At 44.0% G+C, this 72,089-nt stretch overlaps 8 non-coding genes across 8 annotated transcripts; all 8 read left to right on the top strand.

The window, feature by feature from the left end:
• The first annotated feature begins 3,782 nt into the window (after positions 1 to 3,782).
• Positions 3,783 to 3,900, top strand: LOC126189611 (5S ribosomal RNA). Its single transcript, XR_007538111.1, has one exon. It is a non-coding gene; the product is annotated as a 5S ribosomal RNA (ribosomal RNA).
• Positions 3,901 to 7,463: 3,563 nt separating this feature from the next.
• On the top strand, positions 7,464 to 7,581 carry LOC126189618 (5S ribosomal RNA). Its single transcript, XR_007538118.1, has one exon. It is a non-coding gene; the product is annotated as a 5S ribosomal RNA (ribosomal RNA).
• A 7,053-nt stretch (positions 7,582 to 14,634) lies between these two features.
• LOC126189053 (5S ribosomal RNA) lies at positions 14,635 to 14,753 on the top strand. Its single transcript, XR_007537904.1, has one exon. It is a non-coding gene; the product is annotated as a 5S ribosomal RNA (ribosomal RNA).
• A 1,231-nt stretch (positions 14,754 to 15,984) lies between these two features.
• Positions 15,985 to 16,103, top strand: LOC126189514 (5S ribosomal RNA). The gene has a single exon (XR_007538018.1). It is a non-coding gene; the product is annotated as a 5S ribosomal RNA (ribosomal RNA).
• Positions 16,104 to 18,499: 2,396 nt separating this feature from the next.
• On the top strand, positions 18,500 to 18,618 carry LOC126189630 (5S ribosomal RNA). Its single transcript, XR_007538130.1, has one exon. It is a non-coding gene; the product is annotated as a 5S ribosomal RNA (ribosomal RNA).
• Positions 18,619 to 19,849: 1,231 nt separating this feature from the next.
• On the top strand, positions 19,850 to 19,968 carry LOC126189747 (5S ribosomal RNA). The gene has a single exon (XR_007538218.1). It is a non-coding gene; the product is annotated as a 5S ribosomal RNA (ribosomal RNA).
• Positions 19,969 to 21,199: 1,231 nt separating this feature from the next.
• On the top strand, positions 21,200 to 21,318 carry LOC126189908 (5S ribosomal RNA). The gene has a single exon (XR_007538252.1). It is a non-coding gene; the product is annotated as a 5S ribosomal RNA (ribosomal RNA).
• Positions 21,319 to 29,728: 8,410 nt separating this feature from the next.
• LOC126189112 (5S ribosomal RNA) lies at positions 29,729 to 29,847 on the top strand. The gene has a single exon (XR_007537910.1). It is a non-coding gene; the product is annotated as a 5S ribosomal RNA (ribosomal RNA).
• The last annotated feature ends 42,242 nt before the right edge of the window (positions 29,848 to 72,089 follow it).

The following is a 72,089-nucleotide window of genomic DNA, read 5'->3' on the forward strand; positions in this document are numbered from 1 at the left end:
CAAGCCCAGCGCCGGATAACAGGAACAAGGTGCGTCGCCAGCGAGTGTCGGAGGCCACACGCACTAAACGAATGACAGGCGGTGCACCGAGCAGCTGTGTTGTGCGTCTCACCCGCGTTCGGCAGTCGCCTATGAGACGCCGAGGCGAGCGCGCACTTCCGCGCCACCTTCGAGGTGGAAGGACGTGCTTTGCGTCAAATGTGCCACGGAAAGCGGCGATTTTTTCATTTTTACGTCGCTACACCTGCCAGCCCTCTTTTCATACTAACTTTCAGGTGTTGACAAGATGCTTCCACAAGCATTTTAAATTACTGTATCAAACGTCAGATACGAAATTACAGTAATGAACTCAGTTTTGAGCAAGAATGCGCGAAGGATGTGTCCTAGAAACTCCTTGAAAATAACGACACACTACGAATCGAAGGATGAGTTCTGAAATAAGTCAGGGCCTACTGTTTTGTAGCAGTGCTAAATTCCGCAAAGTAAATAAACAAAAAAAAAAAAAAAACAAAAAAAAAAAAAAAAAACAAAGAAATAAAATCTTCCGTTCTCGTCCGATCACCGAAGTGAAGCAACAACGTTAGTAGTACTCGGAAGGGTGAGCGCCTGGAACTCTGGCTGCCTTCATTTTCGCTTTTTAGGTCGCTACTCCTGCCAGCCCTCTTCCCATACCACCTTTCTGTTGTGACAAAGAGACTTCCTTAAGCATTTGAAACGGCCGTAAGGTACGAAACTGCAGTAATTAACTCAGTTTGAAGGGAGAATGTGCCAACCAAGTTTGCCAGGAAGTCTTTGAAAACGACAAAACAGTACGAATCGGGCGGTATGCTCCGAAATACGTTAGCGCCTGCCTATCGTTCTGCAGCGGCGTACAGCTCCAAATTCGATCTGTAATCATAAATTTATTCTTTTGTCGTCTCGCCTCCTCCCGCAGACGTTTTCTCGCGCTTGTGCTGTCATATGGACGGCGACCCGAGCGGCAGCGAGCGGCAGTCGAGCAAAGTCGGGACAAGTCGGGACGGAAGGGGGGACAGGCGCCAATGCAAATGCACCGCGCAAATTACGCAAAAATCTGGAAGCGCGGCGTGTGTCAGGCAGGTGAGAAAGCTTCCGTCGCTCCAGCAGGACACTGCCACACCCCGCGCAGTCCCGCCGCCACCCGGCCGCGCGCAAGCCCAGCGCCGGATAACAGGAACAAGGTGCGTCGCCAGCGAGTGTCGGAGGCCTACACGCACTAAACGAATGACAGGCGGTGCACCGAGCAGCTGTGTTGTGCGTCTCACCCGCGTTCGGCAGTCGCCTATGAGACGCCGAGGCGAGCGCGCACTCCGCGCCACCTTCGAGGTGGAAGGACGTGCTTTGCGTCAAATGTGCCACGGAAAGCGGCGATTTTTTCATTTTTACGTCGCTACACCTGCCAGCCCTCTTTTCATACTAACTTTCAGGTGTTGACAAAGATGCTTCCACAAGCATTTTAAATTACTGTATCAAACGTCAGATACGAAATTACAGTAATGAAACTCAGTTTGAGCAAGAATGCGCGAAGGATGTTGTCCTAGAACTCCTTGAAAATAACGACACACTACGAATCGAAGGATGAGTTCTGAAATAAGTCAGGGCCTACTGTTTTGTAGCAGTGCTAAATTCCGCAAAGTAAATAAACAAAAAAAAAAAAAAACAAAAAAAAAAAAAAAACAAAGAAATAAAATCTTCCGTTCTCGTCCGATCACCGAGTGAAGCAACAACGTTAGTAGTACTCGGAAGGGTGAGCGCCTGGGAACTCTGGCTGCCTTCATTTTTCGCTTTTAGTCGCTACTCCTGCCAGCCCTCTTCCCATACCACCTTTCTGTTGTGACAAAGAGACTTCCTTAAGCATTTGAAACGGCCGTAAGGTACGAAACTGCAGTAATTAACTCAGTTTGAAGGAGAATGTGCCAACCAAGTTTGCCAGGAAGTCTTTGAAAACGACAAAACAGTACGAATCGGGCGGTATGCTCCGAAATACGTTAGCGGCCTGCCTATCGTTCTGCAGCGGCGTACAGCTCCAAATTCGATCTGTAATCATAAATTTATTCTTTTGTCGTCTCGCCTCCTCCCGCAGACGTTTCTCGCGCTTGTGCTGTCATATGGACGGCGACCCGAGCGGCAGCGAGGCGGCAGTCGAGCAAAGTCGGGACAAGTCGGGACGGAAGGGGGGACAGGCGCCAATGCAAATGCACCGCGCAAATTACGCAAAAATCTGGAAGCGCGGCGTGTGTCAGGCAGGTGAGAAAGCTTCCGTCGCTCCAGCAGGACACTGCCACACCCCGCGCAGTCCCGCCGCCACCCGGCCGCGCGCAAGCCCAGCGCCGGATAACAGGAACAAGGTGCGTCGCCAGCGAGTGTCGGAGGCCACACGCACTAAACGAATGACAGGCGGTGCACCGAGCAGCTGTGTTGTGCGTCTCACCCGCGTTCGGCAGTCGCCTATGAGACGCCGAGGCGAGCGCGCACTCCGCGCCACCTTCGAGGTGGAAGGACGTGCTTTGCGTCAAATGTGCCACGGAAAGCGGCGATTTTTTCATTTTTTACGTCGCTACACCTGCCAGCCCTCTTTTCATACTAACTTTCAGGTGTTGACAAAGATGCTTCCACAAGCATTTTAAATTACTGTATCAACGTCAGATACGAAAATTACAGTAATGAACTCAGTTTGAGCAAGAATGCGCGAAGGATGTGTCCTAGAACTCCTTGAAAATAACGACACACTACGAATCGAAGGATGAGTTCTGAAATAAGTCAGGGCCTACTGTTTTGTAGCAGTGCTAAATTCCGCAAAGTAAATAAACAAAAAAAAAAAAAAACAAAAAAAAAAAAAAAAACAAAGAAATAAAATCTTCCGTTCTCGTCCGATCACCGAAGTGAAGCAACAACGTTAGTAGTACTCGGAAGGGTGAGCGCCTGGGAACTCTGGCTGCCTTCATTTTTCGCTTTTTAGTCGCTACTCCTGCCAGCCCTCTTCCCATACCACCTTTCTGTTGTGACAAAGAGACTTCCTTAAGCATTTGAAACGGCCGTAAGGTACGAAACTGCAGTAATTAACTCAGTTTGAAGGAGAATGTGCCAACCAAGTTTGCCAGGAAGGTCTTTGAAAACGACAAAACAGTACGAATCGGGCGGTATGCTCGAAATACGTTAGCGCCTGCCTATCGTTCTGCAGCGGCGTACAGCTCAAATTCGATCTGTAATCAATAATTTATTCTTTTGTCGTCTCGCCTCTCCCGCAGACGTTTCTCGCGCTTGTGCTGTCATATGGACGGCGACCCGAGCGGCAGCGAGCGGCAGTCGAGCAAAGTCGGGACAAGTCGGGACGGAAGGGGGGACAGGCGCCAATGCAAATGCACCGCGCAAATTACGCAAAAATCTGGAAGCGCGGCGTGTGTCAGGCAGGTGAGAAAGCTTCCGTCGCTCCAGCAGGACACTGCCACACCCCCGCGCAGTCCCGCCGCCACCCGGCCGCGCGCAAGCCCAGCGCCGGATAAACAGGAACAAGGTGCGTCGCCAGCGAGTGTCGGAGGCCACACGCACTAAACGAATGACAGGCGGTGCACCGAGCAGCTGTGTTGTGCGTCTCACCCGCGTTCGGCAGTCGCCTATGAGACGCCGAGGCGAGCGCGCACTCCGCGCCACCTTCGAGGTGGAAGGACGTGCTTTGCGTCAAATGTGCCACGGAAAGCGGCGATTGCGTGTGTTGGGAGAAGAGGCGAATGCTTCTTGTGTGGTGCGGCTACTGTATAAGGGACGCCAACGGCCATACCATGTTGAATACACCGGTTCTCGTCGATCACCGAAGTTAAGCAACATCGGGCCCGGTTAGTACTTGGATGGGTGACCGCCTGGGAACACCGGGTGCTGTTGGCTCTACCTCATTTTTTCATTTTACGTCGCTACACCTGCCAGCCCTCTTTTCATACTAACTTTCAGGTGTTGACAAAGATGCTTCCACAAGCATTTTAAATTACTGTATCAAACGTCAGATACGAAATTACAGTAATGAACTCAGTTTGAGCAAGAATGCGCGAAGGATGTGTCCTAGAACTCCTTGAAAATAACGACACACTACGAATCGAAGGATGAGTTCTGAAATAAGTCAGGGCCTACTGTTTTGTAGCAGTGCTAAATTCCGCAAAGTAAATAAACAAAAAAAAAAAAAACAAAAAAAAAAAAAAAACAAAGAAATAAAATCTTCCGTTCTCGTCGATCACCGAAGTGAAGCAACAAACGTTAGTAGTACTCGGAAGGGTGAGCGCCTGGAACTCTGGCTGCCTTCATTTTTCGCTTTTTAGTCGCTACTCCTGCCAGCCCTCTTCCCATACCACCTTTCTGTTGTGACAAAGAGACTTCCTTAAGCATTTGAAACGGCCGTAAGGTACGAAACTGCAGTAATTAACTCAGTTTGAAGGAGAATGTGCCAACCAAGTTTGCCAGGAAGTCTTTGAAAACGACAAAACAGTACGAATCGGGCGGTATGCTCCGAAATACGTTAGCGCCTGCCTATCGTTCTGCAGCGGCGTACAGCTCCAAATTCGATCTGTAATCATAAATTTATTCTTTTGTCGTCTCGCCTCCTCCCGCAGACGTTTCTCGCGCTTGTGCTGTCATATGGACGGCGACCCGAGCGGCAGCGAGCGGCAGTCGAGCAAAGTCGGGACAAGTCGGGACGGAAGGGGGGACAGGCGCCAATGCAAATGCACCGCGCAAATTACGCAAAATCTGGAAGCGCGGCGTGTGTCAGGCAGGTGAGAAAGCTTCCGTCGCTCCAGCAGGACACTGCCACACCCCGCGCAGTCCCGCCGCCACCCGGCCGCGCGCAAGCCCAGCGCCGGATAACAGGAACAAGGTGCGTCGCCAGCGAGTGTCGGAGGCCACACGCACTAAACGAATGACAGGCGGTGCACCGAGCAGCTGTGTTGTGCGTCTCACCCGCGTTCGGCAGTCGCCTATGAGACGCCGAGGCGAGCGCGCACCTCCGCGCCACCTTCGAGGTGGAAGGACGTGCTTTGCGTCAAATGTGCCACGGAAAGCGGGCGATTTTTTCATTTTTACGTCGCTACACCTGCCAGCCCTCTTTTCATACTAACTTTCAGGTGTTGACAAAGATGCTTCCACAAGCATTTTAAATTACTGTATCAAACGTCAGATACGAAATTACAGTAATGAACTCAGTTTGAGCAAGAATGCGCGAAGGATGTGTCCTAGAACTCCTTGAAAATAACGACACACTACGAATCGAAGGATGAGTTCTGAAATAAGTCAGGGCCTACTGTTTTGTAGCAGTGCTAAATTCCGCAAAGTAAATAAACAAAAAAAAAAAAAAAACAAAAAAAAAAAAAAAACAAAGAAATAAAATCTTCCGTTCTCGTCCGATCACCGAAGTGAAGCAACAACGTTAGTAGTACTCGGAAGGGTGAGCGCCTGGGAACTCTGGCTGCCTTCATTTTTTCGCTTTTTAGTCGCTACTCCTGCCAGCCCTCTTCCCATACCACCTTTCTGTTGTGACAAAGAGACTTCCTTAAGCATTTGAAACGGCCGTAAGGTACGAAACTGCAGTAATTAACTCAGTTTGAAGGAGAATGTGCCAACCAAGTTTGCCAGGAAGTCTTTGAAAACGACAAACAGTACGAATCGGGCGGTATGCTCCGAAATACGTTAGCGCCTGCCTATCGTTCTGCAGCGGCGTACAGCTCCAAATTCGATCTGTAATCATAAATTTATTCTTTTGGTCGTCTCGCCCTCCTCCCGCAGACGTTTCTCGCGCTTGTGCTGTCATATGGACGGCGACCCGAGCGGCAGCGAGCGGCAGTCGAGCAAAGTCGGGACAAGTCGGGACGGAAGGGGGGACAGGCGCCAATGCAAATGCACCGCCGCAAATTACGCAAAAATCTGGAAGCGCGGCGTGTGTCAGGAAGGTGAGAAAGCTTCCGTCGCTCCAGCAGGACACTGCCACACCCCGCGCAGTCCCGCCGCCACCCGGCCGCGCGCAAGCCCAGCGCCGGATAACAGGAACAAGGTGCGTCGCCAGCGAGTGTCGGAGGCCACACGCACTAAACGAATGACAGGCGGTGCACCGAGCAGCTGTGTTGTGCGTCTCACCCGCGTTCGGCAGTCGCCTATGAGACGCCGAGGCGAGCGCGCACTCCGCGCCACCTTCGAGGTGGAAGGACGTGCTTTTGCGTCAAATGTGCCACGGAAAGCGGCGATTTTTTCATTTTTACGTCGCTACACCTGCCAGCCCTCTTTTCATACTAACTTTCAGGTGTTGACAAAGATGCTTCCACAAGCATTTTAAATTACTGTATCAAACGTCAGATACGAAATTACAGTAATGAACTCAGTTTGAGCAAGAATGCGCGAAGGATGTGTCCTAGAACTCCTTGAAAATAACGACACACTACGAATCGAAGGATGAGTTCTGAAATAAGTCAGGGCCTACTGTTTTGTAGCAGTGCTAAATTCCGCAAAGTAAATAACAAAAAAAAAAAAAAACAAAAAAAAAAAAAAAAACAAAGAAATAAAATCTTCCGTTCTCGTCCGATCACCGAAGTGAAGCAACAACGTTAGTAGTACTCGGAAGGGTGAGCGCCTGGGAACTCTGGCTGCCTTCATTTTTCGCTTTTTAGTCGCTACTCCTGCCAGCCCTCTTCCCATACCACCTTTCTGTTGTGACAAAGAGACTTCCTTAAGCATTTGAAACGGCCGTAAGGTACGAAACTGCAGTAATTAACTCAGTTTGAAGGAGAATGTGCCAACCAAGTTTGCCAGGAAGTCTTTGAAACGACAAAACAGTACGAATCGGGCGGTATGCTCCGAAATACGTTAGCGCCTGCCTATCGTTCTGCAGCGGCGTACAGCTCCAAATTCGATCTGTAATCATAAATTTATTCTTTTGTCGTCTCGCCTCCTCCCGCAGACGTTTCTCGCGCTTGTGCTGTCATATGGACGGCGACCCGAGCGCAGCGAGCGGCAGTCGAGCAAAGTCGGGACAAGTCGGGACGGAAGGGGGGACAGGCGCCAATGCAAATGCACCGCGCAAATTACGCAAAAATCTGGAAGCGCGGCGTGTGTCAGGCAGGTGAGAAAGCTTCCGTCGCTCCAGCAGGACACTGCCACACCCCGCGCAGTCCCGCCGCCACCCGGCCGCGCGCAAGCCCAGCGCCGGATAACAGGAACAAGGTGCGTCGCCAGCGAGTGTCGGAGGCCACACGCACTAAACGAATGACAGGCGGTGCACCGAGCAGCTGTGTTGTGCGTCTCACCCGCGTTCGGCAGTCGCCTATGAGACGCCGAGGCGAGCGCGCACTCCGCGCCACCTTCGAGGTGGAAGGACGTGCTTTGCGTCAAATGTGCCACGGAAAAAGCGGCGATTGCGTGTGTTGGGAGAAGAGGCGAATGCTTCTTGTGTGGTGCGGCTACTGTATAAGGACGCCAACGGCCATACCATGTTGAATACACCGGTTCTCGTCCGATCACCGAAGTTAAGCAACATCGGGCCCGGTTAGTACTTGGATGGGTGACCGCCTGGAACACCGGGTGCTGTTGGCTCTACCTCATTTTTTCATTTTTACGTCGCTACACCTGCCAGCCCTCTTTTCATACTAACTTTCAGGTGTTGACAAAGATGCTTCCACAAGCATTTTAAATTACTGTATCAAACGTCAGATACGAAATTACAGTAATGAACTCAGTTTGAGCAAGAATGCGCGAAGGATGTGTCCTAGAACTCCTTGAAAATAACGACACACTACGAATCGAAGGATGAGTTCTGAAATAAGTCAGGGCCTACTGTTTTGTAGCAGTGCTAAATTCCGCAAAGTAAATAAACAAAAAAAAAAAAAAACAAAAAAAAAAAAAAAAACAAAGAATAAAATCTTCCGTTCTCGTCCGATCACCGAAGTGAAGCAACAACGTTAGTAGTACTCGGAAGGGTGAGCGCCTGGGAACTCTGGCTGCCTTCATTTTTCGCTTTTTAGTCGCTACTCCTGCCAGCCCCTCTTCCCATACCACCTTTCTGTTGTGACAAAGAGACTTCCTTAAGCATTTGAAACGGCCGTAAGGTACGAAACTGCAGTAATTAACTCAGTTTGAAGGAGAATGTGCCAACCAAGTTTGCCAGGAAGTCTTTGAAAACGACAAAACAGTACGAATCGGGCGGTATGCTCCGAAATACGTTAGCGCCTGCCTATCGTTCTGCAGCGGCGTACAGCTCCAAATTCGATCTGTAATCATAAATTTATTCTTTTGTCGTCTCGCCTCCTCCCGCAGACGTTTCTCGCGCTTGTGCTGTCATATGGACGGCGACCCGAGCGGCAGCGAGCGGCAGTCGAGCAAAGTCGGGACAAGTCGGGACGGAAGGGGGACAGGCGCCAATGCAAATGCACCGCGCAAATTACGCAAAAATCTGGAAGCGCGGCGTGTGTCAGGCAGGTGAGAAAGCTTCCGTCGCTCCAGCAGGACACTGCCACACCCCGCGCAGTCCCGCCGCCACCCGGCCGCGCGCAAGCCCAGCGCCGGATAACAGGAACAAGGTGCGTCGCCAGCGAGTGTCGGAGGCCACACGCACTAAACGAATGACAGGCGGTGCACCGAGCAGCTGTGTTGTGCGTCTCACCCGCGTTCGGCAGTCGCCCTATGAGACGCCGAGGCGAGCGCGCACTCCGCGCCACCTTCGAGGTGGAAGGACGTGCTTTGCGTCAAATGTGCCACGGAAAGCGGCGATTTTTTCATTTTTACGTCGCTACACCTGCCAGCCCTCTTTTCATACTAACTTTCAGGTGTTGACAAAGATGCTTCCACAAGCATTTTAAATTACTGTATCAAACGTCAGATACGAAATTACAGTAATGAACTCAGTTTGAGCAAGAATGCGCGAAGGATGTGTCCTAGAACTCCTTGAAAATAACGACACACTACGAATCGAAGGATGAGTTCTGAAATAAGTCAGGCCTACTGTTTTGTAGCAGTGCTAAATTCCGCAAAGTAAATAAACAAAAAAAAAAAAAACAAAAAAAAAAAAAAAAAACAAAGAAATAAAATCTTCCGTTCTCGTCCGATCACCGAAGTGAAGCAACAACGTTAGTAGTACTCGGAAGGGTGAGCGCCTGGGAACTCTGGCTGCCTTCATTTTTCGCTTTTTAGTCGCTACTCCTGCCAGCCCTCTTCCATACCACCTTTCTGTTGTGACAAAGAGACTTCCTTAAGCATTTGAAACGGCCGTAAGGTACGAAACTGCAGTAATTAACTCAGTTTGAAGGAGAATGTGCCAACCAAGTTTGCCAGGAAGTCTTTGAAAACGACAAAACAGTACGAATCGGGCGGTATGCTCCGAAATACGTTAGCGCCTGCCTATCGTTCTGCAGCGGCGTACAGCTCCAAAATTCGATCTGTAATCATAAATTTATTCTTTTGTCGTCTCGCCTCCTCCCGCAGACGTTTCTCGCGCTTGTGCTGTCCATATGGACGGCGACCCGAGCGGCAGCGAGCGGCAGTCGAGCAAAGTCGGGACAAGTCGGGACGGAAGGGGGGACAGGCGCCAATGCAAATGCACCGCGCAAATTACGCAAAAATCTGGAAGCGCGGCGTGTGTCAGGCAGGTGAGAAAGCTTCCGTCGCTCCAGCAGGACACTGCCACACCCCGCGCAGTCCCGCCGCCACCCGGCCGCGCGCAAGCCCAGCGCCGGATAACAGGAACAAGGTGCGTCGCCAGCGAGTGTCGGAGGCCACACGCACCTAAACGAATGACAGGCGGTGCACCGAGCAGCTGTGTTGTGCGTCTCACCCGCGTTCGGCAGTCGCCTATGAGACGCCGAGGCGAGCGCGCACTCCGCGCCACCTTCGAGGTGGAAGGACGTGCTTTGCGTCAAATGTGCCACGGAAAGCGGCGATTTTTTCATTTTTACGTCGCTACACTGCCAGCCCTCTTTTCATACTAACTTTCAGGTGTTGACAAAGATGCTTCCACAAGCATTTTAAATTACTGTATCAAACGTCAGATACGAAATTACAGTAATGAACTCAGTTTGAGCAAGAATGCGCGAAGGATGTGTCCTAGAACTCCTTGAAAATAACGACACACTACGAATCGAAGGATGAGTTCTGAAATAAGTCAGGGCCTACTGTTTTGTAGCAGTGCTAAATTCCGCAAAGTAAATAAACAAAAAAAAAAAAAAACAAAAAAAAAAAAAAAAACAAAGAAATAAAATCTTCCGTTCTCGTCCGATCACCGAAGTGAAGCAACAACGTTAGTAGTACTCGGAAGGGTGAGCGCCTGGGAACTCTGCTGCCTTCATTTTTCGCTTTTTAGTCGCTACTCCTGCAGCCCTCTTCCCATACCACCTTTCTGTTGTGACAAAGAGACTTCCTTAAGCATTTGAAACGGCCGTAAGGTACGAAACTGCAGTAAATTAACTCAGTTTGAAGGAGAATGTGCCAACCAAGTTTGCAGGAAGTCTTTGAAAACGACAAAACAGTACGAATCGGGCGGTATGCTCCGAAATACGTTAGCGCCTGCCTATCGTTCTGCAGCGGCGTACAGCTCCAAATTCGATCTGTAATCATAAATTTATTCTTTTGTCGTCTCGCCTCCTCCCGCAGACGTTTCTCGCGCTTGTGCTGTCATATGGACGGCGACCCGAGCGGCAGCGAGCGGCAGTCGAGCAAAGTCGGGACAAGTCGGGACGGAAGGGGGGACAGGCGCCAATGCAAATGCACCGCGCAAATTACGCAAAAATCTGGAAGCGCGGCGTGTGTCAGGCAGGTGAGAAAGCTTCCGTCGCTCCAGCAGGACACTGCCACACCCCGCGCAGTCCCGCCGCCACCCGGCCGCGCGCAAGCCCAGCGCCGGATAACAGGAACAAGGTGCGTCGCCAGCGAGTGTCGGAGGCCACACGCACTAAACGAATGACAGGCGGTGCACCGAGCAGCTGTGTTGTGCGTCTCACCCGCGTTCGCAGTCGCCTATGAGACGCCGAGGCGAGCGCGCACTCCGCGCCACCTTCGAGGTGGAAGGACGTGCTTTGCGTCAAATGTGCCACGGAAAGCGGCGATTTTTTCATTTTTACGTCGCTACACCTGCCAGCCCTCTTTTCATACTAACTTTCAGGTGTTGACAAAGATGCTTCACAAGCATTTTAATTACTGTATCAAACGTCAGATACGAAATTACAGTAATGAACTCAGTTTGAGCAAGAATGCGCGAAGGATGTGTCTAGAACTCCTTGAAAATAACGACACACTACGAATCGAAGGATGAGTTCTGAAATAAGTCAGGGCCTACTGTTTTGTAGCAGTGCTAAATTCCGCAAAGTAAATAAACAAAAAAAAAAAAAAACAAAAAAAAAAAAAAAAACAAAGAAATAAAATCTTCCGTTCTCGTCCGATCACCGAAGTGAAGCAACAACGTTAGTAGTACTCGGAAGGGTGAGCGCCTGGGAACTCTGGCTGCCTTCATTTTTCGCTTTTTAGTCGCTACTCCTGCCAGCCCTCTTCCCATACCACCTTTCTGTTGTGACAAAGAGACTTCCTTAAGCATTTGAAACGGCCGTAAGGTACGAAACTGCAGTAATTAACTCAGTTTGAAGGAGAATGTGCCAACCAAGTTTGCCAGGAAGTCTTTGAAAACGACAAAACAGTACGAATCGGGCGGTATGCTCCGAAATACGTTAGCGCCTGCCTATCGTTCTGCAGCGGCGTACAGCTCCAAATTCGATCTGTAATCATAAATTTATTCTTTTGTCGTCTCGCCTCCTCCCGCAGACGTTTCTCGCGCTTGTGCTGTCATATGGACGGCGACCCGAGCGGCAGCGAGCGGCAGTCGAGCAAAGTCGGGACAAGTCGGGACGGAAGGGGGGACAGGCGCCAATGCAAATGCACCGCGCAAATTACGCAAAAATCTGGAAGCGCGGCGTGTGTCAGGCAGGTGAGAAAGCTTCCGTCGCTCCAGCAGGACACTGCCACACCCCGCGCAGTCCCGCCGCCACCCGGCCGCGCGCAAGCCCAGCGCCGGATAACAGGAACAAGGTGCGTCGCCAGCGAGTGTCGGAGGCCACACGCACTAAACGAATGACAGGCGGTGCACCGAGCAGCTGTGTTGTGCGTCTCACCCGCGTTCGGCAGTCGCCTATGAGACGCCGAGGCGAGCGCGCACTCCGCGCCACCTTCGAGGTGGAAGGACGTGCTTTGCGTCAAATGTGCCACGGAAAGCGGCGATTTTTTCATTTTTACGTCGCTACACCTGCCAGCCCTCTTTTCATACTAACTTTCAGGTGTTGACAAAGATGCTTCCACAAGCATTTTAAATTACTGTATCAAACGTCAGATACGAAATTACAGTAATGAACTCAGTTTGAGCAAGAATGCGCGAAGGATGTGTCCTAGAACTCTTGAAAATAACGACACACTACGAATCGAAGGATGAGTTCTGAAATAAGTCAGGGCCTACTGTTTTGTAGCAGTGCTAAATTCCGCAAAGTAAATAAACAAAAAAAAAAAAAAAACAAAAAAAAAAAAAAAACAAAGAAATAAAATCTTCCGTTCTCGTCGATCACCGAAGTGAAGCAACAACGTTAGTAGTACTCGGAAGGGTGAGCGCCTGGGAACTCTGGCTGCCTTCATTTTTCGCTTTTTAGTCGCTACTCCTGCCAGCCCTCTTCCCATACCACCTTTCTGTTGTGACAAAGAGACTTCCTTAGCATTTGAAACGGCCGTAAGGTACGAAACTGCAGTAATTAACTCAGTTTGAAGGAGAATGTGCCAACCAAGTTTGCCAGGAAGTCTTTGAAAACGACAAAACAGTACGAATCGGGCGGTATGCTCCGAAATACGTTAGCGCCTGCCTATCGTTCTGCAGCGGCGTACAGCTCCAAATTCGATCTGTAATCATAAATTTATTCTTTTGTCGTCTCGCCTCCTCCCGCAGACGTTTCTCGCGCTTGTGCTGTCATATGGACGGCGACCCGAGCGGCAGCGAGCGGCAGTCGAGCAAAGTCGGGACAAGTCGGGACGGAAGGGGGGACAGGCGCCAATGCAAATGCACCGCGCAAATTACGCAAAAATCTGGAAGCGCGGCGTGTGTCAGGCAGGTGAGAAAGCTTCCGTCGCTCCAGCAGGACACTGCCACACCCCGCGCAGTCCCGCCGCCACCCGGCCGCGCGCAAGCCCAGCGCCGGATAACAGGAACAAGGTGCGTCGCCAGCGAGTGTCGGAGGCCACACGCACTAAACGAATGACAGGCGGTGCACCGAGCAGCTGTGTTGTGCGTCTCACCCGCGTTCGGCAGTCGCCTATGAGACGCCGAGGCGAGCGCGCACCTCCGCGCCACCTTCGAGGTGGAAGGACGTGCTTTGCGTCAAATGTGCCACGGAAAGCGGCGATTTTTTTCATTTTTACGTCGCTACACCTGCCAGCCCTCTTTTCATACTAACTTTCAGGTGTTGACAAAGATGCTTCCACAAGCATTTTAAATTACTGTATCAAACGTCAGATACGAAATTACAGTAATGAACTCAGTTTGAGCAAGAATGCGCGAAGGATGTGTCCTAGAACTCCTTGAAAATAACGACACACTACGAATCGAAGGATGAGTTCTGAAATAAGTCAGGGCCTACTGTTTTGTAGCAGTGCTAAATTCCGCAAAGTAAATAAACAAAAAAAAAAAAAAAACAAAAAAAAAAAAAAAAAACAAAGAAATAAAATCTTCCGTTCTCGTCCGATCACCGAAGTGAAGCAACAACGTTAGTAGTACTCGGAAGGGTGAGCGCCTGGGAACTCTGGCTGCCTTCATTTTCGCTTTTTAGTCGCTACTCCTGCCAGCCCTCTTCCCATACCACCTTTCTGTTGTGACAAAGAGACTTCCTTAAGCATTTGAAACGGCCGTAAGGTACGAAACTGCAGTAATTAACTCAGTTTGAAGGAGAATGTGCCAACCAAGTTTGCCAGGAAGTCTTTGAAAACGACAAAACAGTACGAATCGGGCGGTATGCTCCGAAATACGTTAGCGCCTGCCTATCGTTCTGCAGCGGCGTACAGCTCCAATTCGATCTGTAATCATAAATTTATTCTTTTGTCGTCTCGCCTCCTCCCGCAGACGTTTCTCGCGCTTGTGCTGTCATATGGACGGCGACCCGAGCGGCAGCGAGCGGCAGTCGAGCAAAGTCGGGACAAGTCGGGACGGAAGGGGGGACAGGCGCCAATGCAAATGCACCCGCGCAAATTACGCAAAAATCTGGAAGCGCGGCGTGTGTCAGGCAGGTGAGAAAGCTTCCGTCGCTCCAGCAGGACACTGCCACACCCCGCGCAGTCCCGCCGCCACCCGGCCGCGCGCAAGCCCAGCGCCGGATAACAGGAACAAGGTGCGTCGCCAGCGAGTGTCGGAGGCCACACGCACTAAACGAATGACAGGCGGTGCACCGAGCAGCTGTGTTGTGCGTCTCACCCGCGTTCGGCAGTCGCCTATGAGACGCCGAGGCGAGCGCGCACTCCGCGCCACCTTCGAGGTGGAAGGACGTGCTTTGCGTCAAATGTGCCACGGAAAGCGGCGATTGCGTGTGTTGGGAGAAGAGGCGAATGCTTCTTGTGTGGTGCGGCTACTGTATAAGGGACGCCAACGGCCATACCATGTTGAATACACCGGTTCTCGTCCGATCACCGAAGTTAAGCAACATCGGGCCCGGTTAGTACTTGGATGGGTGACCGCCTGGGAACACCGGGTGCTGTTGGCTCTACCTCATTTTTTCATTTTTACGTCGCTACACCTGCCAGCCCTCTTTTCATACTAACTTTCAGGTGTTGACAAAGATGCTTCCACAAGCATTTTAAATTACTGTATCAAACGTCAGATACGAAATTACAGTAATGAACTCAGTTTGAGCAAGAATGCGCGAAGGATGTGTCCTAGAACTCCTTGAAAATAACGACACACTACGAATCGAAGGATGAGTTCTGAAATAAGTCAGGGCCTACTGTTTTGTAGCAGTGCTAAATTCCGCAAAGTAAATAAACAAAAAAAAAAAAACAAAAAAAAAAAAAAAAACAAAGAAATAAAATCTTCCGTTCTCGTCCGATCACCGAAGTGAAGCAACAACGTTAGTAGTACTCGGAAGGGTGAGCGCCTGGGAACTCTGGCTGCCTTCATTTTTCGCTTTTTAGTCGCTACTCCTGCCAGCCCTCTTCCCATACCACCTTTCTGTTGTGACAAAGAGACTTCCTTAAGCATTTGAAACGGCCGTAAGGTACGAAACTGCAGTAATTAACTCAGTTTGAAGGAGAATGTGCCAACCAAGTTTGCCAGGAAGTCTTTGAAAACGACAAAACAGTACGAATCGGGCGGTATGCTCCGAAATACGTTAGCGCCTGCCTATCGTTCTGCAGCGGCGTACAGCTCCAAATTCGATCTGTAATCATAAATTTATTCTTTTGTCGTCTCGCCTCCTCCCGCAGACGTTTCTCGCGCTTGTGCTGTCATATGGACGGCGACCCGAGCGGCAGCGAGCGGCAGTCGAGCAAAGTCGGGACAAGTCGGGACGGAAGGGGGGACAGGCGCCAATGCAAATGCACCGCGCAAATTACGCAAAAATCTGGAAGCGCGGCGTGTGTCAGGCAGGTGAGAAAGCTTCCGTCGCTCCAGCAGGACACTGCCACACCCCGCGCAGTCCCGCCGCCACCCGGCCGCGCGCAAGCCCAGCGCCGGATAACAGGAACAAGGTGCGTCGCCAGCGAGTGTCGGAGGCCACACGCACTAAACGAATGACAGGCGGTGCACCGAGCAGCTGTGTTGTGCGTCTCACCCGCGTTCGGCAGTCGCCTATGAGACGCCGAGGCGAGCGCGCACTCCGCGCCACCTTCGAGGTGGAAGGACGTGCTTTGCGTCAAATGTGCCACGGAAAGCGGCGATTGCGTGTGTTGGGAGAAGAGGCGAATGCTTCTTGTGTGGTGCGGCTACTGTATAAGGACGCCAACGGCCATACCATGTTGAATACACCGGTTCTCGTCCGATCACCGAAGTTAAGCAACATCGGGCCCGGTTAGTACTTGGATGGGTGACCGCCTGGGAACACCGGGTGCTGTTGGCTCTACCTCATTTTTTCATTTTTACGTCGCTACACCTGCCAGCCCTCTTTTCATACTAACTTTCAGGTGTTGACAAAGATGCTTCCACAAGCATTTTAAATTACTGTATCAAACGTCAGATACGAAATTACAGTAATGAACTCAGTTTGAGCAAGAATGCGCGAAGGATGTGTCCTAGAACTCCTTGAAAATAACGACACACTACGAATCGAAGGATGAGTTCTGAAATAAGTCAGGGCCTACTGTTTTGTAGCAGTGCTAAATTCCGCAAAGTAAATAAACAAAAAAAAAAAAACAAAAAAAAAAAAAAAAACAAAGAAATAAAATCTTCCGTTCTCGTCCGATCACCGAAGTGAAGCAACAACGTTAGTAGTACTCGGAAGGGTGAGCGCCTGGGAACTCTGGCTGCCTTCATTTTTCGCTTTTTAGTCGCTACTCCTGCCAGCCCTCTTCCCATACCACCTTTCTGTTGTGACAAAGAGACTTCCTTAAGCATTTGAAACGGCCGTAAGGTACGAAACTGCAGTAATTAACTCAGTTTGAAGGAGAATGTGCCAACCAAGTTTGCCAGGAAGTCTTTGAAAACGACAAAACAGTACGAATCGGGCGGTATGCTCCGAAATACGTTAGCGCCTGCCTATCGTTCTGCAGCGGCGTACAGCTCCAAATTCGATCTGTAATCATAAATTTATTCTTTTGTCGTCTCGCCTCCTCCCGCAGACGTTTCTCGCGCTTGTGCTGTCATATGGACGGCGACCCGAGCGGCAGCGAGCGGCAGTCGAGCAAAGTCGGGACAAGTCGGGACGGAAGGGGGGACAGGCGCCAATGCAAATGCACCGCGCAAATTACGCAAAAATCTGGAAGCGCGGCGTGTGTCAGGCAGGTGAGAAAGCTTCCGTCGCTCCAGCAGGACACTGCCACACCCCGCGCAGTCCCGCCGCCACCCGGCCGCGCGCAAGCCCAGCGCCGGATAACAGGAACAAGGTGCGTCGCCAGCGAGTGTCGGAGGCCACACGCACTAAACGAATGACAGGCGGTGCACCGAGCAGCTGTGTTGTGCGTCTCACCCGCGTTCGGCAGTCGCCTATGAGACGCCGAGGCGAGCGCGCACTCCGCGCCACCTTCGAGGTGGAAGGACGTGCTTTGCGTCAAATGTGCCACGGAAAGCGGCGATTTTTTCATTTTTACGTCGCTACACCTGCCAGCCCTCTTTTCATACTAACTTTCAGGTGTTGACAAAGATGCTTCCACAAGCATTTTAAATTACTGTATCAAACGTCAGATACGAAATTACAGTAATGAACTCAGTTTGAGCAAGAATGCGCGAAGGATGTGTCCTAGAACTCCTTGAAAATAACGACACACTACGAATCGAAGGATGAGTTCTGAAATAAGTCAGGGCCTACTGTTTTGTAGCAGTGCTAAATTCCGCAAAGTAAATAAACAAAAAAAAAAAAAAACAAAAAAAAAAAAAAAAACAAAGAAATAAAATCTTCCGTTCTCGTCCGATCACCGAAGTGAAGCAACAACGTTAGTAGTACTCGGAAGGGTGAGCGCCTGGGAACTCTGGCTGCCTTCATTTTTCGCTTTTTAGTCGCTACTCCTGCCAGCCCTCTTCCCATACCACCTTTCTGTTGTGACAAAGAGACTTCCTTAAGCATTTGAAACGGCCGTAAGGTACGAAACTGCAGTAATTAACTCAGTTTGAAGGAGAATGTGCCAACCAAGTTTGCCAGGAAGTCTTTGAAAACGACAAAACAGTACGAATCGGGCGGTATGCTCCGAAATACGTTAGCGCCTGCCTATCGTTCTGCAGCGGCGTACAGCTCCAAATTCGATCTGTAATCATAAATTTATTCTTTTGTCGTCTCGCCTCCTCCCGCAGACGTTTCTCGCGCTTGTGCTGTCATATGGACGGCGACCCGAGCGGCAGCGAGCGGCAGTCGAGCAAAGTCGGGACAAGTCGGGACGGAAGGGGGGACAGGCGCCAATGCAAATGCACCGCGCAAATTACGCAAAAATCTGGAAGCGCGGCGTGTGTCAGGCAGGTGAGAAAGCTTCCGTCGCTCCAGCAGGACACTGCCACACCCCGCGCAGTCCCGCCGCCACCCGGCCGCGCGCAAGCCCAGCGCCGGATAACAGGAACAAGGTGCGTCGCCAGCGAGTGTCGGAGGCCACACGCACTAAACGAATGACAGGCGGTGCACCGAGCAGCTGTGTTGTGCGTCTCACCCGCGTTCGGCAGTCGCCTATGAGACGCCGAGGCGAGCGCGCACTCCGCGCCACCTTCGAGGTGGAAGGACGTGCTTTGCGTCAAATGTGCCACGGAAAGCGGCGATTGCGTGTGTTGGGAGAAGAGGCGAATGCTTCTTGTGTGGTGCGGCTACTGTATAAGGACGCCAACGGCCATACCATGTTGAATACACCGGTTCTCGTCCGATCACCGAAGTTAAGCAACATCGGGCCCGGTTAGTACTTGGATGGGTGACCGCCTGGGAACACCGGGTGCTGTTGGCTCTACCTCATTTTTTCATTTTTACGTCGCTACACCTGCCAGCCCTCTTTTCATACTAACTTTCAGGTGTTGACAAAGATGCTTCCACAAGCATTTTAAATTACTGTATCAAACGTCAGATACGAAATTACAGTAATGAACTCAGTTTGAGCAAGAATGCGCGAAGGATGTGTCCTAGAACTCCTTGAAAATAACGACACACTACGAATCGAAGGATGAGTTCTGAAATAAGTCAGGGCCTACTGTTTTGTAGCAGTGCTAAATTCCGCAAAGTAAATAAACAAAAAAAAAAAAACAAAAAAAAAAAAAAAAACAAAGAAATAAAATCTTCCGTTCTCGTCCGATCACCGAAGTGAAGCAACAACGTTAGTAGTACTCGGAAGGGTGAGCGCCTGGGAACTCTGGCTGCCTTCATTTTTCGCTTTTTAGTCGCTACTCCTGCCAGCCCTCTTCCCATACCACCTTTCTGTTGTGACAAAGAGACTTCCTTAAGCATTTGAAACGGCCGTAAGGTACGAAACTGCAGTAATTAACTCAGTTTGAAGGAGAATGTGCCAACCAAGTTTGCCAGGAAGTCTTTGAAAACGACAAAACAGTACGAATCGGGCGGTATGCTCCGAAATACGTTAGCGCCTGCCTATCGTTCTGCAGCGGCGTACAGCTCCAAATTCGATCTGTAATCATAAATTTATTCTTTTGTCGTCTCGCCTCCTCCCGCAGACGTTTCTCGCGCTTGTGCTGTCATATGGACGGCGACCCGAGCGGCAGCGAGCGGCAGTCGAGCAAAGTCGGGACAAGTCGGGACGGAAGGGGGGACAGGCGCCAATGCAAATGCACCGCGCAAATTACGCAAAAATCTGGAAGCGCGGCGTGTGTCAGGCAGGTGAGAAAGCTTCCGTCGCTCCAGCAGGACACTGCCACACCCCGCGCAGTCCCGCCGCCACCCGGCCGCGCGCAAGCCCAGCGCCGGATAACAGGAACAAGGTGCGTCGCCAGCGAGTGTCGGAGGCCACACGCACTAAACGAATGACAGGCGGTGCACCGAGCAGCTGTGTTGTGCGTCTCACCCGCGTTCGGCAGTCGCCTATGAGACGCCGAGGCGAGCGCGCACTCCGCGCCACCTTCGAGGTGGAAGGACGTGCTTTGCGTCAAATGTGCCACGGAAAGCGGCGATTGCGTGTGTTGGGAGAAGAGGCGAATGCTTCTTGTGTGGTGCGGCTACTGTATAAGGACGCCAACGGCCATACCATGTTGAATACACCGGTTCTCGTCCGATCACCGAAGTTAAGCAACATCGGGCCCGGTTAGTACTTGGATGGGTGACCGCCTGGGAACACCGGGTGCTGTTGGCTCTACCTCATTTTTTCATTTTTACGTCGCTACACCTGCCAGCCCTCTTTTCATACTAACTTTCAGGTGTTGACAAAGATGCTTCCACAAGCATTTTAAATTACTGTATCAAACGTCAGATACGAAATTACAGTAATGAACTCAGTTTGAGCAAGAATGCGCGAAGGATGTGTCCTAGAACTCCTTGAAAATAACGACACACTACGAATCGAAGGATGAGTTCTGAAATAAGTCAGGGCCTACTGTTTTGTAGCAGTGCTAAATTCCGCAAAGTAAATAAACAAAAAAAAAAAAACAAAAAAAAAAAAAAAAACAAAGAAATAAAATCTTCCGTTCTCGTCCGATCACCGAAGTGAAGCAACAACGTTAGTAGTACTCGGAAGGGTGAGCGCCTGGGAACTCTGGCTGCCTTCATTTTTCGCTTTTTAGTCGCTACTCCTGCCAGCCCTCTTCCCATACCACCTTTCTGTTGTGACAAAGAGACTTCCTTAAGCATTTGAAACGGCCGTAAGGTACGAAACTGCAGTAATTAACTCAGTTTGAAGGAGAATGTGCCAACCAAGTTTGCCAGGAAGTCTTTGAAAACGACAAAACAGTACGAATCGGGCGGTATGCTCCGAAATACGTTAGCGCCTGCCTATCGTTCTGCAGCGGCGTACAGCTCCAAATTCGATCTGTAATCATAAATTTATTCTTTTGTCGTCTCGCCTCCTCCCGCAGACGTTTCTCGCGCTTGTGCTGTCATATGGACGGCGACCCGAGCGGCAGCGAGCGGCAGTCGAGCAAAGTCGGGACAAGTCGGGACGGAAGGGGGGACAGGCGCCAATGCAAATGCACCGCGCAAATTACGCAAAAATCTGGAAGCGCGGCGTGTGTCAGGCAGGTGAGAAAGCTTCCGTCGCTCCAGCAGGACACTGCCACACCCCGCGCAGTCCCGCCGCCACCCGGCCGCGCGCAAGCCCAGCGCCGGATAACAGGAACAAGGTGCGTCGCCAGCGAGTGTCGGAGGCCACACGCACTAAACGAATGACAGGCGGTGCACCGAGCAGCTGTGTTGTGCGTCTCACCCGCGTTCGGCAGTCGCCTATGAGACGCCGAGGCGAGCGCGCACTCCGCGCCACCTTCGAGGTGGAAGGACGTGCTTTGCGTCAAATGTGCCACGGAAAGCGGCGATTGCGTGTGTTGGGAGAAGAGGCGAATGCTTCTTGTGTGGTGCGGCTACTGTATAAGGACGCCAACGGCCATACCATGTTGAATACACCGGTTCTCGTCCGATCACCGAAGTTAAGCAACATCGGGCCCGGTTAGTACTTGGATGGGTGACCGCCTGGGAACACCGGGTGCTGTTGGCTCTACCTCATTTTTTCATTTTTACGTCGCTACACCTGCCAGCCCTCTTTTCATACTAACTTTCAGGTGTTGACAAAGATGCTTCCACAAGCATTTTAAATTACTGTATCAAACGTCAGATACGAAATTACAGTAATGAACTCAGTTTGAGCAAGAATGCGCGAAGGATGTGTCCTAGAACTCCTTGAAAATAACGACACACTACGAATCGAAGGATGAGTTCTGAAATAAGTCAGGGCCTACTGTTTTGTAGCAGTGCTAAATTCCGCAAAGTAAATAAACAAAAAAAAAAAAACAAAAAAAAAAAAAAAAACAAAGAAATAAAATCTTCCGTTCTCGTCCGATCACCGAAGTGAAGCAACAACGTTAGTAGTACTCGGAAGGGTGAGCGCCTGGGAACTCTGGCTGCCTTCATTTTTCGCTTTTTAGTCGCTACTCCTGCCAGCCCTCTTCCCATACCACCTTTCTGTTGTGACAAAGAGACTTCCTTAAGCATTTGAAACGGCCGTAAGGTACGAAACTGCAGTAATTAACTCAGTTTGAAGGAGAATGTGCCAACCAAGTTTGCCAGGAAGTCTTTGAAAACGACAAAACAGTACGAATCGGGCGGTATGCTCCGAAATACGTTAGCGCCTGCCTATCGTTCTGCAGCGGCGTACAGCTCCAAATTCGATCTGTAATCATAAATTTATTCTTTTGTCGTCTCGCCTCCTCCCGCAGACGTTTCTCGCGCTTGTGCTGTCATATGGACGGCGACCCGAGCGGCAGCGAGCGGCAGTCGAGCAAAGTCGGGACAAGTCGGGACGGAAGGGGGGACAGGCGCCAATGCAAATGCACCGCGCAAATTACGCAAAAATCTGGAAGCGCGGCGTGTGTCAGGCAGGTGAGAAAGCTTCCGTCGCTCCAGCAGGACACTGCCACACCCCGCGCAGTCCCGCCGCCACCCGGCCGCGCGCAAGCCCAGCGCCGGATAACAGGAACAAGGTGCGTCGCCAGCGAGTGTCGGAGGCCACACGCACTAAACGAATGACAGGCGGTGCACCGAGCAGCTGTGTTGTGCGTCTCACCCGCGTTCGGCAGTCGCCTATGAGACGCCGAGGCGAGCGCGCACTCCGCGCCACCTTCGAGGTGGAAGGACGTGCTTTGCGTCAAATGTGCCACGGAAAGCGGCGATTGCGTGTGTTGGGAGAAGAGGCGAATGCTTCTTGTGTGGTGCGGCTACTGTATAAGGACGCCAACGGCCATACCATGTTGAATACACCGGTTCTCGTCCGATCACCGAAGTTAAGCAATCGGCAGCCGTGTGTACTACGTCTGTGTCCAGAGATGCTGTTTCAATTACGACTGTCAGTTATCTTGCTCTGCCGCCCTGTGATAGCTCGTCAGTGCACGGCTAGCGGCCGCTCTGTTGGCATCGCCGCGTTGCGTTCCGCTGTCGAGTTTCTCTTTTTCGCGCGTTTTTCGCGTAGTTGTTAAGTAACAGTTTGAAAATGGAAAACGTAAATAGATCGAACACATTGAACGTTATTTTCGACAAAGAAGCTGTACGCCCTACGGCATACGAAGCTCACGACTGGATTATTGACGAACTCGGCCTTACCGATACCGAAACGTACGGAGTCCAGTGGGACTTTATTACCGGAACCCTGTTTATGAAATTCAATGATGCGGAAATGTGCGAAAAGATCGTAAATGAAAACGGTGGAAAACGCAAGTTTAAATACCGTGACGGAAGCGTTTGCGACGTGACCGTGTGCCACGCGGGTTACGGTATTCGTCAAGTGCGCATTTTCAATCTCCCTTTTGAAATACCTACGCAAATGATCGCTCGTGGTCTCATGCCGTATGGGAATGTGCTTTCAGTGACGAATGAAAAATGGGGTAGTGGTTTCCGCCTACAAGTATACAACGGAGTAAGAAGTGTGCTTATTGAACTGAAACAGCACATCCCGTCCTTTCTAGTCATAGGCGGCTACAGGGCCTTTATATCGTACAATGGACAGCCACAGACGTGCTCGTACTGCAATGCAACCGACCACTTTCGACAAAATTGTCCGAACAGACGTCGGCCTGTGCAGCTCCCGCTCGGCGGTGATAGCGCACAAGCGCAGAAAAACTCGTATGCGTCTGTAGCGTTGGGTGTTGCTCCGATTCGGCCCTCGTCACTCCCTGTGACAGAGGCTGTGTGCGAATCGTCTGCGACCCCAGCCAACACGGACATTGTCATGGACGTAACAGAAATTGATGAAAAAGCCGCCATTCCAGAAAATTCTCTCGGCAATAATGCCACAAACGTCACGGTTGTGGCTGACGTTCACCCCGAGCCGCCAAACAGTGACGATACTGCATCAGATATTTTTCCGAGCAACACGCAAAATTCAGAGCGTGGGCGCAGCCCTGCTGCTGTCCCCTCAGAAATGCGTGTTTCACGTAAAGACCCCAGTCCATCCCCGAGTAGGAGGTCGGTGAGCCATTCACCGAATAAATCTTCGAAAAGGAAACATCGACGCGGCCGTGGAAACGGAAATTCAGATGCAACTTCTAAATCAGATCAACAATGCCCCGTGACAGTCGTCCCTGTTGCGTCGCCTGAAACAGAAGCAGAACGCCGGCGCGAGGCAACTGTTCGACATCTAAGGGAATTTCTAAATAAGAAAGAGAAAGAAATCAGCGTACAACCGCTCGTAACTGAGGCTCTATTACCAGCGCCAATTAAAAGAAAGGCAGAGGAAATGCACGAGTGTCGTGCTCGGCACACAGCCCACGTCCCGACGGGCGACATTCGTGCCGTCCATGCCATGCAAATCGATTCGCCACATATGCACGTACCGATGGAAACCAACAATGATCCCTCCCGCTCAGATCAACAACGCAATACTGTTTGGTCCGACGACGTTTAAGTACAAACTCGGTTGAAAATCTGTTTGCAATAGTCGTCACATAACAAAACTAACCATTCGCAGATTGAAATTATCTCCATTTATACCCTGTCTCCCTTAGTTCATGTTACTCTTTTTCTTTCTCCACTTCCAATGCCTGTCTGTCATACGCAAATAAAAGATTTATCTATTCTTACCTTAAATATAAACGGGATTTCTGCAGCTCACAAAATTCTGTCCCTAGTGGACTTTGTACATTACAGTAGTTTTGACGTAATTTTCCTTCAGGAAGTTACCGCAAACATCCTCCATAACATAAATGGATATGATGTTATTTATAATGTTAACAATAACATGAAATGCGGTACCGCGATTTTATACAAAAATTCCCTACAGCCAGACAATGTCCAAACGTTGCCGAGCGGACGCGCAATTGCGTGCAATATACAAGGCATGAGATTTATTAATATTTACGCCCCCTCAGGCACAGATAATAGACGAATGCGTGCAGCATTTTTCAGCCACGAAATAATTCCCTTGTTTGATACCACACGTCCAATAATTCTCGGTGGCGATTTTAACTGTGTAACAGACGCATCCGACCAGCACCCTACGGCCACTATGTGTCCTGAATTAGTGAAACTATTGACCGCCAAAGATCTGCGAGATACGTGGCGCCTCCTTAACCCACACACAACGCAGTATACGCACATATACAATAGTGGAGCAAGCAGAATAGACCGCATATACGTCTCTCAACAGATTGCAAACAACCTGAATAGTGTAGACATCATCCCTGTCGCGTTTAGCGACCATTGTGGCTATGTTGCTGCCATCCACCTACAGCGTACAAATGAAACACCTACTCCCAGGTTGTGGAAGCTTAATACGAAACATCTTGCCGCGACAGACTTCCGCTCGAAAATGCAATCTGTATGGCAGCATTGCCTGCAGAAAGAGAAAAACTACAGCTCAGCACTAGAGTGGTGGACATTCTACGCAAAGCCGCAAATTAGGATGATTGCTCAATGTTACAGCCAGGAGGTATCCTTCTGGACGCATCGCACAACAGAATTTTACCAACAATGCCTCAAAGACGCGTTAAACGCCCCCGTCGGACCAAATGAAAATCTCCGCCTTCGCTTAAACCGTATTAAAGCAAAGATTCTCCGTATACATAACGAAAAGGCAAAAGGAATTTTGGTCCGAAGTCGCGCCTTGTGCGCTTTGGACGACGAAGAACCGTCGTCCTATCATCTCGCGCGTGAAAAAACACGGGCAAGACGCAAACACGTAGAATCGATAACGACTGCGTCAGGCGAGCGCCTTACGCGGAAAACAGACATTCTCCAACATATTACAGCCCACTACACGGACTTATTTCGAGACGTTGCGACAGACGACGTGGCGCTAAATTATTTATTATGCGACCTGCAGACTGAGATTTCGGACGCGGAAAGAGAACAGTTGATAGCAGAGATGACAGTACAGAACACAAAACCTATTGTACAGTCGTGCTCTAAAGGAAAGTCGCCGGGACCTGATGGCCTGCCAACTGAATTCTATCAGGTCTACTGGGATATCTTTGGGCAAAAACTTACCGACATAGTAAATGAAGTAATTCGTGGCACGGAAATTCCCGCAAAATTTCTGGAAGGTCGAGTTGTGCTCGTCCCTAAAACGCAACATACATGTCGTATTCAAGATTTCCGACCCATTACGTTACTCAATACCGATTATAAAATCGTTGCAAGGTGCCTTGCAGCGAAGATGAAGCCAGTCATGAACAAAGCTATCAGCTCCTACCAAACGTGCGGAGTAACACACCACAATATTTTCCACGCAGCGTCCTTATACCGAGACATAGTGGCTCACACGGCAGTCCATAAATTATCGACAGCTATTCTATCCATTGACTTTGCGAATGCTTTCGATCGCATAAGCCACAAATACTTGCTACAGGTCATGACAAAAATGGGATTCGGCCGAGAATTTACCAAAATTATTGAAAATATTCTTACGGGAGCAAGATCAATAGTCACATTAAATGGATGGCAAACTAAACCGATCCCTATTTGCCGCTCTGTCAGGCAAGGATGTCCGCTGTCAATGTTCTTATTCGTGATCGCCATAGACCCGCTTCTCAGAACAATAGGCAGGACGTCAAAAGGAGTACAAATACACAATGCTTCCATTAAATGTGTGGCATACGCAGATGACGTAGGCGCTTTCCTTGACCACACAGCAGACATAGACTCGATACGCGCCTCCCTTCACCAGTATGAATGTGCGTCTGGAGCAGCGATAAATAGTTTTAAAACTGTCCTACTCCCACTGGGTCTGCTAGCCACCGATATTGTCCGCCCATGGTACAGAGTCGTGAGAGACCACCAAGTATTGGGTCTAGACATAACCGCGTGCCCGCAGCGTATGCAAGCACGAAATTGGAGAAGAATTCTCAACTCCATTAAGGGCCTCTGCAAAAGCCACGCAACCCGGCACCTTAACTTGCACCAGAAAGTCAAGCTAATCAATTCCTTTATCCTCACTAAGGCGTGGTATATGGCTCAGTTGCTTAGCGTGCCGAAACAAATAGGACGCGCTATATCTCAAGCAGTATACTGGTTACTCTGGCGTCACGAAATTTTTAAAGTGCGAGCAACAGTTTGTGTCTTAGACCCGTCACGTGGAGGACTCGGGCTAGTAGACTTCAGTCGCAAATGTGCAGCGTTGCTCGTCAACCGCACCGCTGAGATGCAGGCCGGCTTTCCCGATGGATCGACAGCATCCCTGCTGGAAATCTATCGGCCAGAATCTGAAAGCGCCCCAGTATCGGTGGCCAACATCCCTTACCGTATGTCCTTTGTACGAGAATATATCCTAAATAGAAGCTACGTCCTCTGTACGGCCACAGATCCACACAGGACTGCACGGCAGCTCTATATTGAATTGATGGGACAACCTCCCATTAGTAAATTGGAAGTCCGCTTACCTACCGTAAACTGGAAGCAAGTGTGGTCAAATATCAATAGCAGTATTCTGCCGTCCGATGTGTCTGCGTTGTGGTACAAACTAGTCAACAACACACTGCCCACCAATCAGCGTTTAGCCGACATTCAGCTTCTCGCCTCCCCCAACTGTGGCAGGTGTGGCGTGCTTGACACCAGAGAACACCGCCTGCAATGTCAAGCTGTTTCCGACGTGTGGAGGACTTGCCAGTTAATGGTGGCTCTCATCACGCGAACTACGCCGGCGCACGTCTCAGTTGATAGTGTCATTGTACCGGATTTTAAATACTTCCCCCGTGCAAAACACAATACTGCTGTGTGGCTGTTGGGCCACACTGCCTACGCCCTTATCGACCAGCAAATTCACGATGCACTCACCTTTTTGACTCATATTTGGGACCAATATTCTAAGATCAAAAATAGTAATAAACACAAAGAACATTTTGCCAATTTCTTATCATCTGCATTGCATCACGCGTATGCGAAAAAACTATAAGATGTGTGCGAGCCCCTCTTATTTGCATCAATTGTCTTTCAGTTTTGCAATTGAGTTTTGATGATACTTACACTGATCTCCTTCTTGCGTCATACATGCAGTTCTCTCAAAAATAAGTTTAGATATATGTAATGAGTGTCCGCTGGAAAATATAACCACTCTCCATTTATTTGTCTATCTTTTGTCATGTGCCGACCTGTAAACTAGTATACCTAAGATCATTTTTGGAAAAAAAAAGAAATAAAATAAAGTTACAGAAAGAGAGTAACTGAGTAAAAGGATGAGGTTCCAAGTTTAATCAACTTGAAAAAAAAGAAAAAAAAAAAAAAAAAAGAAAAAAAAAAAAAAGAGCAAAACAACTGATCTGAAATAGCTGACAACTTGTAACAGTAGGCTGACGTACATTTATGACCAGTTGCAGCTTATTTTTGGGTAAAAAAAAAAAAAAAAAAACAAAAAAAAACAACAAAAAAACGAAAACAATAACAAGAAAGAGGAAAAATAAAAAAAAAAAAAAAATAAAAAAAAAAACAAAAAAAAAAAAAAAAAAAAAAAACAAAAAAAAAAACAAAAAAAAAAACTAAAAAACAAAAAAAAAAAAAAAAAAAAAAAAAAAAAACAAAAAAAAAAAAAAAAAAAAAAACAAAACAAAGAAAACAAAAGAAAAAAAAAAAAAAAAAAAAAAAAAAACAAAAAACAAAAAAACAAAAAAAAAAAAAAAAATACACCGGTTCTCGTCCGATCACCGAAGTTAAGCAACATCGGGCCCGGTTAGTACTTGGATGGGTGACCGCCTGGGAACACCGGGTGCTGTTGGCTCTACCTCATTTTTTCATTTTTACGTCGCTACACCTGCCAGCCCTCTTTTCATACTAACTTTCAGGTGTTGACAAAGATGCTTCCACAAGCATTTTAAACTACTGTATCAAACGTAAGATACGAAATTACAGTAATGAACTCAGTTTGAGCAAGAATGCGCGAAAGAAGAGTGCTAGAACGCCTTGAAAATAACAACACACTACGAATCGACAGATAAGTTTTGAAATACGTCAGGGCCTACTGTTTTGTAGCAGTGCTAAATTCCACAAAGAAAATAAACAAAAAAAAAAAAAAAAAAAAAGAAATAAAATCTTCCGTTCTCGTCCGATCACCGAAGTGAAGCAACAACGTTAGTAGTACTCGGAAGGGTGAGCGCCTGGGAACTCTGGCTGTTTTCATTTTTCGCTTTTCAGTCGCTACTCCTGGCAGCCAGCCTTTTTCCATATCACCTTTCTGTTGTGACAAAGAGACTTCCTCAAGCATTTTAAACGGCCGTAAGGTACGAAACTGCAGTAATTAACTCAGTTTGAAGGAGAATGTGCAAACCAAGTTTGCCAGGAAGTCTGTGAAAACGAGAAAACAGTACGAATCGGGCGGTATGCTCCGAAATACGGTAGCGCCTATCGTTCTGCACGGGCGTACAGCTCCAAATTCGGTTTTTAATCATAAATTTATTCTTTTGTCGTCTCGCCGCCTCCCGCAGACGTTTCTCGCGCTTGTGCTGTCATATGGACCGCGACCCGAGCGGCAGCGAGCGGCAGTCGAGCAAAGTCGGGACAAGTCGGGACGGAAGGGGGGCCAGGCGCGAATGGACCGCGCAAATTACGCAAATATCTGGAAGCGCGGCGTGTGTCAGCCAGGTGAGAAAGCCTCCGTCGGTCCAGCAGGACACTGCCACACCCCGCGCAGTCCCCCCGCCGCCAGGCCGCGCGCAAACCCCGCGCCGGGTAACAGGAACAAGGCGCGTCGCCAGCGAGTGTCGGAGGGCGCACGCACCAAACGAATGACAGGCGGTGCACCGAACAGCTGTGTTGTGCGTCTCACCCACGTTCGGCGGTCGCCTATGAGACGCCGAGCCGAGCGCGCACTCCGCGCCACCTTCGAGGTGGAAGGACGTGCTTTGCGTCAAATGTGCCACGGAAAGCGGCGATTGCGTGTGTTGCGAGAAGAGGCGAATGCTTCTTGTGTGGTGCGGCTACAGTATAAGGACGCCAACGGCCATACCATGTTGAATACACCGGTTCTCGTCCGATCACCGAAGTTAAGCAACATCGGGCCCGGTTAGTACTTGGATGGGTGACCGCCTGGGAACACCGGGTGCTGTTGGCTCTACCTCATTTTTTCATTTTTACGTCGCTACACCTGCCAGCCCTCTTTTCATACTAACTTTCAGGTGTTGACAAAGATGCTTCCACAAGCATTTTAAACTACTGTATCAAACGTAAGATACGAAATTACAGTAATGAACTCAGTTTGAGCAAGAATGCGCGAAAGAAGAGTGCTAGAACGCCTTGAAAATAACAACACACTACGAATCGACAGATAAGTTTTGAAATACGTCAGGGCCTACTGTTTTGTAGCAGTGCTAAATTCCACAAAGAAAATAAACAAAAAAAAAAAAAAAAAAAAAGAAATAAAATCTTCCGTTCTCGTCCGATCACCGAAGTGAAGCAACAACGTTAGTAGTACTCGGAAGGGTGAGCGCCTGGGAACTCTGGCTGTTTTCATTTTTCGCTTTTCAGTCGCTACTCCTGGCAGCCAGCCTTTTTCCATATCACCTTTCTGTTGTGACAAAGAGACTTCCTCAAGCATTTTAAACGGCCGTAAGGTACGAAACTGCAGTAATTAACTCAGTTTGAAGGAGAATGTGCAAACCAAGTTTGCCAGGAAGTCTGTGAAAACGAGAAAACAGTACGAATCGGGCGGTATGCTCCGAAATACGGTAGCGCCTATCGTTCTGCACGGGCGTACAGCTCCAAATTCGGTTTTTAATCATAAATTTATTCTTTTGTCGTCTCGCCGCCTCCCGCAGACGTTTCTCGCGCTTGTGCTGTCATATGGACCGCGACCCGAGCGGCAGCGAGCGGCAGTCGAGCAAAGTCGGGACAAGTCGGGACGGAAGGGGGGCCAGGCGCGAATGGACCGCGCAAATTACGCAAATATCTGGAAGCGCGGCGTGTGTCAGCCAGGTGAGAAAGCCTCCGTCGGTCCAGCAGGACACTGCCACACCCCGCGGCCACACGCACCAAACGAATGACAGGCGGCGCACCGAGCAGCTGTGTTGTGCGCCGCACCTACGCTCGGCAGTCGCCTATGAGACGCCGAGCCGAGCGCGCACTCCGCGCCACCTTCGAGGTGGAAGGACGTGCTTTGCGTCAAATGTGCCACGGAAAGCGGCGATTGCGTGTGTTGGGAGATGAGGTGACTGCTTCTTGTGTGGTGCGGCTACAGTATAAGGACGCCAACGGCCATACCATGTTGAATACACCGGTTCTCGTCCGATCACCGAAGTTAAGCAATCGGCAGCCGTGTACACTACGTCTGTGTCCAGAGATGCTGTTTCAATTACGACTGTCAGTTATCTTGCTCAGCCGCCCTGTGATAGCTCGTCAGTGCACGGCTAGCGGCCGCTCTGTTGGGATCGCCGCGTTGCGTTCCGCTGTCGAGTTTCTCTTTTTCGCGCGTTTTTTGCGTAGTTGTTAAGTAACAGTTTGAAAATGGAAAACGTAAATAGATCGAACACATTGAACGTTATTTTCGACAAAGAAGCTGTACGCCCTACGGCATACGAAGCTCACGACTGGATAATTGACGAACTCGGCCTTACCGATACCGAAACGTACGGAGTGCAGTGGGACTTCATTACCGGAACCCTGTTTATGAAATTCAATGATGCGGAAATGTGCGAAAAGATCGTACAGGAAAACGGTGGAAAACGCAAGTTTAAATACCGTGACGGAAGCGTTTGCGACGTGACCGTGTGCCACGCGGGTTACGGTATTCGTCAAGTGCGCATTTTCAATCTCCCTTTTGAAATACCTACGCAAATGATCGCTCGTGGTCTCATGCCGTATGGGAATGTGCTTTCAGTGACGAATGAAAAATGGGGTAGTGGTTTCCGCCTACAAGTATACAACGGAGTAAGAAGTGTGCTTATTGAACTGAAACAGCACATCCCGTCCTTTCTAGTCATAGGCGGCTACAGGGCCTTTATATCGTACAATGGACAGCCACAGACGTGCTCGTACTGCAACGCAACCGACCATTTTCGACAAAATTGTCCGAACAGACGTCGGCCTGTGCAGCTCCCGCTCGGCGGTGATAGCGCACAAACGCAGAAAAATTCGTATGCGTCTGTAGCGTTGGGTGTTGCTCCGATTCGGCCCTCGTCACTCCCTGTGACAGAGGCTGTGTGCGAATCGTCTGCGACCCCAGCGAACACGGACAATGTCATGGACGTAACAGAAATTGATGAAAAAGCCGCCATTCCAGAAAATTCTCTCGGCAATAATACGACAAACGTCACGGTTGTGGCTGACGTTCACCCCGAGCCGCCAAACAGTGACGATACTGCATCAGATATTTTTCCGAGCAACACGCAAAATTCAGAGCGTGGGCGCAGCCCTGCTGCTGTCCCCTCAGAAATGCGTGTTTCACGTAAAGACCCCAGTCCATCCCCGAGTAGGAGGTCGGTGAGCCATTCACCGAATAAATCTTCGAAAAGGAAACATCGACGCGGCCGTGGAAACGGAAATTCGGATGCAACTTCTAAATCCGATCAACAATGCCCCGTGACAGTCGTCCCTGTTGCGTCGCCTGAAACAGAAGCAGAACGCCGGCGCGAGGCAACTGTTCGACATCTAAGGGAATTTTTAAATAAGCAAGAGAAAGAAAAAGAAATCAGCGTACAACCGCTCGTAACTGAGGCCGTAATATCAGCGCCAATTAAAAGAAAGGCAGAGGAAATGCACGAGTGTCGTGCTCGGCACACAGCCCACGTCCCGACGGGCGACATTCGTGCCGTCCATGCCATGCAAATCGATTCGCCACATATGCACGTACCGATGGAAACCAACAATGATCCCTCCCGCTCAGATCAACAACGCAATACTGTTTGGTCCGACGACGTTTAAGTACAAACTCGGTTGAAAATCTGTTTGCAATAGTCGTCACATAACAAAACTAACCATTCGCAGAATGAAATTATCTCCATTTATACCCTGTCTCCCTTAGTTCATGTTACTCTGTTTCTTTCTCCACTTCCAATGCCTGTCTGTCATACGCAAATAAAAGATTTATCTATTCTTACCTTAAATATAAACGGGATTTCTGCAGCTCACAAAATTCTGTCCCTAGTGGACTTTGTACATTACAGTAGTTTTGACGTAATTTTCCTTCAGGAAGTTACCGCAAACATCCTCCATAACATAAATGGATATGATGTTATTTATAATGTTAACAATAATATGAAATGCGGTACCGCGATTTTATACAAAAATTCCCTAGAGCCAGACAATATCCAAACGTTGCCGAGCGGACGCGCAATTGCGTGCAATATACAAGGCATGAGATTTATCAATATTTACGCCCCCTCAGGCACAGATAATAGACGAATGCGTGCAGCATTTTTCAGCCACGAAATAATTCCCTTGTTTGATACAACACGTCCAATAATTCTCGGTGGCGATTTTAACTGTGTAACAGACTCATCCGACCAGCACCCTACGGCCACTATGTGTCCTGAATTAGTGAAACTATTGACCGCCAAAGATCTGCGAGACACGTGGCGCCTCCTTAACCCCCACACAACGCAGTATACGCACATATACAATAGTGGAGCAAGCAGAATAGACCGCATATACGTCTCTCAACAGATTGCAAACAACCTAAATAGTGTAGACATCATCCCTGTCGCGTTTAGCGACCATTGTGGCTATGTGGCTGCCATCCACCTACAGCGTACAAATGAAGCACCTACTCCCAGGTTGTGGAAGCTTAATACGAGACATCTTGCCGCGACAGACTTCCGCTCGAAAATGCAATCTGTATGGCAGCATTGCCTGCAGAAAGAGAAAAACTACAGCTCAGCACTAGAGTGGTGGACTTTCTACGCAAAGCCGCAAATTAGGATGATTGCTCAATGTTACAGCCAGGAGGTATCCTTCTGGACGCATCGCACAACAGAATTTTACCAACAATGCCTCAAAGACGCGTTAAACGCCCCCGTCGGACCAAATGAAAATCTCCGCCTTCGCTTAAACCGTATTAAAGCAAAGATTCTCCGTATACATAACGAAAAGGCAAAAGGAATTTTGGTCCGAAGTCGCGCCTTGTGCGCTTTGGACGACGAAGAACCGTCGTCCTATCATCTCGCGCGTGAAAAAACACGGGCAAGACGCAAACACGTAGAATCGATAACGACTGCGTCAGGCGAGCGCCTTACGCGGAAAACAGACATTCTCCAACATATTACAGCCCACTACACGGACTTATTTCGAGACGTTGCGACAGACGACGTGGCGCTAAATTATTTGTTATGCGACCTGCAGACTGAGATTTCGGACGCGGAAAGAGAACAGTTGATAGCAGAGATGACAGTACAAAACACAAAACCTATTGTACAGTTGTGCTCTAAAGGAAAGTCGCCGGGACCTGATGGCCTGCCAACTGAATTCTATCAGGTCTACTGGGATATCTTTGGGCAAAAACTTACCGACATAGTAAATGAAGTAATTCGTGGCACGGAAATTCCCGCAAAATTTCTGGAAGGTCGAGTTGTGCTCGTCCCTAAAACGCAACATACATGTCGTATTCAAGATTTCCGACCCATTACGTTACTCAATACCGATTATAAAATCGTTGCAAGGTGCCTTGCAGCGAAGATGAAGCCAGTCATGAACAAAGCTATCAGCTCCTACCAAACGTGCGGAGTAACACACCACAATATTTTCCACGCAGCGTCCTTATACCGAGACATAGTGGCTCACACGGCAGTCCATAAATTATCGACAGCTATTCTATCCATTGACTTTGCGAATGCTTTCGATCGCATAAGCCACAAATACTTGCTACAGGTCATGACAAAAATGGGATTCGGCCGAGAATTTACCAAAATTATTGAAAATATTCTCACGGGAGCAAGATCAATAGTCACATTAAATGGATGGCAAACTAAACCGATCCCTATTTGCCGCTCTGTCAGGCAAGGATGTCCGCTGTCAATGTTCTTATTCGTGATCGCCATAGACCCGCTTCTCAGAACAATAGGCAGGACGTCAAAAGGAGTACAAATACACAATGCTTCCATTAAATGTGTGGCATACGCAGATGACGTAGGCGCTTTCCTTGACCACACAGCAGACATAGACTCGATACGCGCCTCCCTTCACCAGTATGAATGTGCGTCTGGAGCAGCGATAAATACTTTTAAAACTGTTCTACTCCCACTGGGTCTGCTAGCCATCGATATTGTCCGCCCATGGTACAGAGTCGTGAGAGACCATCAAGTATTGGGTCTAGACATAACCGCGTGCCCGCAGCGTATGCAAGCACGAAATTGGAGAAGAATTCTCAACTCCATTAAGGGCCTCTGCAAAAGCCACGCAACCCGGCACCTTAACTTGCACCAGAAAGTCAAGCTAATCAATTCCTTTATCCTCACTAAGGCGTGGTATATGGCTCAGTTGCTTAGCGTGCCGAAACAAATAGGACGCGCTATATCTCAAGCAGTATACTGGTTACTCTGGCGTCACGAAATTTTTAAAGTGCGAGCAACAGTTTGTGTCTTAGACTCGTCACGTGGAGGACTCGGGCTAGTAGACTTCAGTCGCAAATGTGCAGCGTTGCTCGTCAACCGCACCGCTGAAATGCAGGCCGGCTTTCCCGATGGATCGACAGCATCTCTGCTGGAAATCTATCGGCCAGAATCTGAAAGCGCCCCAGTATCGGTGGCCAACATCCCTTACCGTATGTCCTTTGTACGAGAGTATATCCTAAATAGAAGCTACGTCCTCCGTACGGCCACAGATCCACACAGGACTGCACGGCAGCTCTATATTGAGTTGATGGGACAACCTCCCATTAGTAAATTGGAAGTCCGCTTACCTACCGTAAACTGGAAGCAAGTGTGGTCAAATGTCAATAGCAGTATTCTGCCGTCCGATGTGTCTGCGTTGTGGTACAAACTAGTCAACAACACGCTGCCCACCAATCAGCGTTTAGCCGACATTCAGCTTCTCGCCTCCCCCAACTGTGGCAGGTGTGGCGTGCTTGACACCAGAGAACACCGCCTGCAATGTCAAGCTGTTTCCGACGTGTGGAGGACTTGCCAGTTAATGGTGGCTCTCATCACGCGAACTACGCCGGCGCACGTCTCAGTTGATAGTGTCATTGTACCGGATTTTAAATACTTCCCCCGTGCAAAACACAATACTGCTGTGTGGTTGTTGGGCCACACTGCCTACGCCCTTATCGACCGGCAAATTCACGATGCACTCACCTTTTTGACTCATATTTGGGAACAATATTCTAAGATCAAAAATAGTAATAAACACAAAGAACATTTTGCCAATTTCTTATCATCTGCATTGCATCACGCGTATGCGAAACAACTATAAGATGTGTCCGAGGCCATCTTATTTGCATCAATTGTCTTTCAGTTTTGCAATTGAGTTTTGATGATACTTACACTGATCTCCTTCTTGCGTCATACATGCAGTTCTCTCCATTTATTTGTTTATCTTTTGTCATGTGCCGACCTGTAAACTAGTATACATAAGATCATTTTTGGAAAAAAAAAAGAAATAAAATAAAGAAAGTTACAGAAAGAGAGTAACTGAGTAAAAGGATGAGGTTCCAAGTTTAATCAACTTGAAGAAAGAAAATAAACAAAAAGAAAAAAAAAAAAAAAAAAAGAAAAACAAAGAAAAAAAAAAGAAAAAAAAAAAAAGGAAAAAAAAACAAATAAATAAAAAACAAAAAAAAAACAAATAAAAAAAAAATAAAAAAATACACCGGTTCTCGTCCGATCACCGAAGTTAAGCAACATCGGGCCCGGTTAGTACTTGGATGGGTGACCGCCTGGGAACACCGGGTGCTGTTGGCTCTATCTCATTTTTTCATTTTTACGCCGCTGCACCTGCCAGGCCTCTTTTTCATACTAACTTTCAGGTGTGACAAAGATGCTTCCACAAGCATTTTAAACTACTGTATCAAACGTAAGATACGAAATTACATTAGTGAACTAAGTTTGAGCAAGAATGCGCGAAAGAAGAGTGCTAGAACGCCTTGAAAATAACAACACACTGCGAATCGACAGATGAGTTCTGAAATAAGTCAGGGCCTCCTGTTTTGTAGCAGTGCTAAATTGCACAAAGTAAATAAACAAAAAAAAAAAAAAAAAAAAAAAAAAAATCTTCCGTTCTCGTCCGATCACCGAAGTGAAGCAACAACGTTAGTACTCGTATGGGTGAGCGCCTGGGAACTCTGGCTGTCTTCATTTTTCGCTTTTTAGTCGCTACTCCTGCCAGCCCTCTTTCCATACCACCTTTCTGTTGCGACAAAGAGACTTCCTCAAGCATTTTAAACGGCCGTAAGGTACGAAACTGCAGTAATTAAGTCAGTTTGAAGGAGAATGTGCTAACGAAGTTTGCCAGGAAGTCTTTGAAAAGGACGAAACAGTACGAATCGGGCGGTATGCTCCGAACCTATCGTTCTGCAGCGGCATACAGCTCCAAATTCGATTTGCAATCATAAATTTCTTCTTTTGTCGTCTCGCCTCCTCCCGCAGACGTTTCTCGCGCTTGTGCTGTCATATGGACCGCGACCCGAGCGGCAGCGAGCGGCAGTCGAGCAAAGTCGGGACAAGTCGGGACAAGTCGGGACAAGTCGGGACAAGTCGGGACAAGTCGGGACAAGTCGGGACAAGTCGGGACAAGTCGGGACAAGTCGGGACAAGTCGGGACAAGTCGGGACAAGTCGGGACAAGTCGGGACAAGTCGGGACAAGTCGGGACAAGTCGGGACAAGTCGGGACAAGTCGGGACAAGTCGGGACAAGTCGGGACAAGTCGGGACAAGTCGGGACAAGTCGGGACAAGTCGGGACAAGTCGGGACAAGTCGGGACAAGTCGGGACAAGTCGGGACAAGTCGGGACAAGTCGGGACAAGTCGGGACAAGTCGGGACAAGTCGGGACAAGTCGGGACAAGTCGGGACAAGTCGGGACAAGTCGGGACAAGTCGGGACAAGTCGGGACAAGTCGGGACAAGTCGGGACAAGTCGGGACAAGTCGGGACAAGTCGGGACAAGTCGGGACAAGTCGGGACAAGTCGGGACAAGTCGGGACAAGTCGGGACAAGTCGGGACGGGAGGGGGGAGAGGCGCGAATGCCCGCGAAGTACGCAAATATCTGGAAGTTTGTGTCTTAGACCCGTCACTTGGAGGACTCGGGCTAGTAGACTTTAGTCGCAAATGTGCAGCGTTGCTCGTCAACCGCACCGCTGAGATGCAGGCCGGCCTTCCCGATGGATCGACAGCATCCCTGCTGGAAATCTATCGGCCAGAATCTGAAAGCGCCCCAGTATCGGTGGCCAACATCCCTTACCGTATGTCCTTTGTACGAGAGTATATCCTAAATAGAAGCTACGTCCTCCGTACGGCCACAGATCCACACAGGACTGCACGGCAGCTCTATATTGAATTGATGGGACAACCTCCCATTAGTAAATTGGAAGTCCGCCTACCTACCGTAAACTGGAAGCAAGTGTGGTCAAATGTCAATAGCAGTATTCTGCCGTCCGATGTGTCTGCGTTGTGGTACAAACTAGTCAACAACACGCTGCCCACCAATCAGCGTTTAGCCGACATTCAGCTTCTTGCCTCCCCCAACTGTGGCAGGTGTGGCGTGCTTGACACCAGAGAACACCGCCTGCAATGTCAAGCTGTTTCCGACGTGTGGAGGACTTGCCAGTTAATGGTGGCTCTCATCACGCGAACTACGCCGGCGCACGTCTCAGTTGATAGTGTCATTGTACCGGATTTTAAATACTTCCCCCGTGCAAAACACAATACTGCTGTGTGGTTGTTGGGCCACACTGCCTACGCCCTTATCGACCAGCAAATTCATGATGCACTCACCTATTTGACTCATATTTGGGACCAATATTCTAAAATCAAAAATAGTAATAAACACAAAGAACATTTTGCCAATTTCTTATCATCTGCATTGCATCACGCGTATGCGAAACAACTATAAGATGTGTCCGAGGCCATCTTATTTGCATCAATTGTCTTTCAGTTTTGCAATTGAGTATTGATGATACTTACACTGATCTCCTTCTTGCGTCATACATGCAGTTCTCTCAAAAATAAGTTTAGATACATGTAGTGAGTGTGTGCTGGAAAATATAACCAGTCTCCATTTATTTGTCTATCTTTTGTCATGTGCCGACCTGTAAACTAGTATACATAAGATCATTTTTGAAAAAAAAAAAAAAAAAAAGAAATAAAATAAAGAAAGTTACAGAAAGAGAGTAACTGAGTAAAAGGATGAGGTTCCAAGTTTAATAAACTTGAAAAAAAAAAAAAAAAATAAAACAAAAAAAAAAAAAAAAAAAGATAAAAAAAAAAAATAAAAAAGAAAAAAAAAACTAAAAAAAAAAGAAAGAAAAAAAAAATACACCGGTTCTCGTCCGATCACCGAAGTTAAGCAACATCGGGCCCGGTTAGTACTTGGATGGGTGACCGCCTGGGAACACCGGGTGCTGTTGGCTCTATCTCATTTTTTCATTTTTACGTCGCTGCACCTGCCAGCCCTCTTTTCATACTAACTTTCAGGTGTTGACAAAGATGCTTCCATAAGCATTTTAAACTACTGTATCAAACGTAAGATACGAAATTACAGTAATGAACTCAGTTTCAGCAAGAATGCGCGGAAGAAGAGTGCTAGAACGCCTCAGAAATAACAACACACTACGAATCGACAGATGAGTTTTGAAATACGTCAGGGCCTACTGTTTTGTAGCAGTGCTAAATTCCACAAAGTAAATTAAAAAAAAAAAAAAAAATATCTTCCGTTCTCGTCCGATCACAGAAGTGAAGCCTCAACGTTAGTACTCAGATGGGTGAGCGCCTGGGAACTCTTGCTGTCTTCATTTTTCGCTTTTCAGTCGCTACTCCTGCCAGCCAGCCTTTTTCCATATCACCTTTCTGTTGTGACAAAGAGACTTCCTCAAGCATTTTAAACGGCCGTAAGGTACGAAACTGCAGTAATTAACTCAGTTTGAAGGAGAATGTGGCAACCAAGTTTGCCAGGAAGTCTTTGAAAACGACAAAACAGTACGAATCGGGCGGTATGCTCCGAAATACGTTAGCGCCTGCCTATCGTTCCGCAGCGGCGTACAGCTCCAAATTCGATTTATAATCATAAATTTATTCTTTTGTCGTCTCGCCGCCTCCCGCAGACGTTTCTCGCGCTTGTGCTGTCATATGGACCGCGACCCGAGCGGCAGCGAGCGGCAGCCGAGCAAAGTCGGGACAAGTCGGGATGGAAGGGGGGACAGGTGCGAATGGACCGCGCAAATTACGCAAATGTCTGGAAGCGCGGCGTGTGTCAGCCAGGTGAGAAAGCCTCCGTCGGTCCAGCAGGACACTGCCACACCCCACGCAGTCCCCCCGCCGCCCGGCCGCGCGCAATGCCCCTCGCCGGGTAACAGGAACAAGGCGCGTCGCCAGCGAGTGTCGGAGGCCACACGCACCAAACGAATGACAGGCGGCGCACCGAGCAGCTGTGTTGTGCGCCGCACCTATGTTCGGCAGTCGCCTATGAGACGCCGAGCCGAGCGCGCACTCCGCGCCACCTTCGAGGTGGAAGGACGTGCTTTGCGTCAAATGTGCCACGGAAAGCAGCGATTGCGTGTGTTGGGAGATGAGGTGACTGCTTCTTCTGTGGTGCGGCTACAGTATAACGACGCCAACGGCCATACCATGTTGAATACACCGGTTCTCGTCCGATCACCGAAGTTAAGCAATCGGCAGCCGTGTACACTACGTCTGTGTCCAGAGATGCTGTTTCAATTACGACTGTCAGTTATCTTGCTCAGCCGCCCTGTGATAGCTCGTCAGTGCACGGCTAGCGGCCGCTCTGTTGGCATCGCCGCGTTGCGTTCCGTTGTCGAGTTTCTCTTTTTCGCGCGTTTTTTGCGTAGTTGTTAAGTAACAGTTTGAAAATGGAAAACGTAAATAGATCGAACACATTGAACGTTATTTTCGACAAAGAAGCTGTACGCCCTACGGCATACGAAGCTCACGACTGGATTATTGACGAACTCGGCCTTACCGATACCGAAACGTACGGAGTCCAGTGGGACTTTATTACCGGAACCCTGTTTATGAAATTCAATGATGCGGAAATGTGCGAAAAGATCGTACAGGAAAACGGTGGAAAACGCAAGTTTAAATACCGTGACGGAAGCGTTTGCGACGTGACCGTGTGCCACGCGGGTTACGGTATTCGTCAAGTGCGCATTTTCAATCTCCCTTTTGAAATACCTACGCAAATGATCGCTCGTGGTCTCATGCCGTATGGGAATGTGCTTTCAGTGACGAATGAAAAATGGGGCAGTGGTTTCCGCCTACAAGTATACAACGGAGTAAGAAGTGTGCTTATTGAACTGAAACAGCACATCCCGTCCTTTCTAGTCATAGGCGGCTACAGGGCCTTTATATCGTACAATGGACAGCCACAGACGTGCTCGTACTGCAATGCAACCGATCATTTTCGACAAAATTGTCCGAACAGACGTCGGCCTGTGCAGCTCCCGCTCGGCGGTGATAGCGCACAAGCGCAGAAAAACTCGTATGCGTCTGTAGCGTTGGGTGTTGCTCCGATTCGGCCCTCGTCACTCCCTGTGACAGAGGCTGTGTGCGAATCGTCTGCGACCCCAGCGAACACGGACAATGTCATGGACGTAACAGAAATTGATGAAAAAGCCGCCATTCCAGAAAATTCTCTCGGCAATAATACGACAAACGTCACGGTTGTGGCTGACGTTCACCCCGAGCCGCCAAACAGTGACGATACTGCATCAGATATTTTTCCGAGCAACACGCAAAATTCAGAGCGTGGGCGCAGCCCTGCTGCTGTCCCCTCAGAAATGCGTGTTTCACGTAAAGACCCCAGTCCATCCCCGAGTAGGAGGTCGGTGAGCCATTCACCGAATAAATCTTCGAAAAGGAAACATCGACGCGGCCGTGGAAACGGAAATTCGGATGCAACTTCTAAATCCGATCAACAATGCCCCGTGACAGTCGTCCCTGTTGCGTCGCCTGAAACAGAAGCAGAACGCCGGCGCGAGGCAACTGTTCGACATCTAAGGGAATTTTTAAATAAGCAAGAGAAAGAAAAAGAAATCAGCGTACAACCGCTCGTAACTGAGGCCGTAATATCAGCGCCAATTAAAAGAAAGGCAGAGGAAATGCACGAGTGTCGTGCTCGGCACACAGCCCACGTCCCGACGGGCGACATTCGTGCCGTCCATGCCATGCAAATCGATTCGCCACATATGCACGTACCGATGGAAACCAACAATGATCCCTCCCGCTCAGATCAACAACGCAATACTGTTTGGTCCGACGACGTTTAAGTACAAGCTCGGTTGAAAATCTGTTTGCAATAGTCGTCACATAACAAAACTAACCATTCGCAGAATGAAATTATCTCCATTTATACCCTGTCTCCCTTAGTTCATGTTACTCTGTTTCTTTCTCCACTTCCATGCCTGTCTGTCATACGCAAATAAAAGATTTATCTATTCTTACCTTAAATATAAACGGGATTTCTGCAGCTCACAAAATTATCTCCCTAGTGGACTTTGTACATTACAGTAGTTTCGACGTAATTTTCCTTCAGGAAGTTACCGCAAACATCCTCCATAACATAAATGGATATGATGTTATTTATAATGTTAACAATAATATTAAATGCGGTACCGCGATTTTATACAAAAATTCCCTAGAGCCAGACAATGTCCAAACGTTGCCGAGCGGACGCGCAATTGCGTGCAATATACAAGGCATGAGATTTATCAATATTTACGCCCCCTCAGGCACAGATAATAGACGAATGCGCGCAGCATTTTTCAGCCACGAAATAATTCCCTTGTTTGATACCACACGTCCAATAATTCTCGGTGGCGATTTTAACTGTGTAACAGACACATCCGACCAGCACCCTACGGCCACTATGTGTCCTGAATTAGTGAAACTATTGACCGCCAAAGATCTGCGAGACACGTGGCGCCTCCTTAACCCACACACAATGCAGTATACGCACATATACAATAGTGGAGCAAGCAGAATAGACCGCATATACGTCTCTCAACAGATTGCAAACAACCTAAATAGTGTAGACATCATCCCTGTCGCGTTTAGCGACCATTGTGGTTATGTTGCTGGCATCCACCTACAGCGTACAAATGAAACACCTACTCCCAGGTTGTGGAAGCTTAATACGAAACATCTTGCCGCGACAGACTTCCGCTCGAAAATGCAATGTGTATGGCAGCATTGCCTGCAGAAAGAGAAAAACTACAGCTCAGCACTAGAGTGGTGGACTTTCTACGCAAAGCCGCAAATTAGGATGATTGCTCAATGTTACAGCCAGGAGGTATCCTTCTGGACGCATCGCACAACAGAATTTTACCAACAATGCCTCAAAGACGCGTTAAACGCCCCCGGCGGACCAAATGAAAATCTCCGCCTTCGCTTAAACCGTATTAAAGCAAAGATTCTCCGTATACATAACGAAAAGGCAAAAGGAATTTTGGTCCGAAGTCGCGCCTTGTGCGCTTTGGACGACGAAGAACCGTCGTCCTATCATCTCGCGCGTGAAAAAACACGGGCAAGACGCAAACACGTAGAATCGATAACGACTGCGTCAGGCGAGCGCCTTACGCGGAAAACAGACATTCTCCAACATATTACAGCCCACTACACGGACTTATTTCGAGACGTTGCGACAGACGACGTGGCGCTAAATTATTTGTTATGCGACCTGCAGACTGAGATTTCGGACGCGGAAAGAGAACAGTTGATAGCAGAAATGACAGTACAGAACACAAAACCTATTGTACAGTCGTGCCCTAAAGGAAAGTCGCCGGGACCTGATGGCCTGCCAACTGAATTCTATCAGGTCTACTGGGATATCTTTGGGCAAATACTTACCGACATAGTAAATGAAGTAATTCGTGGCACGGAAATTCCCACAAAATTTCTGGAAGGTCGAGTTGTGCTCGTCCCTAAAACGCAACATACATGTAGTATTCAAGATTTCCGACCCATTACGTTACTCAATACCGATTATAAAATCGTTGCAAGGTGCCTTGCAGCGAAGATGAAGCCAGTCATGAACAAAGCTATCAGCTCCTACCAAACGTGCGGAGTAACACACCACAATATTTTCCACGCAGCGTCCTTATACCGAGACATAGTGGCTCACACGGCAGTCCATAAATTATCGACAGCTATTTTATCCATTGACTTTGCGAATGCTTTCGATCGCATAAGCCACAAATACTTGCTACAGGTCACGACAAAAATGGGATTCGGCTGAGAATTTACCAAAATTATTGAAAATATTCTCACGGGAGCAAGATCAATAGTCACATTACATGGATGGCAAACTAAACCGATCCCTATTTGCCGCTCTGTCAGGCAAGGATGTCCGCTGTCAATGTTCTTATTCGTGATCGCCATAGACCCGCTTCTCAGAACAATAGGCAGGACGTCAAAAGGAGTACAAATACACAATGCTTCCATTAAATGTGTGGCATACGCAGATGATGTAGGCGCTTTCCTTGACCACACAGCAGACAGACTCGATACGCGCCTCCCTTCACCAGTATGAATGTGCGTCTGGAGCAGCGATAAATACTTTTAAAACTGTTCTACTCCCACTGGGTCTGCTAGCCACCGATATTGTCCGCCCATGGTACAGAGTCGTGAGAGACCATCAAGTATTGGGTCTACACATAACCGCGTGCCCGCAACGTATGCAAGCACGAAATTGGAAAATAATTCTCAACTCCATTAGGGGCCTCTGAAAAAGCCACGCAACCCGGCACCTTAACTTGCACCAGAAAGTCAAGCTAATCAATTCCTTTATCCTCACTAAGGCGTGGTATATGGCTCAGTTGCTTAGCGTGCCAAAACAAATAGGACGCGCTATATCTCAAGCAGTATACTGGTTACTCTGGCGTCACGAAATTTTTAAAGTGCGGGCAACAGTTTGTGTCTTAGACCCGTCACGTGGAGGACTCGGGCTAGTAGACTTCAGTCGCAAATGTGCAGCGTTGCTCGTCAACCGCACCGCTGAAATGCAGGCCGGCTTTCCCGATGGATCGACAGCATCCCTGCTGGAAATCTATCGGCCAGAATCTGAAAGCGCCCCAGTATCGGTGGCCAACATCCCTTACCGTATGTCCTTTGTACGAGAGTATATCCTAAATAGAAGCTACGTCCTCCGTACGGCCACAGATCCACACAGGACTGCACGGCAGCTCTATATTGAACTGATGGGACAACCTCCCATTAGTAAATTGGAAGTCCGCTTACCTACCGTAAACTGGAAGCAAGTGTGGTCAAATGTCAATAGCAGTATTCTGCCGTCCGATGTGTCTGCGTTGTGGTACAAACTAGTCAACAACACGCTGCCCACCAATCAGCGTTTAGCCGACATTCAGCTTCTCGCCTCCCCCAACTGTGGCAGGTGTGGCGTGCTTGACACCAGAGAACACCGCCTGCAATGTCAAGCTGTTTCCGACGTGTGGAGGACCTGCCAGTTAATGGTGGCTCTCATCACGCGAACTACGCCGGCGCACGTCTCAGTTGATAGTGTCATTGTACCGGATTTTAAATACTTCCCACGTGCAAAACACAATACTGCTGTGTGGTTGTTGGGCCACACTGCCTACGCCCTTATCGACCGGCAAATTCACGATGCACTCACCTTTTTGACTCATATTTGGGACCAATATTCTAAGATCAAAAATAGTAATAAACACAAAGAACATTTTGCCAATTTCTTATCATCTGCATTGCATCACGCGTATGCGAAACAACTATAAGATGTGTCCGAGCCCATCTTATTTGCATCAATTGTCTTTCAGTTTTGCAATTGAGTTTTGATGATACTTACACTGATCACCTTCTTGCGTCATACATGCAGTTCTCTCAAAAATAAGTTTAGATATATGTAGTGAGTGTCTGCTGGAAAATATAACCAGTCTCCATTTATTTGTCTATCTTTTGTCATGTGCCGACCTGTAAACTAGTATACATAAGACCATTTTGGAAAAAAAAGAAATAAAATAAAGAAAGTTACAGAAAGAGAGTAACTGAGTAAAAGGATGAGGTTCCAAGTTCAATCAACTTGAAAAAGAAAAAAAAGAGAGAAAAAAAGAAAAAAAATGTCTCAGGAACAACTACTGTATATGGTTAATGCTTTGTGTGATAGTGTAAAACTTTCTGAATAGGGAACTAGCCTCTGGAAAGTGATCAGTCAACTCCACAACGAACGTAAGAGTGAGTTATTTGAAAAAACGTGAACGCTGTTAATGAATAAAAGAAAAAGTCGAGCTCAGAGAAACAAAACAACTAATATAAAATTTAGAATGAAATATAAAATGAAAAATTACTTCTACATTTCTATATAGTGGCACAGTGCCTGTACTTCTTATAAGAGGTGTGAGATAAAATACAACAGTCCTCGAGAATGAAAATGTATCTCAAGTATGGTGGCAAACAGCTTTTGACAGTTCTTGATGAACAAAATAATGTATGGTGCAAAGGAAGCGATGTTGCGGAAATACTGCATTATAAACGACCTACACAAGCAGTTAGAAAGAATGTTAACAAACAAGATCAAAAGTCATTAAAAACCCTCAATATTTCTAAGAATCTGAACTTAAAAGGAATTCGTAAATCGACCAAATTCATCAATAAAAGGGGAATGACCTCTTTACTGTTGAAACATAGAACAGTATCTTCAGAGAAAGTTGTAGATCAGATTATAAATGATTTCCAGTTAAATATAGATTTACCGAGAAGAACTAAAGAACAAATGTGCATTGGCGAAATAATTGAACGTTTTCCAAACGAAAAAATTGAACGGCAGTTTTATGTAAAACCATACAAGATCGACTTGTACTTTAAAAAATATAGAATTGCTGTTGAATGTGATGAAAATGGCCACAAATATCGGAATAAAGAAAAAGAAATTCAAAGACAAAAATTCATAGAAACCAAGTTAAAATGTGTGTTTATTCGCTTTAATCCAGACAACCAAAACTTCGACATTAAAGATGTTATATGTAACATAGAAACAGCTATACAACAAAAAATTCTTGACTGAAAGGAGAAAGGGGGAAAGCAACAGTCGTACACAATTTACCCTCCACCTCAAATTATATACTGGCTTATGGAGTATAGATACATAATCGCCAGGTTTACGTGAGTTACAGAGTCATTATTTTTAATACATCACCTACACCTGACGTACGGGTAGGGTGAAGCCCATTTTGCTCATTGCTAAGGAGCTACTCTAATATCGGAAAGCGTCGGCATTACTGATGCGATTTTGGAAGGTGAATTACTATGGGCTGAAGAGAGAATTGAACGTTTGCTAGTGAACGGAGAGATATTAGTAGCATGTTTTTTGGCGGCCACCGGCTGTTTCGGCTGTGGTGTAACAGCTACTGCGTTAGTCTCCTGAGCAGAAAACTGGGGTTCGAAACTCGGCATAGGCGAAAATTTTAACTAAATGTTCCATCCTCCATAACTCTCGTAGACACAGGTGAGACTCAATATGTCTCAGGAACAACTACTGTATATGGTTAATGCTTTGTGTGATAGTGTAAAACTTTCTGAATAGGGAACTAGCCTCTGGAAAGTGATCAGTCAACTCCACAACGAACGTAAGAGTGAGTTATTTGAAAAAACGTGAACGCTGTTAATGAATAAAAGAAAAAGCCGAGCTCAGAGAAACAAAACAACTAATATAAAATTTAGAATGAAATATAAAATGAAAAATTACTTCTACATTTCTATATAGTGGCACAGTGCCTGTACTTCTTATAAGAGGTGTGAGATAAAATACAACAGTCCTCGAGAATGAAAATGTATCTCAAGTATGGTGGCAAACAGCTTTTGACAGTTCTTGATGAACAAAATAATGTATGGTGCAAAGGAAGCGATGTTGCGGAAATACTGCATTATAAACGACCTACACAAGCAGTTAGAAAGAATGTTAACAAACAAGATCAAAAGTCATTAAAAACCCTCAATATTTCTAAGAATCTGAACTTAAAAGGAATTCGTAAATCGACCAAATTCATCAATAAAAGGGGAATGACCTCTTTACTGTTGAAACATAGAACAGTATCTTCAGAGAAAGTTGTAGATCAGATTATAAATGATTTCCAGTTAAATATAGATTTACCGAGAAGAACTAAAGAACAAATGTGCATTGGCGAAATAATTGAACGTTTTCCAAACAAAAAATTGAACGGCAGTTTTATGTAAAACCATACAAGATCGACTTGTACTTTAAAAAATATAGAATTGCTGTTGAATGTGATGAAAATGGCCACAAATATCGGAATAAAGAAAAAGAAATTCAAAGACAAAAATTCATAGAAACCAAGTTAAAATGTGTGTTTATTCGCTTTAATCCAGACAACCAAAACTTCGACATTAAAGATGTTATATGTAACATAGAAACAGCTATACAACAAAAAATTCTTGACTGAAAGGAGAAAGGGGGAAAGCAACAGTCGTACACAATTTACCCTCCACCTCAAATTATATACTGGCTTATGGAGTATAGATACATAATCGCCAGGTTTACGTGAGTTACAGAGTCATTATTTTTAATACATCACCTACACCTGACGTACGGGTAGGGTGAAGCCCATTTTGCTCATTGCTAAGGAGCTACTCTAATATCGGAAAGCGTCGGCATTACTGATGCGATTTTGGAAGGTGAATTACTATGGGCTGAAGAGAGAATTGAACGTTTGCTAGTGAACGGAGAGATATTAGTAGCATGTTTTTTGGCGGCCACCGGCTGTTTCGGCTGTGGTGTAACAGCTACTGCGTTAGTCTCCTGAGCAGAAAACTGGGGTTCGAAACTCGGCATAGGCGAAAATTTTAACTAAATGTTCCATCCTCCCTAACTCTCGTAGACACAGGTGAGACTCAATATGTCTCAGGAACAACTACTGTATATGGTTAATGCATTGTGTGATAGTGTAAAACTTTCTGAATAGGGAACTAGCCTCTGGAAAGTGATCAGTCAACTCCACAACGAACGTAAGAGTGAGTTATTTGAAAAAACGTGAACGCTGTTAATGAATAAAAGAAAAAGCCGAGCTCAGAGAAACAAAACAACTAATATAAAATTTAGAATGAAATATAAAATGAAAAATTACTTCTACATTTCTATATAGTGGCACAGTGCCTGTACTTCTTATAAGAGGTGTGAGATAAAATACAACAGTCCTCGAGAATGAAAATGTATCTCAAGTATGGTGGCAAACAGCTTTTGACAGTTCTTGATGAACAAAATAATGTATGGTGCAAAGGAAGCGATGTTGCGGAAATACTGCATTATAAACGACCTACACAAGCAGTTAGAAAGAATGTTAACAAACAAGATCACAAGTCATTAAAAACCCTCAATATTTCTAAGAATCTGAACTTAAAAGGAATTCGTAAATCGACCAAATTCATCAATAAAAGGGGAATGACCTCTTTACTGTTGAAACATAGAACAGTATCTTCAGAGAAAGTTGTAGATCAGATTATAAATGATTTCCAGTTAAATATAGATTTACCGAGAAGAACTAAAGAACAAATGTGCATTGGCGAAATAATTGAACGTTTTCCAAACGAAAAAATTGAACGGCAGTTTTATGTAAAACCATACAAGATCGACTTGTACTTTAAAAAATATAGAATTGCTGTTGAATGTGATGAAAATGGCCACAAATATCGGAATAAAGAAAAAGAAATTCAAAGACAAAAATTCATAGAAACCAAGTTAAAATGTGTGTTTATTCGCTTTAATCCAGACAACCAAAACTTCGACATTAAAGATGTTATATGTAACATAGAAACAGCTATACAACAAAAAATTCTTGACTGAAAGGAGAAAGGGGGAAAGCAACAGTCGTACACAATTTACCCTCCACCTCAAATTATATACTGGCTTATGGAGTATAGATACATAATCCCCAGGTTTACGTGAGTTACAGAGTCATTATTTTTAATACATCACCTACACCTGACGTACGGCTAGGGTGAAGCCCATTTTGCTCATTGCTAAGGAGCTACTCTACTATCGGAAAGCGTCGGCATTACTGATGCGATTTTGGAAGGTGAATTACTATGGGCTGAAGAGAGAATTGAACGTTTGCTAGTGAACGGAGAGATATTAGTACCATGATTTTTGGCGGCCACCGGCTGTTTCGGCTGTGGTGTAACAGCTACTGCGTTAGTCTCCTGAGCAGAAAACTGGGGTTCGAAACTCGGCATAGGCGAAAATTTTAACTAAATGTTCCATCCTCCATAACTCTCGTAGACACAGGTGAGACTCAATATGTCTCAGGAACAACTACTGTATATGGTTAATGCTTTGTGTGATAGTGTGAAACTTTCTGAATAGGGAACTAGCCTCTGGAAAGTGATCAGTCAACTCCACAACGAACGTAAGAGTGAGTTATTTGAAAAAACGTGAACGCTGTTAATGAATAAAAGAAAAAGTCGAGCTCAGAGAAACAAAACAACTAATATAAAATTTAGAATGAAATATAAAATGAAAAATTACTTCTACATTTCTATATAGTGGCACAGTGCCTGTACTTCTTATAAGAGGTGTGAGATAAAATACAACAGTCCTCGAGAATGAAAATGTATCTCAAGTATGGTGGCAAACAGCTTTTGACAGTTCTTGATGAACAAAATAATGTATGGTGCAAAGGAAGCGATGTTGCGGAAATACTGCATTATAAACGACCTACACAAGCAGTTAGAAAGAATGTTAACAAACAAGATCAAAAGTCATTAAAAACCCTCAATATTTCTAAGAATCTGAACTTAAAAGGAATTCGTAAATCGACCAAATTCATCAATAAAAGGGGAATGACCTCTTTACTGTTGAAACATAGAACAGTATCTTCAGAGAAAGTTGTAGATCAGATTATAAATGATTTCCAGTTAAATATAGATTTACCGAGAAGAACTAAAGAACAAATGTGCATTGGCGAAATAATTGAACGTTTTCCAAACGAAAAAATTGAACGGCAGTTTTATGTAAAACCATACAAGATCGACTTGTACTTTAAAAAATATAGAATTGCTGTTGAATGTGATGAAAATGGCCACAAATATCGGAATAAAGAAAAAGAAATTCAAAGACAAAAATTCATAGAAACCAAGTTAAAATGTGTGTTTATTCGCTTTAATCCAGACAACCAAAACTTCGACATTAAAGATGTTATATGTAACATAGAAACAGCTATACAACAAAAAATTCTTGACTGAAAGGAGAAAGGGGGAAAGCAACAGTCGTACACAATTTACCCTCCACCTCAAATTATATACTGGCTTATGGAGTATAGATACATAATCGCCAGGTTTACGTGAGTTACAGAGTCATTATTTTTAATACATCACCTACACCTGACGTACGGGTACGGTGAAGCCCATTTTGCTCATTGCTAAGGAGCTACTCTAATATCGGAAAGCGTCGGCATTACTGATGCGATTTTGGAAGGTGAATTACTATGGGCTGAAGAGAGAATTGAACGTTTGCTAGTGAACGGAGAGATATTAGTAGCATGTTTTTTGGCGGCCACCGGCTGTTTCGGCTGTGGTGTAACAGCTACTGCGTTGGTCTCCTGAGCAGAAAACTGGGGTTCGAAACTCGGCATAGGCGAAAATTTTAACTAAATGTTCCATCCTCCATAACTCTCGTAGACACAGGTGAGACTCAATATGTCTCAGGAACAACTACTGTATATGGTTAATGCTTTGTGTGATAGTGTGAAACTTTCTGAATAGGGAACTAGCCTCTGGAAAGTGATCAGTCAACTCCACAACGAACGTAAGAGTGAGTTATTTGAAAAAACGTGAACGCTGTTAATGAATAAAAGAAAAAGTCGAGCTCAGAGAAACAAAACAACTAATATAAAATTTATAATGAAATATAAAATGAAAAATTACTTCTACATTTCTATATAGTGGCACAGTGCCTGTACTTCTTATAAGAGGTGTGAGATAAAATACAACAGTCCTCGAGAATGAAAATGTATCTCAAGTATGGTGGCAAACAGCTTTTGACAGTTCTTGATGAACAAATAATGTATGGTGCAAAGGAAGCGATGTTGCGGAAATACTGCATTATAAACGACCTACACAAGCAGTTAGAAAGAATGTTAACAAACAAGATCAAAAGTCATTAAAAACCCTCAATATTTCTAAGAATCTGAACTTAAAAGGAATTCGTAAATCGACCAAATTCATCAATAAAAGGGGAATGACCTCTTTACTGTTGAAACATAGAACAGTATCTTCAGAGAAAGTTGTAGATCAGATTATAAATGATTTCCAGTTAAATATAGATTTACCGAGAAGAACTAAAGAACAAATGTGCATTGGCGAAATAATTGAACGTTTTCCAAACGAAAAAATTGAACGGCAGTTTTATGTAAAACCATACAAGATCGACTTGTACTTTAAAAAATATAGAATTGCTGTTGAATGTGATGAAAATGGCCACAAATATCGGAATAAAGAAAAAGAAATTCAAAGACAAAAATTCATAGAAACCAAGTTAAAATGTGTGTTTATTCGCTTTAATCCAGACAACCAAAACTTCGACATTAAAGATGTTATATGTAACATAGAAACAGCTATACAACAAAAAATTCTTGACTGAAAGGAGAAAGGGGGAAAGCAACAGTCGTACACAATTTACCCTCCACCTCAAATTATATACTGGCTTATGGAGTATAGATACATAATCGCCAGGTTTACGTGAGTTACAGAGTCATTATCTTTAATACATCACCTACACCTGACGTACGGGTAGGGTGAAGCCCATTTTGCTCATTGCTAAGGAGCTACTCTAATATCGGAAAGCGTCGGCATTACTGATGCGATTTTGGAAGGTGAATTACTATGGGCTGAAGAGAGAATTGAACGTTTGCTTGTGAACGGAGAGATATTAGTAGCATGTTTTTTGGCGGCCACCGGCTGTTTCGGCTGTGGTGTAACAGCTACTGCGTTAGTCTCCTGAGCAGAAAACTGGGGTTCGAAACTCGGCATAGGCGAAAATTTTAACTAAATGTTCCATCCTCCATAACTCTCGTAGACACAGGTGAGACTCAATATGTCTCAGGAACAACTACTGTATATGGTTAATGCTTTGTGTGATAGTGTAAAACTTTCTGAATAGGGAACTAGCCTCTGGAAAGTGATCAGTCAACTCCACAACGAACGTAAGAGTGAGTTATTTGAAAAAACGTGAACGCTTTTAATGAATAAAAGAAAAAGTCGAGCTCAGAGATACAAAACAACTAATATAAAATTTAGAATGAAATATAAAATGAAAAATTACTTCTACATTTCTATATAGTGGCACAGTGCCTGTACTTCTTATAAGAGGTGTGAGATAAAATACAACAGTCCTCGAGAATGAAAATGTATCTCAAGTATGGTGGCAAACAGCTTTTGACAGTTCTTGATGAACAAAATAATGTATGGTGCAAAGGAAGCGATGTTGCGGAAATACTGCATTATAAACGACCTACACAAGCAGTTAGAAAGAATGTTAACAAACAAGATCAAAAGTCATTAAAAACCCTCAATATTTCTAAGAATCTGAACTTAAAAGGAATTCGTAAATCGACCAAATTCATCAATAAAAGGGGAATGACCTCTTTACTGTTGAAACATAGAACAGTATCTTCAGAGAAAGTTGTAGATCAGATTATAAATGATTTCCAGTTAAATATAGATTTACCGAGAAGAACTAAAGAACAAATGTGCATTGGCGAAATAATTGAACGTTTTCCAAACGAAAAAATTGAACGGCAGTTTTATGTAAAACCATACAAGATCGACTTGTACTTTAAAAAATATAGAATTGCTGTTGAATGTGATGAAAATGGCCACAAATATCGGAATAAAGAAAAAGAAATTCAAAGACAAAAATTCATAGAAACCAAGTTAAAATGTGTGTTTATTCGCTTTAATCCAGACAACCAAAACTGCGACATTAAAGATGTTATATGTAACATAGAAACAGCTATACAACAAAAAATTCTTGACTGAAAGGAGAAAGGGGGAAAGCAACAGTCGTACACAATTTACCCTCCACCTCAAATTATATACTGGCTTATGGAGTATAGATACATAATCCCCAGGTTTACGTGAGTTACAGAGTCATTATTTTTAATACATCACCTACACCTGACGTACGGGTAGGGTGAAGCCCATTTTGCTCATTGCTAAGGAGCTACTCTAATATCGGAAAGCGTCGGCATTACTGATGCGATTTTGGAAGGTGAATTACTATGGGCTGAAGAGAGAATTGAACGTTTGCTAGTGAACGGAGAGATATTAGTAGCATGTTTTTTGGCGGCCACCGGCTGTTTCGGCTGTGGTGTAACAGCTACTGCGTTGGTCTCCTGAGCAGAAAACTGGGGTTCGAAACTCGGCATAGGCGAAAATTTTAACTAAATGTTCCATCCTCCATAACTCTCGTAGACACAGGTGAGACTCAATATGTCTCAGGAAAACTACTGCATATGGTTAATGCTTTGTGTGATAGTGTAAAACTTTCTGAATAGGGAACTAGCCTCTGGAAAGTGATCAGTCAACTCCACAACGAACGTAAGAGTGAGTTATTTGAAAAAACGTGAACGCTGTTAATGAATAAAAGAAAAAGTCGAGCTCAGAGAAACAAAACAACTAATATAAAATTTAGAATGAAATATAAAATGAAAAATTACTTCTACATTTCTATATAGTGGCACAGTGCCTGTACTTCTTATAAGAGGTGTGAGATAAAATACAACAGTCCTCGAGAATGAAAATGTATCTCAAGTATGGTGGCAAACAGCTTTTGACAGTTCTTGATGAACAAAATAATGTATGGTGCAAAGGAAGCGATGTTGCGGAAATACTGCATTATAAACGACCTACACAAGCAGTTAGAAAGAATGTTAACAAACAAGATCAAAAGTCATTAAAAACCCTCAATATTTCTAAGAATCTGAACTTAAAAGGAATTCGTAAATCGACCAAATTCATCAATAAAAGGGGAATGACCTCTTTACTGTTGAAACATAGAACAGTATCTTCAGAGAAAGTTGTAGATCAGATTATAAATGATTTCCAGTTAAATATAGATTTACCGAGAAGAACTAAAGAACAAATGTGCATTGGCGAAATAATTGAACGTTTTCCAAACGAAAAAATTGAACGGCAGTTTTATGTAAAACCATACAAGATCGACTTGTACTTTAAAAAATATAGAATTGCTGTTGAATGTGATGAAAATGGCCACAAATATCGGAATAAAGAAAAAGAAATTCAAAGACAAAAATTCATAGAAACCAAGTTAAAATGTGTGTTTATTCGCTTTAATCCAGACAACCAAAACTTCGACATTAAAGATGTTATATGTAACATAGAAACAGCTATACAACAAAAAATTCTTGACTGAAAGGAGAAAGGGGGAAAGCAACAGTCGTACACAATTTACCCTCCACCTCAAATTATATACTGGCTTATGGAGTATAGATACATAATCGCCAGGTTTACGTGAATTACAGAGGCATTATTTTTAATACATCACCTACACCTGACGTACGGGTAGGGTGAAGCCCATTTTGCTCATTGCTAAGGAGCTACTCTAATATCGGAAAGCGTCGGCATTACTGATGCGATTTTGGAAGGTGAATTACTATGGGCTGAAGAGAGAATTGAACGTTTGCTAGTGAACGGAGAGATATTAGTAGCATGTTTTTTGGCGGCCACCGGCTGTTTCGGCTGTGGTGTAACAGCTACTGCGTTGGTCTCCTGAGCAGAAAACTGGGGTTCGAAACTCGGCATAGGCGAAAATTTTAACTAAATGTTCCATCCTCCATAACTCTCGTAGACACAGGTGAGACTCAATATGTCTCAGGAACAACTACTGTATATGGTTAATGCTTTGTGTGATAGTGTAAAACTTTCTGAATAGGGAACTAGCCTCTGGAAAGTGATCAGTCAACTCCACAACGAACGTAAGAGTGAGTTATTTGAAAAAACGTGAACGCTGTTAATGAATAAAAGAAAAAGTCGAGCTCAGAGAAACAAAACAACTAATATAAAATTTAGAATGAAATATAAAATGAAAAATTACTTCTACATTTCTATATAGTGGCACAGTGCCTGTACTTCTTATAAGAGGTGTGAGATAAAATACAACAGTCCTCGAGAATGAAAATGTATCTCAAGTATGGTGGCAAACAGCTTTTGACAGTTCTTGATGAACAAAATAATGTATGGTGCAAAGGAAGCGATGTTGCGGAAATACTGCATTATAAACGACCTACACAAGCAGTTAGAAAGAATGTTAACAAACAAGATCAAAAGTCATTAAAAACCCTCAATATTTCTAAGAATCTGAACTTAAAAGGAATTCGTAAATCGACCAAATTCATCAATAAAAGGGGAATGACCTCTTTACTGTTGAAACATAGAACAGTATCTTCAGAGAAAGTTGTAGATCAGATTATAAATGATTTCCAGTTAAATATAGATTTACCGAGAAGAACTAAAGAACAAATGTGCATTGGCGAAATAATTGAACGTTTTCCAAACGAAAAAATTGAACGGCAGTTTTATGTAAAACCATACAAGATCGACTTGTACTTTAAAAAATATAGAATTGCTGTTGAATGTGATGAAAATGGCCACAAATATCGGAATAAAGAAAAAGAAATTCAAAGACAAAAATTCATAGAAACCAAGTTAAAATGTGTGTTTATTCGCTTTAATCCAGACAACCAAAACTTCGACATTAAAGATGTTATATGTAACATAGAAACAGCTATACAACAAAAAATTCTTGACTGAAAGGAGAAAGGGGGAAAGCAACAGTCGTACACAATTTACCCTCCACCTCAAATTATATACTGGCTTATGGAGTATAGATACATAATCGCCAGGTTTACGTGAGTTACAGAGGCATTATTTTTAATACATCACCTACACCTGACGTACGGGTAGGGTGAAGCCCATTTTGCTCATTGCTAAGGAGCTACTCTAATATCGGAAAGCGTCGGCATTACTGATGCGATTTTGGAAGGTGAATTACTATGGGCTGAAGAGAGAATTGAACGTTTGCTAGTGAACGGAGAGATATTAGTAGCATGTTTTTTGGCGGCCACCGGCTGTTTCGGCTGTGGTGTAACAGCTACTGCGTTGGTCTCCTGAGCAGAAAACTGGGGTTCGAAACTCGGCATAGGCGAAAATTTTAACTAAATGTTCCATCCTCCATAACTCTCGTAGACACAGGTGAGACTCAATATGTCTCAGGAACAACTACTGTATATGGTTAATGCTTTGTGTGATAGTGTAAAACTTTCTGAATAGGGAACTAGCCTCTGGAAAGTGATCAGTCAACTCCACAACGAACGTAAGAGTGAGTTATTTGAAAAAACGTGAACGCTGTTAATGAATAAAAGAAAAAGTCGAGCTCAGAGAAACAAAACAACTAATATAAAATTTAGAATGAAATATAAAATGAAAAATTACTTCTACATTTCTATATAGTGGCACAGTGCCTGTACTTCTTATAAGAGGTGTGAGATAAAATACAACAGTCCTCGAGAATGAAAATGTATCTCAAGTATGGTGGCAAACAGCTTTTGACAGTTCTTGATGAACAAAATAATGTATGGTGCAAAGGAAGCGATGTTGCGGAAATACTGCATTATAAACGACCTACACAAGCAGTTAGAAAGAATGTTAACAAACAAGATCAAAAGTCATTAAAAACCCTCAATATTTCTAAGAATCTGAACTTAAAAGGAATTCGTAAATCGACCAAATTCATCAATAAAAGGGGAATGACCTCTTTACTGTTGAAACATAGAACAGTATCTTCAGAGAAAGTTGTAGATCAGATTATAAATGATTTCCAGTTAAATATAGATTTACCGAGAAGAACTAAAGAACAAATGTGCATTGGCGAAATAATTGAACGTTTTCCAAACGAAAAAATTGAACGGCAGTTTTATGTAAAACCATACAAGATCGACTTGTACTTTAAAAAATATAGAATTGCTGTTGAATGTGATGAAAATGGCCACAAATATCGGAATAAAGAAAAAGAAATTCAAAGACAAAAATTCATAGAAACCAAGTTAAAATGTGTGTTTATTCGCTTTAATCCAGACAACCAAAACTTCGACATTAAAGATGTTATATGTAACATAGAAACAGCTATACAACAAAAAATTCTTGACTGAAAGGAGAAAGGGGGAAAGCAACAGTCGTACACAATTTACCCTCCACCTCAAATTATATACTGGCTTATGGAGTGTAGATACATAATCGCCAGGTTTACGTGAGTTACAGAGGCATTATTTTTAATACATCACCTACACCTGACGTACGGGTAGGGTGAAGCCCATTTTGCTCATTGCTAAGGAGCTACTCTAATATCGGAAAGCGTCGGCATTACTGATGCGATTTTGGAAGGTGAATTACTATGGGCTGAAGAGAGAATTGAACGTTTGCTAGTGAACGGAGAGATATTAGTAGCATGTTTTTTGGCGGCCACCGGCTGTTTCGGCTGTGGTGTAACAGCTACTGCGTTGGTCTCCTGAGCAGAAAACTGGGGTTCGAAACTCGGCATAGGCGAAAATTTTAACTAAATGTTCCATCCTCCATAACTCTCGTAGACACAGGTGAGACTCAATATGTCTCAGGAACAACTACTGTATATGGTTAATGCTTTGTGTGATAGTGTAAAACTTTCTGAATAGGGAACTAGCCTCTGGAAAGTGATCAGTCAACTCCACAACGAACGTAAGAGTGAGTTATTTGAAAAAACGTGAACGCTGTTAATGAATAAAAGAAAAAGCCGAGCTCAGAGAAACAAAACAACTAATATAAAATTTAGAATGAAATATAAAATGAAAAATTACTTCTACATTTCTATATAGTGGCACAGTGCCTGTACTTCTTATAAGAGGTGTGAGATAAAATACAACAGTCCTCGAGAATGAAAATGTATCTCAAGTATGGTGGCAAACAGCTTTTGACAGTTCTTGATGAACAAAATAATGTATGGTGCAAAGGAAGCGATGTTGCGGAAATACTGCATTATAAACGACCTACACAAGCAGTTAGAAAGAATGTTAACAAACAAGATCAAAAGTCATTAAAAACCCTCAATATTTCTAAGAATCTGAACTTAAAAGGAATTCGTAAATCGACCAAATTCATCAATAAAAGGGGAATGACCTCTTTACTGTTGAAACATAGAACAGTATCTTCAGAGAAAGTTGTAGATCAGATTATAAATGATTTCCAGTTAAATATAGATTTACCGAGAAGAACTAAAGAACAAATGTGCATTGGCGAAATAATTGAACGTTTTCCAAACGAAAAAATTGAACGGCAGTTTTATGTAAAACCATACAAGATCGACTTGTACTTTAAAAAATATAGAATTGCTGTTGAATGTGATGAAAATGGCCACAAATATCGGAATAAAGAAAAAGAAATTCAAAGACAAAAATTCATAGAAACCAAGTTAAAATGTGTGTTTATTCGCTTTAATCCAGACAACCAAAACTTCGACATTAAAGATGTTATATGTAACATAGAAACAGCTATACAACAAAAAATTCTTGACTGAAAGGAGAAAGGGGGAAAGCAACAGTCGTACACAATTTACCCTCCACCTCAAATTATATACTGGCTTATGGAGTATAGATACATAATCGCCAGGTTTACGTGAGTTACAGAGTCATTATCTTTAATACATCACCTACACCTGACGTACGGCTAGGGTGAAGCCCATTTTGCTCATTGCTAAGGAGCTACTCTACTATCGGAAAGCGTCGGCATTACTGATGCGATTTTGGAAGGTGAATTACTATGGGCTGAAGAGAGAATTGAACGTTTGCTAGTGAACGGAGAGATATTAGTAGCATGTTTTTGGCGGCCACCGGCTGTTTCGGCTGTGGTGTAACAGCTACTGCGTTAGTCTCCTGAGCAGAAAACTGGGGTTCGAAACTCGGCATAGGCGAAAATTTTAACTAAATGTTCCATCCTCCATAACTCTCGTAGACACAGGTGAGACTCAATATGTCTCAGGAACAACTACTGTATATGGTTAATGCTTTGTGTGATAGTGTGAAACTTTCTGAATAGGGAACTAGCCTCTGGAAAGTGATCAGTCAACTCCACAACGAACGTAAGAGTGAGTTATTTGAAAAAACGTGAACGCTGTTAATGAATAAAAGAAAAAGTCGAGCTCAGAGAAACAAAACAACTAATATAAAATTTAGAATGAAATATAAAATGAAAAATTACTTCTACATTTCTATATAGTGGCACAGTGCCTGTACTTCTTATAAGAGGTGTGAGATAAAATACAACAGTCCTCGAGAATGAAAATGTATCTCAAGTATGGTGGCAAACAGCTTTTGACAGTTCTTGATGAACAAATAATGTATGGTGCAAAGGAAGCGATGTTGCGGAAATACTGCATTATAAACGACCTACACAAGCAGTTAGAAAGAATGTTAACAAACAAGATCAAAAGTCATTAAAAACCCTCAATATTTCTAAGAATCTGAACTTAAAAGGAATTCGTAAATCGACCAAATTCATCAATAAAAGGGGAATGACCTCTTTACTGTTGAAACATAGAACAGTATCTTCAGAGAAAGTTGTAGATCAGATTATAAATGATTTCCAGTTAAATATAGATTTACCGAGAAGAACTAAAGAACAAATGTGCATTGGCGAAATAATTGAACGTTTTCCAAACGAAAAAATTGAACGGCAGTTTTATGTAAAACCATACAAGATCGACTTGTACTTTAAAAAATATAGAATTGCTGTTGAATGTGATGAAAATGGCCACAAATATCGGAATAAAGAAAAAGAAATTCAAAGACAAAAATTCATAGAAACCAAGTTAAAATGTGTGTTTATTCGCTTTAATCCAGACAACCAAAACTTCGACATTAAAGATGTTATATGTAACATAGAAACAGCTATACAACAAAAAATTCTTGACTGAAAGGAGAAAGGGGGAAAGCAACAGTCGTACACAATTTACCCTCCACCTCAAATTATATACTGGCTTATGGAGTATAGATACATAATCGCCAGGTTTACGTGAGTTACAGAGTCATTATCTTTAATACATCACCTACACCTGACGTACGGGTAGGGTGAAGCCCATTTTGCTCATTGCTAAGGAGCTACTCTAATATCGGAAAGCGTCGGCATTACTGATGCGATTTTGGAAGGTGAATTACTATGGGCTGAAGAGAGAATTGAACGTTTGCTTGTGAACGGAGAGATATTAGTAGCATGTTTTTTGGCGGCCACCGGCTGTTTCGGCTGTGGTGTAACAGCTACTGCGTTAGTCTCCTGAGCAGAAAACTGGGGTTCGAAACTCGGCATAGGCGAAAATTTTAACTAAATGTTCCATCCTCCATAACTCTCGTAGACACAGGTGAGACTCAATATGTCTCAGGAACAACTACTGTATATGGTTAATGCTTTGTGTGATAGTGTAAAACTTTCTGAATAGGGAACTAGCCTCTGGAAAGTGATCAGTCAACTCCACAACGAACGTAAGAGTGAGTTATTTGAAAAAACGTGAACGCTTTTAATGAATAAAAGAAAAAGTCGAGCTCAGAGATACAAAACAACTAATATAAAATTTAGAATGAAATATAAAATGAAAAATTACTTCTACATTTCTATATAGTGGCACAGTGCCTGTACTTCTTATAAGAGGTGTGAGATAAAATACAACAGTCCTCGAGAATGAAAATGTATCTCAAGTATGGTGGCAAACAGCTTTTGACAGTTCTTGATGAACAAAATAATGTATGGTGCAAAGGAAGCGATGTTGCGGAAATACTGCATTATAAACGACCTACACAAGCAGTTAGAAAGAATGTTAACAAACAAGATCAAAAGTCATTAAAAACCCTCAATATTTCTAAGAATCTGAACTTAAAAGGAATTCGTAAATAGACCAAATTCATCAATAAAAGGGGAATGACCTCTTTACTGTTGAAACATAGAACAGTATCTTCAGAGAAAGTTGTAGATCAGATTATAAATGATTTCCAGTTAAATATAGATTTACCGAGAAGAACTAAAGAACAAATGTGCATTGGCGAAATAATTGAACGTTTTCCAAACGAAAAAATTGAACGGCAGTTTTATGTAAAACCATACAAGATCGACTTGTACTTTAAAAAATATAGAATTGCTGTTGAATGTGATGAAAATGGCCACAAATATCGGAATAAAGAAAAAGAAATTCAAAGACAAAAATTCATAGAAACCAAGTTAAAATGTGTGTTTATTCGCTTTAATCCAGACAACCAAAACTGCGACATTAAAGATGTTATATGTAACATAGAAACAGCTATACAACAAAAAATTCTTGACTGAACGGAGAAAGGGGGAAAGCAACAGTCGTACACAATTTACCCTCCACCTCAAATTATATACTGGCTTATGGAGTATAGATACATAATCCCCAGGTTTACGTGAGTTACAGAGTCATTATTTTTAATACATCACCTACACCTGACGTACGGGTAGGGTGAAGCCCATTTTGCTCATTGCTAAGGAGCTACTCTAACATCGGAAAGCGTCGGCATTACTGATGCGATTTTGGAAGGTGAATTACTATGGGCTGAAGAGAGAATTGAACGTTTGCTAGTGAACGGAGAGATATTAGTAGCATGTTTTTTGGCGGCCACCGGCTGTTTCGGCTGTGGTGTAACAGCTACTGCGTTGGTCTCCTGAGCAAAAAACTGGGGTTCGAAACTCGGCATAGGCGAAAATTTTAACTAAATGTTCCATCCTCCATAACTCTCGTAGACACAGGTGAGACTCAATATGTCTCAGGAACAACTACTGTATATGGTTAATGCTTTGTGTGATAGTGTAAAACTTTCTGAATAGGGAACTAGCCTCTGGAAAGTGATCAGTCAACTCCACAACGAACGTAAGAGTGAGTTATTTGAAAAAACGTGAACGCTGTTAATGAATAAAAGAAAAAGTCGAGCTCAGAGAAACAAAACAACTAATATAAAATTTAGAATGAAATATAAAATGAAAAATTACTTCTACATTTCTATATAGTGGCACAGTGCCTGTACTTCTTATAAGAGGTGTGAGATAAAATACAACAGTCCTCGAGAATGAAAATGTATCTCAAGTATGGTGGCAAACAGCTTTTGACAGTTCTTGATGAACAAAATAATGTATGGTGCAAAGGAAGCGATGTTGCGGAAATACTGCATTATAAACGACCTACACAAGCAGTTAGAAAGAATGTTAACAAACAAGATCAAAAGTCATTAAAAACCCTCAATATTTCTAAGAATCTGAACTTAAAAGGAATTCGTAAATCGACCAAATTCATCAATAAAAGGGGACTGACCTCTTTACTGTTGAAACATAGAACAGTATCTTCAGAGAAAGTTGTAGATCAGATTATAAATGATTTCCAGTTAAATATAGATTTACCGAGAAGAACTAAAGAACAAATGTGCATTGGCGAAATAATTGAACGTTTTCCAAACGAAAAAATTGAACGGCAGTTTTATGTAAAACCATACAAGATCGACTTGTACTTTAAAAAATATAGAATTGCTGTTGAATGTGATGAAAATGGCCACAAATATCGGAATAAAGAAAAAGAAATTCAAAGACAAAAATTCATAGAAACCAAGTTAAAATGTGTGTTTATTCGCTTTAATCCAGACAACCAAAACTGCGACATTAAAGATGTTATATGTAACATAGAAACAGCTATACAACAAAAAATTCTTGACTGAAAGGAGAAAGGGGGAAAGCAACAGTCGTACACAATTTACCCTCCACCTCAAATTATATACTGGCTTATGGAGTATAGATACATAATCCCCAGGTTTACGTGAGTTACAGAGTCATTATTTTTAATACATCACCTACACCTGACGTACGGGTAGGGTGAAGCCCATTTTGCTCATTGCTAAGGAGCTACTCTAATATCGGAAAGCGTCGGCATTACTGATGCGATTTTGGAAGGTGAATTACTATGGGCTGAAGAGAGAATTGAACGTTTGCTAGTGAACGGAGAGATATTAGTAGCATGTTTTTTGGCGGCCACCGGCTGTTTCGGCTGTGGTGTAACAGCTACTGCGTTGGTCTCCTGAGCAGAAAACTGGGGTTCGAAACTCGGCATAGGCGAAAATTTTAACTAAATGTTCCATCCTCCATAACTCTCGTAGACACAGGTGAGACTCAATATGTCTCAGGAACAACTACTGCATATGGTTAATGCTTTGTGTGATAGTGTAAAACTTTCTGAATAGGGAACTAGCCTCTGGAAAGTGATCAGTCAACTCCACAACGAACGTAAGAGTGAGTTATTTGAAAAAACGTGAACGCTGTTAATGAATAAAAGAAAAAGTCGAGCTCAGAGAAACAAAACAACTAATATAAAATTTAGAATGAAATATAAAATGAAAAATTACTTCTACATTTCTATATAGTGGCACAGTGCCTGTACTTCTTATAAGAGGTGTGAGATAAAATACAACAGTCCTCGAGAATGAAAATGTATCTCAAGTATGGTGGCAAACAGCTTTTGACAGTTCTTGATGAACAAAATAATGTATGGTGCAAAGGAAGCGATGTTGCGGAAATACTGCATTATAAACGACCTACACAAGCAGTTAGAAAGAATGTTAACAAACAAGATCAAAAGTCATTAAAAACCCTCAATATTTCTAAGAATCTGAACTTAAAAGGAATTCGTAAATCGACCAAATTCATCAATAAAAGGGGAATGACCTCTTTACTGTTGAAACATAGAACAGTATCTTCAGAGAAAGTTGTAGATCAGATTATAAATGATTTCCAGTTAAATATAGATTTACCGAGAAGAACTAAAGAACAAATGTGCATTGGCGAAATAATTGAACGTTTTCCAAACGAAAAAATTGAACGGCAGTTTTATGTAAAACCATACAAGATCGACTTGTACTTTAAAAAATATAGAATTGCTGTTGAATGTGATGAAAATGGCCACAAATATCGGAATAAAGAAAAAGAAATTCAAAGACAAAAATTCATAGAAACCAAGTTAAAATGTGTGTTTATTCGCTTTAATCCAGACAACCAAAACTTCGACATTAAAGATGTTATATGTAACATAGAAACAGCTATACAACAAAAAATTCTTGACTGAAAGGAGAAAGGGGGAAAGCAACAGTCGTACACAATTTACCCTCCACCTCAAATTATATACTGGCTTATGGAGTATAGATACATAATCGCCAGGTTTACGTGAATTACAGAGGCATTATTTTTAATACATCACCTACACCTGACGTACGGGTAGGGTGAAGCCCATTTTGCTCATTGCTAAGGAGCTACTCTAATATCGGAAAGCGTCGGCATTACTGATGCGATTTTGGAAGGTGAATTACTATGGGCTGAAGAGAGAATTGAACGTTTGCTAGTGAACGGAGAGATATTAGTAGCATGTTTTTTGGCGGCCACCGGCTGTTTCGGCTGTGGTGTAACAGCTACTGCGTTGGTCTCCTGAGCAGAAAACTGGGGTTCGAAACTCGGCATAGGCGAAAATTTTAACTAAATGTTCCATCCTCCATAACTCTCGTAGACACAGGTGAGACTCAATATGTCTCAGGAACAACTACTGTATATGGTTAATGCTTTGTGTGATAGTGTAAAACTTTCTGAATAGGGAACTAGCCTCTGGAAAGTGATCAGTCAACTCCACAACGAACGTAAGAGTGAGTTATTTGAAAAAACGTGAACGCTGTTAATGAATAAAAGAAAAAGTCGAGCTCAGAGAAACAAAACAACTAATATAAAATTTAGAATGAAATATAAAATGAAAAATTACTTCTACATTTCTATATAGTGGCACAGTGCCTGTACTTCTTATAAGAGGTGTGAGATAAAATACAACAGTCCTCGAGAATGAAAATGTATCTCAAGTATGGTGGCAAACAGCTTTTGACAGTTCTTGATGAACAAAATAATGTATGGTGCAAAGGAAGCGATGTTGCGGAAATACTGCATTATAAACGACCTACACAAGCAGTTAGAAAGAATGTTAACAAACAAGATCAAAAGTCATTAAAAACCCTCAATATTTCTAAGAATCTGAACTTAAAAGGAATTCGTAAATCGACCAAATTCATCAATAAAAGGGGAATGACCTCTTTACTGTTGAAACATAGAACAGTATCTTCAGAGAAAGTTGTAGATCAGATTATAAATGATTTCCAGTTAAATATAGATTTACCGAGAAGAACTAAAGAACAAATGTGCATTGGCGAAATAATTGAACGTTTTCCAAACGAAAAAATTGAACGGCAGTTTTATGTAAAACCATACAAGATCGACTTGTACTTTAAAAAATATAGAATTGCTGTTGAATGTGATGAAAATGGCCACAAATATCGGAATAAAGAAAAAGAAATTCAAAGACAAAAATTCATAGAAACCAAGTTAAAATGTGTGTTTATTCGCTTTAATCCAGACAACCAAAACTTCGACATTAAAGATGTTATATGTAACATAGAAACAGCTATACAACAAAAAATTCTTGACTGAAAGGAGAAAGGGGGAAAGCAACAGTCGTACACAATTTACCCTCCACCTCAAATTATATACTGGCTTATGGAGTATAGATACATAATCGCCAGGTTTACGTGAGTTACAGAGGCATTATTTTTAATACATCACCTACACCTGACGTACGGGTAGGGTGAAGCCCATTTTGCTCATTGCTAAGGAGCTACTCTAATATCGGAAAGCGTCGGCATTACTGATGCGATTTTGGAAGGTGAATTACTATGGGCTGAAGAGAGAATTGAACGTTTGCTAGTGAACGGAGAGATATTAGTAGCATGTTTTTTGGCGGCCACCGGCTGTTTCGGCTGTGGTGTAACAGCTACTGCGTTGGTCTCCTGAGCAGAAAACTGGGGTTCGAAACTCGGCATAGGCGAAAATTTTAACTAAATGTTCCATCCTCCATAACTCTCGTAGACACAGGTGAGACTCAATATGTCTCAGGAACAACTACTGTATATGGTTAATGCTTTGTGTGATAGTGTAAAACTTTCTGAATAGGGAACTAGCCTCTGGAAAGTGATCAGTCAACTCCACAACGAACGTAAGAGTGAGTTATTTGAAAAAACGTGAACGCTGTTAATGAATAAAAGAAAAAGTCGAGCTCAGAGAAACAAAACAACTAATATAAAATTTAGAATGAAATATAAAATGAAAAATTACTTCTACATTTCTATATAGTGGCACAGTGCCTGTACTTCTTATAAGAGGTGTGAGATAAAATACAACAGTCCTCGAGAATGAAAATGTATCTCAAGTATGGTGGCAAACAGCTTTTGACAGTTCTTGATGAACAAAATAATGTATGGTGCAAAGGAAGCGATGTTGCGGAAATACTGCATTATAAACGACCTACACAAGCAGTTAGAAAGAATGTTAACAAACAAGATCAAAAGTCATTAAAAACCCTCAATATTTCTAAGAATCTGAACTTAAAAGGAATTCGTAAATCGACCAAATTCATCAATAAAAGGGGAATGACCTCTTTACTGTTGAAACATAGAACAGTATCTTCAGAGAAAGTTGTAGATCAGATTATAAATGATTTCCAGTTAAATATAGATTTACCGAGAAGAACTAAAGAACAAATGTGCATTGGCGAAATAATTGAACGTTTTCCAAACGAAAAAATTGAACGGCAGTTTTATGTAAAACCATACAAGATCGACTTGTACTTTAAAAAATATAGAATTGCTGTTGAATGTGATGAAAATGGCCACAAATATCGGAATAAAGAAAAAGAAATTCAAAGACAAAAATTCATAGAAACCAAGTTAAAATGTGTGTTTATTCGCTTTAATCCAGACAACCAAAACTTCGACATTAAAGATGTTATATGTAACATAGAAACAGCTATACAACAAAAAATTCTTGACTGAAAGGAGAAAGGGGGAAAGCAACAGTCGTACACAATTTACCCTCCACCTCAAATTATATACTGGCTTATGGAGTGTAGATACATAATCGCCAGGTTTACGTGAGTTACAGAGGCATTATTTTTAATACATCACCTACACCTGACGTACGGGTAGGGTGAAGCCCATTTTGCTCATTGCTAAGGAGCTACTCTAATATCGGAAAGCGTCGGCATTACTGATGCGATTTTGGAAGGTGAATTACTATGGGCTGAAGAGAGAATTGAACGTTTGCTAGTGAACGGAGAGATATTAGTAGCATGTTTTTTGGCGGCCACCGGCTGTTTCGGCTGTGGTGTAACAGCTACTGCGTTGGTCTCCTGAGCAGAAAACTGGGGTTCGAAACTCGGCATAGGCGAAAATTTTAACTAAATGTTCCATCCTCCATAACTCTCGTAGACACAGGTGAGACTCAATATGTCTCAGGAACAACTACTGTATATGGTTAATGCTTTGTGTGATAGTGTAAAACTTTCTGAATAGGGAACTAGCCTCTGGAAAGTGATCAGTCAACTCCACAACGAACGTAAGAGTGAGTTATTTGAAAAAACGTGAACGCTGTTAATGAATAAAAGAAAAAGCCGAGCTCAGAGAAACAAAACAACTAATATAAAATTTAGAATGAAATATAAAATGAAAAATTACTTCTACATTTCTATATAGTGGCACAGTGCCTGTACTTCTTATAAGAGGTGTGAGATAAAATACAACAGTCCTCGAGAATGAAAATGTATCTCAAGTATGGTGGCAAACAGCTTTTGACAGTTCTTGATGAACAAAATAATGTATGGTGCAAAGGAAGCGATGTTGCGGAAATACTGCATTATAAACGACCTACACAAGCAGTTAGAAAGAATGTTAACAAACAAGATCAAAAGTCATTAAAAACCCTCAATATTTCTAAGAATCTGAACTTAAAAGGAATTCGTAAATCGACCAAATTCATCAATAAAAGGGGAATGACCTCTTTACTGTTGAAACATAGAACAGTATCTTCAGAGAAAGTTGTAGATCAGATTATAAATGATTTCCAGTTAAATATAGATTTACCGAGAAGAACTAAAGAACAAATGTGCATTGGCGAAATAATTGAACGTTTTCCAAACGAAAAAATTGAACGGCAGTTTTATGTAAAACCATACAAGATCGACTTGTACTTTAAAAAATATAGAATTGCTGTTGAATGTGATGAAAATGGCCACAAATATCGGAATAAAGAAAAAGAAATTCAAAGACAAAAATTCATAGAAACCAAGTTAAAATGTGTGTTTATTCGCTTTAATCCAGACAACCAAAACTTCGACATTAAAGATGTTATATGTAACATAGAAACAGCTATACAACAAAAAATTCTTGACTGAAAGGAGAAAGGGGGAAAGCAACAGTCGTACACAATTTACCCTCCACCTCAAATTATATACTGGCTTATGGAGTATAGATACATAATCCCCAGGTTTACGTGAGTTACAGAGTCATTATTTTTAATACATCACCTACACCTGACGTACGGCTAGGGTGAAGCCCATTTTGCTCATTGCTAAGGAGCTACTCTACTATCGGAAAGCGTCGGCATTACTGATGCGATTTTGGAAGGTGAATTACTATGGGCTGAAGAGAGAATTGAACGTTTGCTAGTGAACGGAGAGATATTAGTACCATGATTTTTGGCGGCCACCGGCTGTTTCGGCTGTGGTGTAACAGCTACTGCGTTAGTCTCCTGAGCAGAAAACTGGGGTTCGAAACTCGGCATAGGCGAAAATTTTAACTAAATGTTCCATCCTCCATAACTCTCGTAGACACAGGTGAGACTCAATATGTCTCAGGAACAACTACTGTATATGGTTAATGCTTTGTGTGATAGTGTGAAACTTTCTGAATAGGGAACTAGCCTCTGGAAAGTGATCAGTCAACTCCACAACGAACGTAAGAGTGAGTTATTTGAAAAAACGTGAACGCTGTTAATGAATAAAAGAAAAAGTCGAGCTCAGAGAAACAAAACAACTAATATAAAATTTAGAATGAAATATAAAATGAAAAATTACTTCTACATTTCTATATAGTGGCACAGTGCCTGTACTTCTTATAAGAGGTGTGAGATAAAATACAACAGTCCTCGAGAATGAAAATGTATCTCAAGTATGGTGGCAAACAGCTTTTGACAGTTCTTGATGAACAAAATAATGTATGGTGCAAAGGAAGCGATGTTGCGGAAATACTGCATTATAAACGACCTACACAAGCAGTTAGAAAGAATGTTAACAAACAAGATCAAAAGTCATTAAAAACCCTCAATATTTCTAAGAATCTGAACTTAAAAGGAATTCGTAAATCGACCAAATTCATCAATAAAAGGGGAATGACCTCTTTACTGTTGAAACATAGAACAGTATCTTCAGAGAAAGTTGTAGATCAGATTATAAATGATTTCCAGTTAAATATAGATTTACCGAGAAGAACTAAAGAACAAATGTGCATTGGCGAAATAATTGAACGTTTTCCAAACGAAAAAATTGAACGGCAGTTTTATGTAAAACCATACAAGATCGACTTGTACTTTAAAAAATATAGAATTGCTGTTGAATGTGATGAAAATGGCCACAAATATCGGAATAAAGAAAAAGAAATTCAAAGACAAAAATTCATAGAAACCAAGTTAAAATGTGTGTTTATTCGCTTTAATCCAGACAACCAAAACTTCGACATTAAAGATGTTATATGTAACATAGAAACAGCTATACAACAAAAAATTCTTGACTGAAAGGAGAAAGGGGGAAAGCAACAGTCGTACACAATTTACCCTCCACCTCAAATTATATACTGGCTTATGGAGTATGGATACATAATCGCCAGGTTTACGTGAGTTACAGAGTCATTATCTTTAATACATCACCTACACCTGACGTACGGCTAGGGTGAAGCCCATTTTGCTCATTGCTAAGGAGCTACTCTACTATCGGAAAGCGTCGGCATTACTGATGCGATTTTGGAAGGTGAATTACTATGGGCTGAAGAGAGAATTGAACGTTTGCTAGTGAACGGAGAGATATTAGTAGCATGTTTTTTGGCGGCCACCGGCTGTTTCGGCTGTGGTGTAACAGCTACTGCGTTAGTCTCCTGAGCAGAAAACTGGGGTTCGAAACTCGGCATAGGCGAAAATTTTAACTAAATGTTCCATCCTCCATAACTCTCGTAGACACAGGTGAGACTCAATATGTCTCAGGAACAACTACTGTATATGGTTAATGCTTTGTGTGATAGTGTGAAACTTTCTGAATAGGGAACTAGCCTCTGGAAAGTGATCAGTCAACTCCACAACGAACGTAAGAGTGAGTTATTTGAAAAAACGTGAACGCTGTTAATGAATAAAAGAAAAAGTCGAGCTCAGAGAAACAAAACAACTAATATAAAATTTAGAATGAAATATAAAATGAAAAATTACTTCTACATTTCTATATAGTGGCACAGTGCCTGTACTTCTTATAAGAGGTGTGAGATAAAATACAACAGTCCTCGAGAATGAAAATGTATCTCAAGTATGGTGGCAAACAGCTTTTGACAGTTCTTGATGAACAAATAATGTATGGTGCAAAGGAAGCGATGTTGCGGAAATACTGCATTATAAACGACCTACACAAGCAGTTAGAAAGAATGTTAACAAACAAGATCAAAAGTCATTAAAAACCCTCAATATTTCTAAGAATCTGAACTTAAAAGGAATTCGTAAATCGACCAAATTCATCAATAAAAGGGGAATGACCTCTTTACTGTTGAAACATAGAACAGTATCTTCAGAGAAAGTTGTAGATCAGATTATAAATGATTTCCAGTTAAATATAGATTTACCGAGAAGAACTAAAGAACAAATGTGCATTGGCGAAATAATTGAACGTTTTCCAAACGAAAAAATTGAACGGCAGTTTTATGTAAAACCATACAAGATCGACTTGTACTTTAAAAAATATAGAATTGCTGTTGAATGTGATGAAAATGGCCACAAATATCGGAATAAAGAAAAAGAAATTCAAAGACAAAAATTCATAGAAACCAAGTTAAAATGTGTGTTTATTCGCTTTAATCCAGACAACCAAAACTTCGACATTAAAGATGTTATATGTAACATAGAAACAGCTATACAACAAAAAATTCTTGACTGAAAGGAGAAAGGGGGAAAGCAACAGT

This window comes from Schistocerca cancellata, chromosome 5, assembly GCF_023864275.1.
Source record: "Schistocerca cancellata isolate TAMUIC-IGC-003103 chromosome 5, iqSchCanc2.1, whole genome shotgun sequence".
In the NCBI taxonomy this organism is placed as follows: Eukaryota; Metazoa; Arthropoda; class Insecta; order Orthoptera; family Acrididae; genus Schistocerca; species Schistocerca cancellata.